We start from the raw sequence: 72,089 nt of genomic DNA, 5'->3' as shown, positions 1-72,089 counted from the left end.
TCAAAGTGACCAACGAATTTATTGAAGATCACTTTTAGATTTTACAACAAACACTTTACGATCCATTCAGTAAACGATAAGATAGAACATATTATAAAACAAGGTCTACTGTGTTATAAATATTCATTTTATAATTGACTTAAATTTACCACCAGTTGGAGCACGTGAGTGAGCGCAGTATAATACCAATCAACGACACGAATGCAAGCAATTTAAACAGAACTTCAGCATATAATGTAAGTAAAATAGTAATTTTTACATTTATTTCCTTCTGAATGGATGCTGCAAGGTTTACCTTCGACCTGTCACTCTGGGGTGGAGATCAGGGGGTAAATTCCGTAAATTTGCGAATAAGCTGACTTTTCCTTGTGATTTAATAATCTTAGTGGTTAGATTTAGAAGCAGGTGTCGAATTTATCGATCGACATGCTTTACTGTTGCCCTTTGCCCCTCAATTTGCCCTTAAACACCCCTTTAATCTTTGTTTCTCAGCTTGTTCTTCGAAACTTTACCTCTTCACTCGCCCTTTAATAAATTACAAATTTAATATAAAGTCAAGGTTATATGACATATTTACAAATTAAATTTATGAATTTAAGTAAATTAATTAAGTAATTAATAAAATAAAATGTTAATATATTCATATTACCTAAACATATCCAATTGAAGAAGACTTTAATTGATCTTCCTACTTTATCTAAAAGTATACAACCCCAGAAAAAATGATTAAGCAGGAAGATAAATATAATGTATTAAGGAAGATGTAAAGATACATTGATGACAATTTCCTCAATTATAGAAATATTTCAAACGACAAAATTTAAATCGAATGATAGAAGTGGGTAAAATGTTTTATATCATCAATACAAAATTACTGGTAAAATTATCGTGATATACTCCATAAAAACATAAAAAATTTAAAGTGATTTATAATTAATATAATTGTGTGATAAAATTAATATAACATTATAATATCGATATTTATTATTATGTGGCCCGAATGGATAAAAAGAAACTGAACCCTGGTAGTTGGTCGAGGGTTCATACCTCACTCCAATAGCTTGCCAGGTGGAGGTTTCTGGGTTTTCTTTACGTGTTTAACACATTAATAGGAGCCAGTTTTCCTCCAGTTTCTCATAAAAATCCTTCCGGGATGCACCCCTCTTTGCAGGTCGCCAATGTATTATGTTGTCTTGAATACAGTCGACCCCCTATAACACTGTTAATTTTTCCGTTTTATATGGATTCCATGTTGTACGAATCACTTAGATTTTACAAATATGTGAGCCGTTCACAGCCCGGTACACGTATTTGTAAAATCTAAGTGACTCGTACAACACGGAATTCATATAAAACGGAAAAATCAACAGTGTTATAGGGGGGTCGACTGGTATACAGTCCTACAGTTATTGTTGAATCTTCTTTATAAACACTAATACTGATGATCTGACGTGGGAAATAATTGCTGCTCACTTTTATCTTTCATAAACATGTATTGTTTAGAGTTACCTTATAGGAAGATGGGTCTTTTCCGTATTTAGTTCTGAAATTGTTTGCACGTCGATGAAGGCACAGGCTAAACCTATCCCTCAGCATTACCTTTCTACTTGCAGGTGATTTAAAGTTCATTAATAATAAAAACAAGATTTTATTTTATGTAGTAAAAGCTGCCTTGTTTACTTATGTCTAACACGAAAGATTGTCATAGTCTACTGTGTGTACGTATAAGAATAAAACCACTTACAATAGGATAATTCGAATTTTATTCGAAATAATAAAATACATTAATATTTAGATGCTAGTTATAAAATAATACTAACATTATGAAGCAAAATTATCATATGAAATTTATATTTTAAACAGTACATGCATTATACAAGGACACTTTGCCAGATTAGATTGGATTGAGGGTAGAAGGAAGTGCAATCTGTCAAGGTGAAAGGCTTTTACGGGAAACTAGCCCCCTATTTAGGTGTTAGATATGTGAAGAACACTTAGAAAACTCCACTTAAATTAAATAGAACAGATTTTATTTTATTGAAAGATATATTAATGTGTGTTATCATACGTTCTCTGTAGTAAAAACATGTCTAGTCGAAGTATATAGTCGTTTTACTAATTGTAGTACTTAACAATTGAAGGTATATTTAATAAATTATCTTTAAAAGACAACTAAATTAACACTGGAGGATATAAATATCACTTTAATATATTTTCCACTTTATAAGCTTAATTGTAAATAAATCTACTTTATAACTCGTCTATTATCTGTTTAATATCTTAAATATAAACATTAAATCAAGTGTTTAAAAGTTGAAATCAGCAAAACATCTCTCTTCCTTACTTCTATCTTCATTTAAAAAGCACACAGAAAATTTAGTAAGTAGACAAATAAAACTTTTAAAATTTATTTCTAGTCATTGATTAATTAATTAATGAGTCTTTTTATAAATTATAATGAAAAGAGTAATTAAATAAGTAATTAAAATATAATTAGGTATAATTAATTGACTAACGCTAAGAATCTACGTTTTAGACAATATGGCTGCCAAGCACACGCACGTGTGTCGATACACACACGCACATATACTCAAACGTGCATATGTTTACGCGTTGCTTATGAGTATTTGATATATATTTAGAGTAAAGATATGCCTAAATTAAATCAAATATGTTATTTATTGTAACATTTATACAAACGGCCGGATGAACGAGGCGATTATGGTGTCAGTGTTTTGCTCTGGGAGGGAGGTATTTAACGTGTGCAATGAAATAATCCTCCTTGATCACCCTTAAGCCATATGCGGGAGTTGTACTATAACACAATATAACACTCGTGTAGCCCCTTTTTAAGATCTAAACACGTAGCAAACAAACGAAACCGTACGTATGAACAATCAGCCAAGAGGAGATACTTCCTGTAAGAACACTCTATGGAAAAATGGCCCCTAACACGTGGTACCCACGATTAGCTTCAATGGTCCACTCGGCCATTCTCTCAAGAGTGGAAAGCTAAAGCTTTAACAGCCATTGATCATCCGTTCGTAAATATTTTAAGGTATTAACGTATCGTGTACGTAAGAAAAAACAATCTGAAAGTTAAGTATTGTCTGTACAATACCTTATTTTATATTTCTTATATATTATTTTCATAGAGAAATTACGAAGATGATCTGCCAAAAGTGGACTATCAACAAGAAATTGTTACCAATGAAACTCCATTATTTATTCTATTCGTTAGGTAATTTAAATATAAAATCAATATAAAGTAACATGTTCCATTTTTATAAACATATATTATTTTTCTTTCTATTTTTTTAGCAATAGGATCAGCATTGATTTATTTTCCACTAATAGCCAAAAACATTGGAATAAGTGCTACAGGATTGGGTGTAATGTTCACAGTTGTTCCCTTCGTCACTACACTAATCAATCCATTATTCGGATGTATCACTGATAAATTCAAGAAAATTAAATTCATAATTATGTTTTTAACAATACTACATACACCAATTTATTTTTCTATTATTTATATCCCAGAAATTTCAAAAGAAAAATATATTTTTAACGATGTTAAATTTCATTTTGGTGATGATGATAATACGTCTTCTATTTTCATCGAATCTTCACAATTTACGACAAAGAATCCGGATAACGAGTTATTAAAGTGTAAAATAGAATATAAAACTTGCAATATAAGTGAAGAATTGTGCCAAAAATCATTTAATATAACAAGTAAATCATATCTAAATAGCTCTACTGTATTACGAGTGACGAATATGACATTAGAGGATAATATAACAATGAATCTTTGTTTTAAACAACTGAATGATAAATATAATATTAGCTGTTTGTTGGAAGAAGAAATAAATTCGTTTCTTTATTATCAATTCTGGCTTTTTGTTCTATTATCATCATCTGCAGTTATTATTACTGATGTAATTATAGCATTATCAGATGCTGCTTGTTACGAATCTCTCGAAGGAAGAGTTAATCAGTTTGGTAAACAAAGATTATGGCTTTCTTTTGGATGGGGAGTTGCATCTATGTTTACAGGATACATTGTAGAAGCTGTAAATATCAAGAACAAAAGAAAAACTGATTTTTCTGTATGTTTCTATATAATGTTACCTTTGATGATATTTGATATTATTACACTGAAATTTACAAACATGAGAAAAGAAAAGACATCGAATAATTTATTAAAGGATATTTCAAAAATATTCGTAAAACCTCATCCATTCTTCTTCATCACAGCTGTGTTTCTTGTAGGAGCATTCTCTGGTTTACAATGGAACTATTCATTTTGGTATTTAGAAGAACTTGGAGGTAGTAAGATATTAATGGGTATAAGTTCGGCAATTCTTTGTTTTTTTGGTGATATTCCATTTATGTTTATTTCTGGTTGGATCATCAAAAGAATTGGAAGAGATAACAGCATGTCTTTGGCATTTGTTACCTTTTCTATATGGTTTTTAACTGCTTCTTACATCTACGAACCTTGGTTGATTATATTGCCTTACTTGGTTCAAGGACCATCTTATGGTTTATTTTATGCAGCGATGACATCTTATGGTAAACTTGTAGCTGTAGAGGGGACAGAAGCCACTATGCAAACTGTCATGGGAGCCGCATTTCATGGTTTAGGTAAGAATGATATAAATTTGCAGTAAATTTTATTTTTGTTTAAATTCAAAAAACTTGGATAAGATTCTTTTTAATTTCACGTTTTCGAAGGACACGTTTCTTTATTATACTTTTGTGTGAGTATGTTGTGTATGTGTGTGTTTTTTGGTGTAGTTTGTATTGTATGCGATGTGTATTATGTGTTGCATGTGTCTGTGTTCTGCCATGTATATGGGTATTTGTGTATATGTGTGTGTAACCTCGGAGATACTTAAAATGGATATGACATAAAGAAAGTATTAAAAAAATGAAATTTTTATGTGAAAAACTTAAAGCTGAAAAACTTTTATCTAAGTTTTTTTGAATGTACAATTCTGTTTGTTTAAAAATGAATTCTTTTATTGCTTGTGTATCTTGTGTTTTAGGGATAGGCACAGGAAGTTTATTTGGTGGAATCGGTTTTGACAAATACGGTGCTCGTTTCACTTATCGTTTTGTAGGTTATTTTGCCATAGGAACTGCCATCGTATACAAATTAATAACGAAATTTATAGGAGGAGAAGCTTCTATGGTAAAAGGTATGCATTTTTTTTACGTTTCAATAAACACATCAGTATAAAAAGTCGTATTAATATACACAATAAAACATATATACGAGAATTGAATAATTTATGTATTGTCTCAATACGAGAATTGAATAATTTGTGTATTGTCTTAATTGTCTTTCAAATGGTTTCGTATGATATAAAAATACAGTAGTACAATACTAAAAACGAAAGACTTCTCCATATATGTTTCAATACTGACAGTTAAACACCGTTTAATATTAATCGTCAGACATACACAGTGTGCACTGTGAGCCTAAAGTGATGCCTGGTAATGCAATGGTTTTCAACAGGAGTGACACGGCCCACTAGAGTGCCACAACAACATTTTAGGGATGTTGCAAATTATAGTTCTGAGCAATGCCATAACTAAAAGTATGAAAATATCTGTAACTCTACATTGATAAACAGGTAGGACTGCCGCAGAAGAATTTGCCAAATTCAGGGGTGCCACCATTAGAAAAAAAGGTAATGCAACACAAGGCCGTTCTATCGACAGGGTGAGTGCCTCCCAGAAGGACTTTCTATGGGAAACTTGTCGTAATTAGGTGTAGACTTGCAAAGTAAATTTGGAAAATCCTGCTTAGGCGCGAATTCTGCACCAATTACCAATGTTCAATGGTTTTAAACATTCGGCTAATAATGGGCCTTTAATAATTCCAAATCGTTTTTAATTATACTTACAATAAGTGATTTTTTGTCAGGTGATATATAAAATATACAATTATTAGACTCAATTTTCTTCCCGATAATATGAACCTGTACGTAATGATGTTTAGCACGAACAATACCACATCCTGCTTTCCAATTTGAGGAGGATCAAAGTAAAAATATTTTTCATATTTTATACATATTTTAGTAAGCTTGTAAAATTATTTATATTAAGTAATTTATAAAACTAATTTTTCTATAAAATTATTTAGAAACAGATAAAAAAGAAGAAGTGAATATCGAAAAGACAATGATGGAAGAGTCAATTACTGAAAGGAATATTTAAAACTCTTTATTTTTCCAATGTAAATTATATATTTTTTTTATTCAATATATGAAAACAAAATAAATTTTATATTGTGTTGATATCATTTTAGTAAATACTCAACAGAAGAACTGCAGAATCGATCAAGGTGTTAATTTATAGCAAGACACATCGAGTATTACCTCGAAGAGTCAGTTTTGTGGGCGTCAGTGACACCAGACATCCCCATCAGGACCCTGTTACATAAAGATTACAAGTCTTATAAATACTTGTAGCTTGTAATTTGTAACTTTGTAAAACTTGTAACAATTACAAGCGTTTTATGCAACAGGATCCCGAATTCAATTTATTGCCATTTTGGAGACAGCAGTATACAGATTCGAGTTTTGAGGTCAGAGAGGTTTCAGGCAAGGGTGGACTGAACACTAGACCTTTAATGAAATCACAGAAGAAAAAGGGATGTACTCTGGGCCCTTTGCATGAAATTCTAACCTAAATTAACTGCACAATCAACCATGTCCTCTGAAATATCTACAAGACACTGCAGGGGGACGTCACCGCAAGGGGAGCATTTACACATTACATTTGACAACCTGTTCCACTTGATATTTCTGAATGCACTAAAAGGCTATAGTACCCATTTTTTCATGTGCTACAACTTTGTAGTATTTTCAATCGAGATAGAAATTACAATTAGAAATAGGTGCATAGAGACTTGTTACCACCCTGTATAAAGGAAATAATGAAAACATCTAAAATTAATTTTATTATATTACCAAAATTATTTTTATGCTCATGAATATTCTAATATAAAGTATTGTTAATGAAAATAATGTTAATGTGTAAAATAAAATTTAAAAAATGCTAATGTAAAGAAATATTCTATTCTGTAGGGATGCTTAAATTCCAAGTTACGCTTCTTTTTCACGCTTCATAAGTGTGTGGAATGAAAAGTGTACAATGTTTATTTTATATTTTACACTCACTACACTTTATTTTAAATAAATTATTAATCTTTCTACGTTTAAATACCTTTCTAAAAATTGCATTTATCTATAATTATCATCCAATCTTCTCCTGAAAACCCTTTTTTAATATCAGTGTGTGGCTTCAACTGGAAGTAATACTACAGGTATTAAGAAAATTTTAGTTTAAGTCATTGCATTATTTTCATCTTAAACAATTTAAACTGTTTAAATCAATATAAAAACGATAGTGAGATCAAAATAGTAGAAAGAATCATCCTCAACGACTTCGTAAATGTTAAGAGTATTGCATATAAGCTTATATAGGGGAGACCGGGGCAACTTCGGCATGCGGGGCAAGTTTGTCAAGCGCTTTTTTTTAAAAACAACTTAAAAGGAGTCTTTGGTTATAGGTTAGGCAGTTGAGTTTTATTGGTGGCTTGTTGAGTGTAGTGTTTTTATTGTTCTCCAACAAGCGTAGTTGAATTATCAAGCAAATTTTCATTTTCGTTCAATTCCATATAATATTTTTTTTCCATTTATATTGAATTGGCAGGTTTTGTTATAATTCCATGATAACGAAAGTTACTTTTCCTGTTAGAAGGATGTAACTTCAACTTATTCACGTGGCCAGATCGTGGCTTGGCATTCTGTTCTCAGGGTTGTACTTAATGTTTCGAAATCATGACTAGCGGGGTAAGATCGGCAACATAAAGCCACATTAGAAGCAAAGGATAAAAATCAAACAGATGATAAATGAAAACATGTTTGCATTTGTTATTCATGTATATATGTCTTTGAACTTGCATTTCGTTGTAATAATATTAAATGGGTGTTGGATTTGTATTTCTTTGTTTTAATAGTGAATTCCAACTTATACATTGTTAATAACATAATTTTATATACGTGCCTATCTTGCCCCATTACTGTTGCCCCTATACCAGGGGCAACTTTAATAAAAATAATTAAAATAATTACAACTTTACAAAAAGAGAGAAGTTGCCGATCTTGCCCCTATACCCGGGGCAACTTCGTCAATTTCTCTCTTCTTGTAAAGTTGTAATTATTTTAATTATTTTTATTTCCAAACTGATTTTAACCAGTTCTATAGTAAGGTAACATTCCAATAGACAATATGCAAAGCTTTTTTTTCAGTTTACAGCAGTATTTATTACACAAAATTTAAGTAAAGCTTAACATGCCGATCTTGTCCCGGTCTCCCCTATATGTAACTTTATGTTAGGAATAACGAAAAGGGATTACAGTAGAATAGAATGGATTAGTAAAAAAAAAACCCAGGAAACTGATAAGATCCACAGAATTAACTCTCTCAAATGGCAATAAAATTAAATGATCAATCTGTACACTTAAATTACCTGTAAATTTGTAGTCGTTTAGAGAGTTCTGAGAAGTCTGATGTCCTTCGTGTTGTAGAATTGCAGGAATTCTGTAGAATAACACTCCATTTTGCGTTACAGAATTTGAATTGCATCCTACTGAGTACACGCCTCACTGTACGAACGGCTCTAATATGGCGGCTTACGGAATACAAACACGTGAGACTTTGTTACGTCATTTGAAAATGCTCCATAATCAGAATTGAAGCAGTAGAAGAGTTGCACGTAATCTTTTGATGATCATTCTTAATTATTTAATGATTAGAACACAATAATGAATAATTTAATAAATTAAAACTACTATAATGCTTATTGTAATATACTGTAATAAAAATTATTACAACTAAGGTATCAAATTCACTTCATCCCAGAAAATCGGAGAAAAACTCATGATCCACAGCCATCATTTCTTTGAGACACTCTTCACTTCTTAATTAAATTGCTTAATTATTTGGTAGCGTTTAAATTTAAATTATTAAACAATATGATAAATTAACAACAGTTGTGATTTTTCATCTGTCATGTTAATGTATTGAATATGTATGTGGAAAAAGCACGATTTTGTTCATTTTATTTGAAGCTTAATAACTCCTGTGATTTTTGTCAAAATTTTGTGAAATCTTGCAGAAAGGCTTGTGTAGTAAGGGAATTGATACCGTTAAATTTTAATGGTTAAAGATCGAGGGGATGGGGAGATAAATGGGGTCGTGTGTATGTCTAGTAGGATCGAACCTAATGACGATTTTACTCGTTATTAGCATTTACAATGTTTTATAAAACCCATCTCTACCCTCAAAATTAAGATTTTTGCTATATTATAATAGTTAAAAATATAAAAAGTTTTTACATAAAATATCATAACAGATGGCGCCACCAATTAATGCCGGGAAAGCTACGCAACTCGTTGCTGGATTTTTTTAAACGTATTTACTATACAATTATAATAGATTCACTGGGTATGACTGCCGTTTCATAAACATCATTATTCAAATTTTCCATTATAAAGATTTGTATTAAAGTATTCTAGTTTATTTTAGTCATAACCGTGTGAAATAATACAGTTAAAAGGTATATTTTGAGAGACAGAACAACAGTTAATGTCTGTGATATTTTATTATATTAATAATTAATAAATTCAGGCTGTAAAGATATTCTTTCTTACAAGAATTTATATTGGTGACAATTCATAAGTTTGTCAAATAATTAACAATATTTTTAAAATCTTTATGACCGCCCGTTTCATAAACATCATTATTCAAATTTTCAATTATAAAGATTTGTATTAAAGTATTCTAGTTTATTTTAGTCATAACCGTGTGAAATAATACAGTTAAAAGGTATATTTTGAGAGACAGAACAACAGTTAATGTCTGTGATATTTTATTACATTAATAATTAATAAATTCAGGCTGTAAAGATAGTCTTTCTTACAAGAATTTATATTGGTGACAATTCATAAGTTTGTCAAATAATTAACAATATTTTTAAAATGCTTATCCTTAATATACTATAAATTTTATTCTAGAATAAATTATTATATATATTATACAAACTTTTCATTAATATATTAATCAATTTATTTATTTTTCATAAATTTTCATATTTTAATGGGATATACATTTAATTAATGTTTTTAAATAATATCTATTGACTGGGATCTTCTAGCTTCGGTTTCTCAACTTCTGTTACACTTATTCTCTCTATAAGAAAGTTTATTATAATTAATTTTATATAAAAATACTTTTAAATAAAATAAATAATAAATATGTAAAGTTTTTTAGATCCATTTCTGTAAATGAATGGCGTCATTCATATGAATAAATCCTTTAAGGCAGATCATTTTTGTTCTTTCTTGCCTTTTTTAAAAGAGATTTCAGTTATTAAATGTTTAAAAGTAACGCTCTGGAACCTTTTTTTTTAAATATGTAAAGTTTTTTAGATCCATTTCTGTAAATTAATGGCGTCATTCATATGAATAAATCCTTTAAAGCAGATCATTTTTGTTCTTTTTTGCCTTTTTTAAAAGAGATTTCAGTTATTAAATGTTTAAAAGTAACTCTCTGGAACCTTTTCTTTAAATATTTCAAACTGTAATAATTGGAATTTCATTAGAAAATTGCAAAATCTTAAGAAAAACAACTCAAAATGGAGGTTTTCGTTTATATTAAGTAGAATCCATTTTGGTGGAATCTGATCAGACAATAAAATTATAACACACGCTTTCTATTTTAATGTAATATCTTATTTATGTATCTGGATTTCATGAAACACCTTTAAGTGATATTTTTCCTATATAAAAAATGGATAAAACCCAGCGCATTAAATTTACTAATTTCTTCTTTCTTGTTTTAATTTATTTTATAACAAGTTAATTATTACCCTGCGAATTTACTTGGCGCAGAATTATTTAACTGAAAGCGAATCCACTGTTTAAAATTTCACTGTGTTTGTTCCTGTTACATTATATTTCTTCGCATTCCCAACGGTCAATGGGAATCTTATAGAAAGATTATTAGTTCTTTGTTACGTTTTTACATGAAATAGCACTCTTATTGAACGAATCTTAGCATTTTGGAAAGTTGGCTGCTTCATTTTTGTTTGCTATTTTGAATTATTATGTTTGCCCCATTTTATATGTCTATTTTGGATCATTCAGTTTTCTCCAATTCAGTTGTTAGTTGATACCGTACATTCAATACAGAATTTTATAGTAAATGACTTATGACTCACTCGTCAGTGACATAGAAATAATTATCCAAAATTATTTCTGTTTGACAAAAATTAGAAATTGTAATATGCATTTTTAAGTGTTGTAATTAGTATAAATTTATTTGACATATAATAATTTTTACGTTATTTCTTAAATTTTTACACTAATACTGTATTTGTTTCCACTCTGTCGTATAATAAGCCTCAAATTTCATGAAATTTCTAAAACAAAGTTATTGCTAAATTTATATAATTTTCAACAGTATCTATAATAATCTGATATCATATTAATTAATTGTAAGGAATAAAATTAAAGTATGGGTTTTTATAACCTATTGAGTCAGTACCCCTTCCAATGAACTACTTTACAGTTTGACGGAAGGATGAAAGAGAATGAAATAGGTAGAAAGGAGTTTAAAGTATGGAAAAGATAAAAATGTGTAGAACAGGTGGAAAAATATAAAACAAGATGAGGAAATGATGGAAGTGTGTGGAACATAAGAAAATATATAGAAGTGGAAGAGTATGGAACAGACAGATGTATAAGACATGGAAACGTATGTAAAAAGTGGAAGTAGGAAAAGGATTTTAAACTGTTTCTAATAATTTGAGTTGATGTTCATTGCACTTATCTACAATTTTTAAGATAATTTTTGCAGATTGGTAATAAAATCAATAAATTAACAACATTGCAAAACATTGTTTATATTTACTTCAAAGAGACATTAATGAGAAAATAATTCAAAACTACTCTCAATTCTGAGCGAAATTTCATTAGAAAATGACATTTCATCATGATTCAATATCATTTGTTTGGAAATTAAGATCATCATTACTGTTTTTATAAAGGCAATCTGTGTTTAGTTTATGTCTAGAGCTTCGTGTTTTATAGCCCTCATATATATATATATATATATATATATTAAAGGTCTTAGACTTTGTATAAAATTAATTAACATAAACGTATGGGTTGTTAATAAGGTCTATCAACATGCTGCTTATCAAAAACTTCGCAAGAACTAAAACTGCTGCTGATTTTCGTTACAATTATTTAATATTATTTATAACATTTTAATAAAATAATTGTTATTTAAGCACTGAAATGTAAGGAAAAAATCATACGTTTTATTATAGACTTTTCTCCAGCTATGAATGTCGTGATGCATTTGTATATAATGGCTGATCCTAAAGAGAAACATCCCACAAAACGATAAGTCAACCGACTATTATAATTATCAAAACCAATTCCTCCTAATAGACATCCTGTACCTATACCTAGAAAACAAATTGTAATTAATATATTTATATATTATGCACTTTTATTATGAAATTTATCAAATAAATCACAATTTATACACTGATATCCATGTAAAATATATAATTTTATAACCATAAATAGTATTCTAATTAGAAGATTTTAACATGGCAACGTGAAAAATTTGTTTGAATGAGAATATTATACATTATATATCAAAATATTCCTAAGTTTGTATTATGAAAACGTTAATTATGTAGTGCGGTTAGGTAATTAAAATCTGATAAATAATTCAATAGTAATCAGAGACATACAATGGCATGGGCAGAGGAAGAGCCGGATTTAAATGAATAAACAGCAACTTAAGTCTCAAACTACGAGTTTGCAATTTAATTTCACACATTTTCAACATTCGGACATTATTTGGTGGAGGAAATAATCTTACAAACAAACTCAAGTCCTGTATAAGGAGTATGCTGGAGCATGCTGGAGCATGCAGGGCTGGACTTTTTCCATTACAGAATGTCTTGTGAAAAATTCATCCCATTCCAATAACTGTATAAACAAAGACGATAAACCTCTTCCATACTCAGAATAACGATTTCTATTCAAATTCCCATAGGCAGATTTCACTCTCGTTTCTTTAGAAAAGTTTTTACTGATCTCTGAATAGAAGCAACATGAATATTGTGAATCAACACGTGATATAGGCAAACGTTTAAAACTAAACATATTTCTCATATTGTTCATTATAACTATTCATTTAATATTTTCATAGACAATTATTATTATGTATGAAATTAAAAACACATATATCGTATCTAAATACATTAAAAACACATTGTGTCTAAATACAATAGATATTTCATTATCCAATTTAAATAGAACCTGTGTATGGAAAATTTAAGAAACAGGGAAAAGAAGAGAATAATACCTTGCAAATTTAATAAAAATTTTAAATAATATTTCATTATCCAATTTAAATAGAACCTGTGTATGGAAAATTTAAGAAACAGGGAAAAGAAGAGAATAATACCTTGCTAATTTAATAAAAATTTTAAATTCAATTCAATTCATTACTTACGGAAGTGCTAGAGGAAGCTTGTCATTCATTTTTAAAAAATTTTCTGCTACATATTTTTCATCATGTAAATTTGGAAAATTACGAATTCCATTCTCTAGTTTTCCTGCCTGAGGTGCATAAACTAAAAAATTAAGAGTTTTAAATTATTAATAAGAGACCTATACTATAATTATCCAGTAACTTAGTAAATTCAATTTAATATTAAAAGTTAATAAAAATTATTTTTGATATTTGATAAATCAATAATACTTAATTTATCGAAGTTATTTTATGATTATAAAAATATAGTTTATATAAAGGGTTTGGGTGTAAAAGATAGTAACCCACATAAACCTAGTTCTGGGGAAAATGTAAATTAAAATTTGTTTATTGTTTGTATTTTAAAAGACAAAATTACAGTGACTTCTGATTGACTTCACCTTACCTCTATAAATGTAAACTGACACTTCTGACCATTTGATAAGCTGGAGATAGACCATTTAATAAAGCAACTTGTAAAATGACTCAAAAAGTGGGTTACCATCTTTTACACCTGAATCTTTCAAATATATATCAATAAGTTATTTATATGAAAAGAATCAAGTTATGTAGTTATTATGTTTTTACTTCATATATATGAATAACTACCTATAAACAGAAGTCAAAAGAAAATTAATCAGCATAATGTTCTTTATATCAAGTAAAATGATTAAAGAATCAATTTACTTAATATAATAAAACTAAATTGTACTGTACTTAGTTTTAACATTTAGTGTTTTTTCCGTTTTTCGTTTTTAACTCTTTCCAANACTAACTCCGATGTTTTTAGCTATAAGTGGGAAGTAATTCAAAGCTGATGCCGCAGCTAGAAAATTCATAATAAAAAATATAGAAAAAATATTAATTTAAAGAATTTTTATATTAATTTGATATTATAAAAATTACCAAGTGAATAGAAAAGGTAATGAAGTTTCATCGGTAGCATTTTCTTGTCGATAGAACATTTTCTGCTTCTAGATATCACCATGTCGATTAAATTTTTGTGATAAGTACGCATCAAACAATAATTAAAACGATTCCTATGAATGAATAATTCAAAATTTATAAATATTTATATTATTATCTATGTAAAGAATTCAAATTTAATCAATAATATTTAAACATTCATTCTTAAAACTTTATACTCGTATTCAACTTGTATAGAGCTAGATATAGGTGATCATTGAGTACCTTTATTAAACATAAATAAATTTTAAAAAATTTAAATTTGTGAAAGCCTTAGCCCATATTCTGCTTAATATCAGGTGTTTCTCGAAGAAAACTTTTGACTGAATTCAGAGAAAATTTCTTTCATTATTTCTTAATCGATCTGTGTTACATAGCAATATTTATAAGGAAAGTATATTTGTAGATAGACTTTTAGTTGACATTCTCTAGTCTTTTCTAGTCTTAATTTAGCCACTTTATCATTCTTGGGGTTCTTATACTCTGTCTGGCTTTGTAGATGTTCCCACTTGCTGGGAATATCTGCAAAGCCTGTAGGGGCTGTCTGTCTGTCTCTATCTATATTAGTTTATCTCTATCTTCTCTATGTTAAGTCTCTCATTGCAGATATCGTACAGAATTGTGTATATTTAATATATTATGTAAATCCACTAATTTTGTCTCAAATGCTTGTTATACCTGTTATATAAATTTCCTATATATATATATATATTAATTTTTTCGAATTAACATAATATATAACTTTCTGAAAATAATGAACTTTTTAACCTTTTTAAACTGGCGAATAGAATTTTTAAAATAAATAAATAAGGAAATTTTTGTTATTTACTTGCTCGAAAATTGAATATTATATTCCATTTTGAATTTAATTAATTTGTTTTTATATTAAATTATAAGAAGAAAGTCAACATTGGGCTTTTACCTACGTTGATTATGCCTAAACCTTGTTTGAGGCCTCCTAAAGCGCGAGGTATCAATACCATTGCTTAATATCAATGCCTTTTAGGTCCTAATATATGTAGGCCTACAACATAGGTGTATGAATTATATATGAGCATAGGTCTTTCGTATAGAAAAGTTTATAGTTGCGTACTCAATTAGTCTAGTCTATANGGTCCTTGAACTAAATCGGGTAACAAAATCAACCAAGGATTTCTAATAAATGAAGCAGTAAAAAACCAAATAGTAAAGGTGATGAAAGCCAAACACACGCTATTGTCTCTTCCAATTCTTTTGATAATCCAACCAGAAATAAACATAAAAGGTACTTCGGCCCAAATGCAAAGCATTGCATTATGTAAACCCATTAATAGTTTACTACCTCCCAAATCTTCCAAATACCAATAGCCATAATACCATTTTAGACCAGAAAATGCACCTATGAGAAATGAAGCAAACACAAGGAAGAAAGGATGGCCCTTCACAAATATTTTTCTGACATCTTTTAATATATTGTTTGACGATTTTTCTTTTCGCATATCTGTAAACGCCAGCGTTATTATATCGAAGAAAATTAAAGGCAACATTATGTAGTAACTTATAGAAAAATTAGTTTTCCCTGCGTTATTGGCATTTGCTAATTCAACAATGTATCCAGTACCAATAGATGATATTCCCCATCCAAGAGAAAATAAATATCTTTGTTTACCAAATTGATTAACTTTTCCTTCCAGTGATTCAAAACAAGCAGCATCCGATAAGGCTATGACAGCATTGGTTATAATAAGAGCTAATGATGTTAATACGACAAATAACCAAAATTGATAGTAGTGAAACGAATTGAATTCATGGTCTTCCGTGAAGCACGAGGCTGTGCAATTATCAGATAATTCGTGAAAACAGAATGAAGATGCTAGATTATTATTCTGGGAGGTCACGTTCCTGACTTCTAAGGTTTCAGAACGATTAAGGAATGGCTCGCTGATCAAATTATATACATTTCGACATGAAATATCATCGTTGTAGCAAGTCAAACACTCTACTTGGCACTCAATACTTTCGTTATTCGGACTTCTCATTAAAAAATGAGGAGACTTAATGAAAATTGACGTATTGCTGTCATCACAGAACAATTTTACATCAGAAATGATGTGATTTTCTTTTATGATTTCAGGAATAAAATTGATTGAAAAGTAAACAGGCGTAATTAAAACAATCAGGAGGATGATAATGAATTTTATTTTCTTGAATTTATCGGTAACGTATCCGAATATTGGATTCATAAAAACTGCAAGAAATGGGACCGTCAGGTAAGTAATACCCAATCCTGTAGCACTAACTCCGATGTTTTTAGCTATTAGTGGGAAGTAATTCAAAGCTGATGCCGCAGCTAGAAAATTAATAATAAAAAATATAGAAAAAATATTAATTTAAAGAATTTTTATATTAATTTGATATTATAAAAATTACCAAGTGAATAGAAAAGGTAATGAAGTTTCATCGGTAGCATTTTCTTGTCGATAGAACATTTTCTGCTTCTAGATATCACCATGTCGATTAAATTTTTGTGATAAGTACGCATCAAACAATAATTAAAACGATTCCTATGAATGAATAATTCAAAATTTATAAATATTTATATTATTATCTATGTAAAGAATTCAAATTTAATCAATAATATTTAAACATTCATTCTTAAAACTTTATACTCGTATTCAACTTGTATAGAGCTAGATATAGGTGATCATTGAGTACCTTTATTAAACATAAATAAATTTTAAAAAATTTAAATTTGTGAAAGCCTTAGCCCATATTCTGCTTAATATCAGGTGTTTCTCGAAGAAAACTTTTGACTGAATTCAGAGAAAATTTCTTTCATTATTTCTTAATCGATCTGTGTTACATAGCAATATTTATAAGGAAAGTATATTTGTAGATAGACTTTTAGTTGACATTCTCTAGTCTTTTCTAGTCTTAATTTAGCCACTTTATCATTCTTGGGGTTCTTATACTCTGTCTGGCTTTGTAGATGTTCCCACTTGCTGGGAATATCTGCAAAGCCTGTAGGGGCTGTCTGTCTGTCTCTGTCTATATTAGTTTATCTCTATCTTCTCTATGTTAAGTCTCTCATTGCAGATATCGTACAGAATTGTGTATATTTAATATATTATGTAAATCCACTAATTTTGTCTCAAATGCTTGTTATACCTGTTATATAAATTTCCTATATATATATATATATTAATTTTTTCGAATTAACATAATATATAACTTTCTGAAAATAATGAACTTTTTAACCTTTTTAAACTGGCGAATAGAATTTTTAAAATAAATAAATAAGGAAATTTTTGTTATTTACTTGCTCGAAAATTGAATATTATATTCCATTTTGAATTTAATTAATTTGTTTTTATATTAAATTATAAGAAGAAAGTCAACATTGGGCTTTTACCTACGTTGATTATGCCTAAACCTTGTTTGAGGCCTCCTAAAGCGCGAGGTATCAATACCATTGCTTAATATCAATGCCTTTTAGGTCCTAATATATGTAGGCCTACAACATAGGTGTATGAATTATATATGAGCATAGGTCTTTCGTATAGAAAAGTTTATAGTTGCGTACTCAATTAGTCTAGTCTATACAGGAAACGACTTTGCACAATTATAATTATAACTTATATTTATAATTTTATATAAAGAAATTGTAAATATTTTAAAATTAAATCTCTTTAAACCTCCAAAATACATATATAATAAATGAAAAAGATTTTATAAGAAACCTACTAAAATACTCTTGGTATTTCCGAATGTTGTTTAATGACGATGCCAGAAACGAAGAGAGATATCTACTTGATATCTGTTAACTTTTAAACAGTCGTTTAAATGTTTATCTTAAAATATAATATAAATAATTATTATTTCGATTTAAAATATAATTTATACTACTTACGTGTTAATAAATTTATAATACTGTATTTAAGAAAAGATAAAAAAGCATCATTTCTTACCTTATAGCTCTTCACCTACGCTTTATTATAAGTGTATGGACTTAAAATACGTGGCTAATTTCTCATGCCAATGGCCATTTTCGAAAGATTGTACGTGGAAACCTTATCTAGAAGTTTATATAACATATGAGGTTTAAAGTTTAATTTAGTATCGATTGTTATTCACAGTTATTAACGTTTAAAATGTTAATTAGATCAATGTTTTTTAATGGAGAATATTTAAGATAAATAAACGAACTTTTGGCTCCTAAACGAAAGTTTTTAGGTGTAAAATTTTAGGAAAAAAGACGAAAAATCAGGTATAAATTGATTTTGATTTGCTATATATATATATATATATATATTCGCTTATGAAACTCGAATATTTTGATACAATTTTAATATATAATAATGTAAGTAACACTCCCAGACAGAAAGATAATGAAAGGGGTTAATAAGATGGTGTTTAATTTAAAATATCTTGTATAAAGTATGTTATTCTTTCAAACTTTTTAGGAGATTATAAAAATACATTGAATATGCATAAGGTTTTATGAAATGTTTCAGAAACAATGGTAATTCAAAAGCTTGACCATTAATTTAATGAATTAGTGAAGGTAGATGAAACCTATAATGGGGAGTGTGTCGTTACATGGTAAGGAGCTTTGAACTTGGATGTGTTACGTCTTTGATACTTTAATTGGGGCTGAGGCGGAATTCTGGTTGTGATGGAGAGTTGAAAAATACTGCGATTGACCCGCGAATCTGCTGGTAAAAAGGAGTAACGAATAGGTCAATTCCTACCTCTCAGTTTCCAATCATCTACATCACAATGAGCTTTTCAGCTCATTGTGATGTAGATGATCGGAAACTGAAAGGAAAGGATGATCGTTTTTACTCTATTTTCAGGTCACAGTGCAAGATAACTTATCCTATACAATTCACGAAGTGTGGTAAAAGTTTACTCTCCATCGTATCTTACTAACGGTATATATATTTTTTATAATTTCTTTATTATAATTGTCTTTCATTTATATTTTCTTTTGTTTTATATTTATCGCATCAATTTCATGGTATTTTTTGTAAATTTTCTAGCACGTGATATGTCGATTACCGTATCATTTGTGTGTTAAATATTGGTGGAGAATGTCGCGTATAGGAAAACGATATATTTAAGAAGTAAAACCTCGATTTAATGCATAATATTTACTGCAATTACAATTCATTTTTATAAGAAGGCATTTAAAGAATATTGTTTATAGATAAATATCATCTCATAAACATTATTCAAGGGCGAAATTGCCGAAATATTGTGAATATAATCAATAACTGAATAAGGGTGTCAAGGGCTCTGATGCAAAAATTATTATACAGCCTTAAAATTTTTATTTTTGTTAATTTATTCAATGGTTTCATTTATATATTCCTAAAATAAACACTTCAACATCACTCTATAATTATATAAAGTAAAACCTGAGAGTTGAGTAACTTTCCAGGCAAAAGAGTTAAAATTTGTGTACCGCCATCTGTTATAAGATTTTATTTTTAAAAACATTTTTAAATTATTGATTATTATAAAATGACATAGAATTTAATTTTGATAGTGTTGATAAGTGCTAATAACAAGTAAAATCTTCAATAGGACCGAATATGACACGAGTCCTTCTATCTCCATCTCGACCTTTAACCTCCGAAATTTAACAGCATCAATGCTTCTAATACACAAACCTTTCTACTACAATTACAATAGATTCGTTTTACAAAAGGCAGCTTGATAATCGACATTATTTAATTTTCCCATTAAAACAGATGTATTTAAGCATCATATTTCACGAAATTTATGAGGAATGGAATTAAAGTGTCGATTGTTTAATAACTTTAATTTATTTAGATTTTTGTTTGTCAATGCCTCTTCCAACAAACAACAACTCTACAGTTAGTGAAAGGAGTGGAACTCTATGAAAGAGAAGAATGGACTGACAAAAATAAGAAATGTAAGGGTATATGAATAGTATACATTATATATCTCAATATTCCTTATAATGTATTATGAAAACATTGTCTATGTATTGCGGTTAAGTAATTAAAATGTACAAAATAACTCAATGGTAATGAGTGGCATACAAAGACATGGACAGGGGAAGAGCCGGATTTACATAAATTTCAATAATTACAACTTCAGGATCGCGTAATGAGATTACAAATTATAATCGCACATTTCTACATTATTATTTAATGCAGGAAAGAATATTATATGTATTATAGCTTAAAGCCACAGCAAGTTCAGCCATGTGCAAGAAGCATGCCCATTCCTTCTTACACAAGAATTTCAATGTCTTGTGAAAAAGTCATCAATACTAATAACTGTATGGAGAGAAGCACATAATAACTTCGGACTTCCAATATGAGGATCCTGGTTCGATTTTCAATCAGCAGATTCCTGTTTTAAGAGACCTTTTAGTACTGTTTAGTATTTCTTGCTAATCCGGCCATTCGTTGCACAGAGGCGTGCCGGATTAGTGAGAGTGCTAGATTACTAAATGCAAAGTACTAAGTGAAATGAACGACATGCCCTTTCGTCCTTCCTTACTGGTTATTTTTAATGATGTATTTTGCTATTGAGAAATTATGCACAGGAATATCAGTAATTGCAAGCTTAATTCTTTATTAAAGTTAATATTACACGTTTACTCTATACTTTTAAAAAATAATAATAATCATGAATAAGACAAAAATATTTTAATGATGTATACCGGATAATTCAGATTAAAGATTTTTAAGGGCCGAATTAGCAACAGTCTACTGTATTTATATAGTATAAACAATTGATTTTCCGACAGAAACGGGATCTGTATATAAAATAATCGAGAGACGTGATAAAGGGACAAAAGCACTGGCAAGTTTAATAGAAATATCAATTTCAATGAAATAAACTATACACATCAATCAAATTTTAGTTTTTACGTTGAACACAAAAATGCAATACATCTTGAATCTATTTTAGTGTAACTGTGTGTTTGCTATGGCCTTTCAGAGCCTCAAGACCCTCAAGATGGCCATGCAATTGAAATTTAACTTCTCTGACTAGACTCATTTCTACTACATTTGAGATTCAGGGCAATTTCTTCATCATCAACCATATAAACAACTGTTTAGACAGTCAATTCGTTATGGTATTGTTTCTCTCTACATCAACACTTCGCTTTCTTATCTCTCTATTTGTATCAATAGTAGCAAATTGTCAAAATTTTCTTCCACCATTTCTTGTGCATTTTTATCTTAAAAAGCAAACAGACGTATTTTCATCTTATGAAGCTGTGAACTTTTCCTTATGTATACCATAAAATGCTACTACCAGAATAGTATGTTGCATGGTTGCTTCCGTTCCAGGTGATACTATGAATTTCGCATTAGAGGTCATGGCTGATTAATTAATATAAAACTTCATACCGAATAACGAAAAATAATTATTTACTTCCAGAAAAAAAAATCGAATGCTTTAAAATGAACTACAATGTCTCTAAATAAATAAATAAATAAATAAAAGTCTGTGTGTCATTTATGAAATTTAAAGGCTAGTAACTAATCATATGTCACATTTACACATTTTTTAAAGTAAATACTTAATGTAGAATTACATACAGTAAAACGTCGTAAAATCGAGGTGTATAGAATAAAAAAAAATCTAGACTTTCAGTTAAATACCAGATTTTTTCAAAGAGAATCTGTTCACAGAATAACAATAGAATTGCATAGAAATAGAGTGCGTTGACAAGATGCTCCCATGTGTCCCCATCAGAACGCTGTTAACATATCGTATATATAAAAGATTGTCTCAGACATAGAGCCGTAGTGTTCATCTTATTCGTCTGTATTTACATGGAATATAAGAGAAAAGAAAGGTCTCGAACTTATCAAAAGGTAAAAGGTAAACATAAAGATGGGTTTGAGTTAAAAGTGTCAACGATTTCTTCTATTTTACTGTGCCTTGGACATATAGACAGCTTCGATTTAACACAGTTCGACTTAAAGAAGTTAAACTGTAAACAATATTTAATAAATTATAATACATTTTTACAGATAATATAAATTTTAAAAATAAACTTCGGTATAATTTTCGAATACATATTTTCATATTTAAATAAGTCAAGTAAACGGAAACGAATTCCTTATTCAGCCACATGGATAACATTTCTCCTGTTCAACTTTTTCCTCGTTTTCTCTCTTCTTATCTTTAAAAATACAAAACATAAAAATGTTATTATACAGCAAATCGTTTATATTAAAAATCACATATCAGAAGAATTTTTTAAATATATTTTTTTCTAATTTATTAACGAATCAGGCAACAGAATAAAATCGAAATAATAAAATTTGTATATAGTTAATCGGGATCTCCTGACTCTAAGCAATACAAAGCCAGTTATTTCTTATAAAAAGATAGAAGTGACCACGTGGTGTTTTCAGGGTTTTCTTCGTGTAATACCTAAATAGGGGCCAATTTCAAATACAAAATTTTCCCGGAAAAAACTTTTTTTTGGCAGATCGCAAATAAAACCAGTTTTGTTGTCTTAACACATAAATTATTACTTTTCCGGTTGTTATATATAACACAGGAAAGGTATGGCGATCGGTGAAAAAGTGACCTCACAAGATCTTTACATTTTTGGACTTAGGACACATCGAAACGTATAGAAATGTAAGAAATTTGAAGGGTTTTTTCTGTATGTATGGATGTTAGTGTGTTAATGTGTGTATGGGGTTTATGTGAAGTATGTATGAGTGTATGGTGGGCACAATTTTGTACACTCTGTTTGAAGCTTATTAAGTAAACAAACAAATTAATGAATTTAGATCAAGCTATCCTTTTCTCTAAGAATTCGAAATTTTACATTCGCTTAGCTGCGTATTTTTTTCTTATTGAAGATTTTACTTAATAAACATTTAAAATAACGCATTTAAATTTCTCTTTAACTATATGAAATTTTAGTAATTGAAATTTCATTAGAGAAAATCTTAAGAAAAACAAGTCAAAATGGAGGTTCCTAATTGTATCGACTAGAATCAATGTTGATGAAATCTGTATACATATTAAATTATATATTGCTTCTGGCTTCATATTGTAATGAAATATCTTATTTATATACCCAAATTTTATGAAATAATACTTTTAAATTCTCTAATTCTATGTAAAATTTACCGCTTATAAATTTAATACTTTAGTTTTCTTATCTTAATCTATATTGTAACAAGTAAATTATGATTATATGTATTTACTCAGCTCAGAATTATTTTAATATAATAAATCACAATTAAAACCTTTATTGTCGTTTATTTTCTTCATATTAATTACGAAATAATTTTTCACATTTTAATAATCAAAGGAAAACTTGCGAAAGATAATTAGCTTTTTGGCATGCTTTTCGTGAATAAATCTGAGTAAAATAAATTTCTGAAATTTCTTTACCTCACGGCAGATACCTATTTTGAATCGTTATTATGTTCCACATATTAAGCTCAGAAACGTGATAAAAAAATTATACCTTTTATTACAGATCTTTCTCCCGCTATAAATGTCGTGATGCATTTGTATATTATGGCTGATCCTATAGAGAAACATCCCACAAAACGAAAAGTCAACTGATTACCATAATTGTCGAAACCAATACCTCCCAACAGACATCCTGCACCTATACCTAAAAAAATAGAACAATAAAACAAGTTTCTAAATTAAATTAGATTATACTTTATATATTATAACATTCCTCGAAATGCATTGTAAAATTATTTGTAACGCATTGCAACGTAGTAATTGAAGTTTGCTAAATAACCCAATAGGAACCACAGCATACTTAGGCATGGACAGAAGAGCAGGGTTCACATATATTAATTAAATCACTACCTAAAAGCTCACGTGATGAAATTACAGCTTAATATCTTGAATTTTTACATTATTATTTTGTAAGAAGTAGAATCTTATATATTATTAACTTCGAACCATAAGGAGTGACATTGTGCAATGAGATTTATGCCCTATATTCCTCTGATATTCCTCAAATTTGTTTCTTATTTCAAATACAGGAAGAACCCGGATTCGATTTCCAATTCGTAGATTCTGCTATCCTTTTTCTAAAGAGACTTATCAACAATCTTTAGAATAAAATCAACATAAGATTATTATGTATCAAGATAAAATGTCGGCAGACATTTTAAGGAACACCGATTTCTTCCTGTTTCTTATTATAATGATTCAGTTAACAATTTCGTATGTAATTACTATTGAGTTTAAAAGTTAAGATATATCTGTATATTTAAATACAGTAGAGATTTGATTATCCGGAGCAAATGTATGACAAATTTCAGAAACGAGAACAGACGAAAAGTCTTGCAAATTTAATGAAAATCCAACATAAGTGTGACTTAAAAATAATAATTTTACAGTATAACCAACGTGATAGTTATTATGTACAAGTGTCAATTCGAATGAAATAAACTGAACATCAAATTTTAATTTAAGTAAATACATCGTTTAGTATATATCAAGGCAAAATACAAAAGTAACGTTTGCAAAAATTTAATAAATGACAATTGCATGACAATTTATATTTCTCTTATTGAGGCCACGTCTCGTCAGAATTATAATAAGATGTCATCAATAATTGTTCTATTTTCTTTTCTCGACAGTGTAACTGCATGAAGCTTCAAATCCTTTAAATCCCTGAAGATGGGCATAGCAAAGAAATTCATTTCTTTGCTATGCCCATTTTGTTGTCAATCGTTTTTTTCACATTGTTTACTCTCATTCCAATACCTCGTATAATCATCATCTTTATTCTTAATCTAGTTATGCAGAGTTTATTAAATCAATTCGGGATCGTCTTTTTTTACATCATCACCGTCCCCTTTCTCGCTTTTCTATTTATATCAATAGTAGCAAATTGACAAAATTTCCATCCGCTATTTCTTGTACAGTACCTATTTATGTTTGAAAAGCAGCTTTTTGTGATCTTGTTATACTAAATATCTAATCTGTGCTTGTGATTATGTGACCAACAAGTGTCATGTTTGAAGACTTTTTAAGATTACTATGCATATAACACTTTTCTTTATCCAAGGAAAGTATTATTTGGGCATAAATATACATAAAAAACGTTGAGCTCGAGAAGGCAATATTGGAAATGGGCAAAATAGTACACGTGTTCGCTCAGCACAAGTGTGTGAATAATTGTCCGTGAATAATAAATAATTGTCTCGTGTTGTTCGATCAGATAAGCGAAAGACTGATAATCAAAACTCTACAGCAATCAGAATTCGAATAATTTTCCTTACCTAGACCACAAAATGTTGCTCCTAGAATAGCTTGCATAGTCGCTTCCGTTCCAGGTGGTGCTATAAGTTTCCCATACGACGTCATGGCTGCATAAAAAAGACCGTAAGAGGGTCCTTGAACTAAATCGGGTAACAAAATCAACCAAGGATTACTAATAAATGAAGCAGCAAAAAACCAAATGGTCAAGGTGATGAAAGCCAAACACACGCTATTGTCCGTTCCAATTCTTTTTATAATCCAACCAGAAATAAACATAAAAGGTACTTCGGCCCAAATGCAAACCATTGCATTATGTATTCCCATTAATAGTTTACTTCCTCCCAAATCTTCCAAATACCAATAGCCATAATTCCATTTTACACCAGAAAATGCACCTGCAAGAAATGAAGCAAATACAAGGAAGAAAGGATGGCCCTTCACAAATATTTTTCTGACATCTTTTAATATATTGTTTGACGATTTTTCTTTTCGCATATCTGTAAACGCCAGCGTTATTATATCGAAGATAATTAAAGGCAACATTATGTAGTAACTTATAGAAAAATTAGTTTTCCCTGCGTTATTGGCATTTGCTAATTCGACAATGTATCCAGTACCAATAGATGATATTCCCCATCCAAGAGATAATAAATATCTTTGTTTTCCAAATTGATTAACTCTTCCTTCCAGTGATTCGAAGCAAGCGGCATCCGATAAGGCTATGACAGCATTGGTTACAATAAACGACAATGACGTTAAAACGACAAATAACCAAAATTGATAGTAGTGAAATGAATTATATTCATGGTCTTCCGTGAAGCACGAAGCTGTGCAATTATCAGATAATTCGAGAAAACAGAAAGAAGATTCAAGATTATTATTCTGGAAGGTCATGTTCTTCACTTCTAAGGTTTCAGAACGATTAAGCAATCGCTCGCTGATCAAATAATATACATTTCGACATGAAATATCATCGTTGTAGCAAGTCAAACACTCTACTTGGCACTCAATACTTTCGTTATTCGGACTTCTCATTAAAAAATGAGGAGACTTAATGAAAATTGACGTATTGCTGTCATCACAGTACAATTTTACATCAGAAATGATGTGATTTTCTTTTATGATTTCAGGAATAAAATTGATTGAAAAGTAAACAGGCGTAATTAAAACAATCAGGAGGATGATAATGAATTTTATTTTCTTGAATTTATCGGTAACGTATCCGAATATTGGATTCATAAAAACTGCAAGAAATGGGACCGTCAGGTAAGTAATACCCAATCCTGTAGCACTAACTCCGATGTTTTTAGCTATTAGTGGGAAGTAATTCAAAGCTGATGCCGCAGCTAGAAAATTCATAATAAAAAATATAGAAAAAATATTAATTTAAAGAATTTTTATATTAATTTGATATTATAAAAATTACCAAGTGAATAGAAAAGGTAATGAAGTTTCATCGGTAGCATTTTCTTGTCGATAGAACATTTTCTGCTTCTAGATATCACCATGTCGATTAAATTTTTGTGATAAGTACGCATCAAACAATAATTAAAACGATTCCTATGAATGAATAATTCAAAATTTATAAATATTTATATTATTATCTATGTAAAGAATTCAAATTTAATCAATAATATTTAAACATTCATTCTTAAAACTTTATACTCGTATTCAACTTGTATAGAGCTAGATATAGGTGATCATTGAGTACCTTTATTAAACATAAATAAATTTTAAAAAATTTAAATTTGTGAAAGCCTTAGCCCATATTCTGCTTAATATCAGGTGTTTCTCGAAGAAAACTTTTGACTGAATTCAGAGAAAATTTCTTTCATTATTTCTTAATCGATCTGTGTTACATAGCAATATTTATAAGGAAAGTATATTTGTAGATAGAGTTTTAGTTGACATTCTCTAGTCTTTTCTAGTCTTAATTTAGCCACTTTATCATTCTTGGGGTTCTTATACTCTGTCTGGCTTTGTAGATGTTCCCACTTGCTGGGAATATCTGCAAAGCCTGTAGGGGCTGTCTGTCTGTCTCTATCTATATTAGTTTATCTCTATCTTCTCTATGTTAAGTCTCTCATTGCAGATATCGTACAGAATTGTGTATATTTAATATATTATGTAAATCCACTAATTTTGTCTCAAATGCTTGTTATACCTGTTATATAAATTTCCTATATATATATATATATTAATTTTTTCGAATTAACATAATATATAACTTTCTGAAAATAATGAACTTTTTAACCTTTTTAAACTGGCGAATAGAATTTTTAAAATAAATAAATAAGGAAATTTTTGTTATTTACTTGCTCGAAAATTGAATATTATATTCCATTTTGAATTTAATTAATTTGTTTTTATATTAAATTATAAGAAGAAAGTCAACATTGGGCTTTTACCTACGTTGATTATGCCTAAACCTTGTTTGAGGCCTCCTAAAGCGCGAGGTATCAATACCATTGCTTAATATCAATGCCTTTTAGGTCCTAATATATGTAGGCCTACAACATAGGTGTATGAATTATATATGAGCATAGGTCTTTCGTATAGAAAAGTTTATAGTTGCGTACTCAATTAGTCTAGTCTATACAGGAAACGACTTTGCACAATTATAATTATAACTTATATTTATAATTTTATATAAAGAAATTGTAAATATTTTAAAATTAAATCTCTTTAAACCTCCAAAATACATATATAATAAATGAAAAAGATTTTATAAGAAACCTACTAAAATACTCTTGGTATTTCCGAATGTTGTTTAATGACGATGCCAGAAACGAAGAGAGATATCTACTTGATATCTGTTAACTTTTAAACAGTCGTTTAAATGTTTATCTTAAAATATAATATAAATAATTATTATTTCGATTTAAAATATAATTTATACTACTTACGTGTTAATAAATTTATAATACTGTATTTAAGAAAAGATAAAAAAGCATCATTTCTTACCTTATAGCTCTTCACCTACGCTTTATTATAAGTGTATGGACTTAAAATACGTGGCTAATTTCTCATGCCAATGGCCATTTTCGAAAGATTGTACGTGGAAACCTTATCTAGAAGTTTATATAACATATGAGGTTTAAAGTTTAATTTAGTATCGATTGTTATTCACAGTTATTAACGTTTAAAATGTTAATTAGATCAATGTTTTTTAATGGAGAATATTTAAGATAAATAAACGAACTTTTGGCTCCTAAACGAAAGTTTTTAGGTGTAAAATTTTAGGAAAAAAGACGAAAAATCAGGTATAAATTGATTTTGATTTGCTATATATATATATATATATATATTCGCTTATGAAACTCGAATATTTTGATACAATTTTAATATATAATAATGTAAGTAACACTCCCAGACAGAAAGATAATGAAAGGGGTTAATAAGATGGTGTTTAATTTAAAATATCTTGTATAAAGTATGTTATTCTTTCAAACTTTTTAGGAGATTATAAAAATACATTGAATATGCATAAGGTTTTATGAAATGTTTCAGAAACAATGGTAATTCAAAAGCTTGACCATTAATTTAATGAATTAGTGAAGGTAGATGAAACCTATAATGGGGAGTGTGTCGTTACATGGTAAGGAGCTTTGAACTTGGATGTGTTACGTCTTTGATACTTTAATTGGGGTTGAGGCGGAATTCTGGTTGTGATGGAGAGTTGAAAAATACTGCGATTGACCCGCGAATCTGCTGGTAAAAAGGAGTAACGAATAGGTCAATTCCTACCTCTCAGTTTCCAATCATCTACATCACAATGAGCTTTTCAGCTCATTGTGATGTAGATGATCGGAAACTGAAAGGAAAGGATGATCGTTTTTACTCTATTTTCAGGTCACAGTGCAAGATAACTTATCCTATACAATTCACGAAGTGTGGTAAAAGTTTACTCTCCATCGTATCTTACTAACGGTATATATATTTTTTATAATTTCTTTATTATAATTGTCTTTCATTTATATTTTCTTTTGTTTTATATTTATCGCATCAATTTCATGGTATTTTTTGTAAATTTTCTAGCACGTGATATGTCGATTACCGTATCATTTGTGTGTTAAATATTGGTGGAGAATGTCGCGTATAGGAAAACGATATATTTAAGAAGTAAAACCTCGATTTAATGCATAATATTTACTGCAATTACAATTCATTTTTATAAGAAGGCATTTAAAGAATATTGTTTATAGATAAATATCATCTCATAAACATTATTCAAGGGCGAAATTGCCGAAATATTGTGAATATAATCAATAACTGAATAAGGGTGTCAAGGGCTCTGATGCAAAAATTATTATACAGCCTTAAAATTTTTATTTTTGTTAATTTATTCAATGGTTTCATTTATATATTCCTAAAATAAACACTTCAACATCACTCTATAATTATATAAAGTAAAACCTGAGAGTTGAGTAACTTTCCAGGCAAAAGAGTTAAAATTTGTGTACCGCCATCTGTTATAAGATTTTATTTTTAAAAACATTTTTAAATTATTGATTATTATAAAATGACATAGAATTTAATTTTGATAGTGTTGATAAGTGCTAATAACAAGTAAAATCTTCAATAGGACCGAATATGACACGAGTCCTTCTATCTCCATCTCGACCTTTAACCTCCGAAATTTAACAGCATCAATGCTTCTAATACACAAACCTTTCTACTACAATTACAATAGATTCGTTTTACAAAAGGCAGCTTGATAATCGACATTATTTAATTTTCCCATTAAAACAGATGTATTTAAGCATCATATTTCACGAAATTTATGAGGAATGGAATTAAAGTGTCGATTGTTTAATAACTTTAATTTATTTAGATTTTTGTTTGTCAATGCCTCTTCCAACAAACAACAACTCTACAGTTAGTGAAAGGAGTGGAACTCTATGAAAGAGAAGAATGGACTGACAAAAATAAGAAATGTAAGGGTATATGAATAGTATACATTATATATCTCAATATTCCTTATAATGTATTATGAAAACATTGTCTATGTATTGCGGTTAAGTAATTAAAATGTACAAAATAACTCAATGGTAATGAGTGGCATACAAAGACATGGACAGGGGAAGAGCCGGATTTACATAAATTTCAATAATTACAACTTCAGGATCGCGTAATGAGATTACAAATTATAATCGCACATTTCTACATTATTATTTAATGCAGGAAAGAATATTATATGTATTATAGCTTAAAGCCACAGCAAGTTCAGCCATGTGCAAGAAGCATGCCCATTCCTTCTTACACAAGAATTTCAATGTCTTGTGAAAAAGTCATCAATACTAATAACTGTATGGAGAGAAGCACATAATAACTTCGGACTTCCAATATGAGGATCCTGGTTCGATTTTCAATCAGCAGATTCCTGTTTTAAGAGACCTTTTAGTACTGTTTAGTATTTCTTGCTAATCCGGCCATTCGTTGCACAGAGGCGTGCCGGATTAGTGAGAGTGCTAGATTACTAAATGCAAAGTACTAAGTGAAATGAACGACATGCCCTTTCGTCCTTCCTTACTGGTTATTTTTAATGATGTATTTTGCTATTGAGAAATTATGCACAGGAATATCAGTAATTGCAAGCTTAATTCTTTATTAAAGTTAATATTACACGTTTACTCTATACTTTTAAAAAATAATAATAATCATGAATAAGACAAAAATATTTTAATGATGTATACCGGATAATTCAGATTAAAGATTTTTAAGGGCCGAATTAGCAACAGTCTACTGTATTTATATAGTATAAACAATTGATTTTCCGACAGAAACGGGATCTGTATATAAAATAATCGAGAGACGTGATAAAGGGACAAAAGCACTGGCAAGTTTAATAGAAATATCAATTTCAATGAAATAAACTATACACATCAATCAGATTTTAGTTTTTACGTTGAACACAAAAATGCAATACATCTTGAATCTATTTCAGTGTAACTGTGTGTTTGCTATGGCCTTTCAGAGCCTCAAGACCCTCAAGATGGCCATGCAATTGAAATTTAACTTCTCTGACTAGACTCATTTCTACTACATTTGAGATTCAGGGCAATTTCTTCATCATCAACCATATAAACAACTGTTTAGACAGTCAATTCGTTATGGTATTGTTTCTCTCTACATCAACACTTCGCTTTCTTATCTCTCTATTTGTATCAATAGTAGCAAATTGTCAAAATTTTCTTCCACCATTTCTTGTGCATTTTTATCTTAAAAAGCAAACAGACGTATTTTCATCTTATGAAGCTGTGAACTTTTCCTTATGTATACCATAAAATGCTACTACCAGAATAGTATGTTGCATGGTTGCTTCCGTTCCAGGTGATACTATGAATTTCGCATTAGAGGTCATGGCTGATTAATTAATATAAAACTTCATACCGAATAACGAAAAATAATTATTTACTTCCAGAAAAAAAAATCGAATGCTTTAAAATGAACTACAATGTCTCTAAATAAATAAATAAATAAATAAAAGTCTGTGTGTCATTTATGAAATTTAAAGGCTAGTAACTAATCATATGTCACATTTACACATTTTTTAAAGTAAATACTTAATGTAGAATTACATACAGTAAAACGTCGTAAAATCGAGGTGTATAGAATAAAAAAAAAATCTAGACTTTCAGTTAAATACCAGATTTTTTCAAAGAGAATCTGTTCACAGAATAACAATAGAATTGCATAGAAATAGAGTGCGTTGACAAGATGCTCCCATGTGTCCCCATCAGAACGCTGTTAACATATCGTATATATAAAAGATTGTCTCAGACATAGAGCCGTAGTGTTCATCTTATTCGTCTGTATTTACATGGAATATAAGAGAAAAGAAAGGTCTCGAACTTATCAAAAGGTAAAAGGTAAACATAAAGATGGGTTTGAGTTAAAAGTGTCAACGATTTCTTCTATTTTACTGTGCCTTGGACATATAGACAGCTTCGATTTAACACAGTTCGACTTAAAGAAGTTAAACTGTAAACAATATTTAATAAATTATAATACATTTTTACAGATAATATAAATTTTAAAAATAAACTTCGGTATAATTTTCGAATACATATTTTCATATTTAAATAAGTCAAGTAAACGGAAACGAATTCCTTATTCAGCCACATGGATAACATTTCTCCTGTTCAACTTTTTCCTCGTTTTCTCTCTTCTTATCTTTAAAAATACAAAACATAAAAATGTTATTATACAGCAAATCGTTTATATTAAAAATCACATATCAGAAGAATTTTTTAAATATATTTTTTTCTAATTTATTAACGAATCAGGCAACAGAATAAAATCGAAATAATAAAATTTGTATATAGTTAATCGGGATCTCCTGACTCTAAGCAATACAAAGCCAGTTATTTCTTATAAAAAGATAGAAGTGACCACGTGGTGTTTTCAGGGTTTTCTTCGTGTAATACCTAAATAGGGGCCAATTTCAAATACAAAATTTTCCCGGAAAAAACTTTTTTTTGGCAGATCGCAAATAAAACCAGTTTTGTTGTCTTAACACATAAATTATTACTTTTCCGGTTGTTATATATAACACAGGAAAGGTATGGCGATCGGTGAAAAAGTGACCTCACAAGATCTTTACATTTTTGGACTTAGGACACATCGAAACGTATAGAAATGTAAGAAATTTGAAGGGTTTTTTCTGTATGTATGGATGTTAGTGTGTTAATGTGTGTATGGGGTTTATGTGAAGTATGTATGAGTGTATGGTGGGCACAATTTTGTACACTCTGTTTGAAGCTTATTAAGTAAACAAACAAATTAATGAATTTAGATCAAGCTATCCTTTTCTCTAAGAATTCGAAATTTTACATTCGCTTAGCTGCGTATTTTTTTCTTATTGAAGATTTTACTTAATAAACATTTAAAATAACGCATTTAAATTTCTCTTTAACTATATGAAATTTTAGTAATTGAAATTTCATTAGAGAAAATCTTAAGAAAAACAAGTCAAAATGGAGGTTCCTAATTGTATCGACTAGAATCAATGTTGATGAAATCTGTATACATATTAAATTATATATTGCTTCTGGCTTCATATTGTAATGAAATATCTTATTTATATACCCAAATTTTATGAAATAATACTTTTAAATTCTCTAATTCTATGTAAAATTTACCGCTTATAAATTTAATACTTTAGTTTTCTTATCTTAATCTATATTGTAACAAGTAAATTATGATTATATGTATTTACTCAGCTCAGAATTATTTTAATATAATAAATCACAATTAAAACCTTTATTGTCGTTTATTTTCTTCATATTAATTACGAAATAATTTTTCACATTTTAATAATCAAAGGAAAACTTGCGAAAGATAATTAGCTTTTTGGCATGCTTTTCGTGAATAAATCTGAGTAAAATAAATTTCTGAAATTTCTTTACCTCACGGCAGATACCTATTTTGAATCGTTATTATGTTCCACATATTAAGCTCAGAAACGTGATAAAAAAATTATACCTTTTATTACAGATCTTTCTCCCGCTATAAATGTCGTGATGCATTTGTATATTATGGCTGATCCTATAGAGAAACATCCCACAAAACGAAAAGTCAACTGATTACCATAATTGTCGAAACCAATACCTCCCAACAGACATCCTGCACCTATACCTAAAAAAATAGAACAATAAAACAAGTTTCTAAATTAAATTAGATTATACTTTATATATTATAACATTCCTCGAAATGCATTGTAAAATTATTTGTAACGCATTGCAACGTAGTAATTGAAGTTTGCTAAATAACCCAATAGGAACCACAGCATACTTAGGCATGGACAGAAGAGCAGGGTTCACATATATTAATTAAATCACTACCTAAAAGCTCACGTGATGAAATTACAGCTTAATATCTTGAATTTTTACATTATTATTTTGTAAGAAGTAGAATCTTATATATTATTAACTTCGAACCATAAGGAGTGACATTGTGCAATGAGATTTATGCCCTATATTCCTCTGATATTCCTCAAATTTGTTTCTTATTTCAAATACAGGAAGAACCCGGATTCGATTTCCAATTCGTAGATTCTGCTATCCTTTTTCTAAAGAGACTTATCAACAATCTTTAGAATAAAATCAACATAAGATTATTATGTATCAAGATAAAATGTCGGCAGACATTTTAAGGAACACCGATTTCTTCCTGTTTCTTATTATAATGATTCAGTTAACAATTTCGTATGTAATTACTATTGAGTTTAAAAGTTAAGATATATCTGTATATTTAAATACAGTAGAGATTTGATTATCCGGAGCAAATGTATGACAAATTTCAGAAACGAGAACAGACGAAAAGTCTTGCAAATTTAATGAAAATCCAACATAAGTGTGACTTAAAAATAATAATTTTACAGTATAACCAACGTGATAGTTATTATGTACAAGTGTCAATTCGAATGAAATAAACTGAACATCAAATTTTAATTTAAGTAAATACATCGTTTAGTATATATCAAGGCAAAATACAAAAGTAACGTTTGCAAAAATTTAATAAATGACAATTGCATGACAATTTATATTTCTCTTATTGAGGCCACGTCTCGTCAGAATTATAATAAGATGTCATCAATAATTGTTCTATTTTCTTTTCTCGACAGTGTAACTGCATGAAGCTTCAAATCCTTTAAATCCCTGAAGATGGGCATAGCAAAGAAATTCATTTCTTTGCTATGCCCATTTTGTTGTCAATCGTTTTTTTCACATTGTTTACTCTCATTCCAATACCTCGTATAATCATCATCTTTATTCTTAATCTAGTTATGCAGAGTTTATTAAATCAATTCGGGATCGTCTTTTTTTACATCATCACCGTCCCCTTTCTCGCTTTTCTATTTATATCAATAGTAGCAAATTGACAAAATTTCCATCCGCTATTTCTTGTACAGTACCTATTTATGTTTGAAAAGCAGCTTTTTGTGATCTTGTTATACTAAATATCTAATCTGTGCTTGTGATTATGTGACCAACAAGTGTCATGTTTGAAGACTTTTTAAGATTACTATGCATATAACACTTTTCTTTATCCAAGGAAAGTATTATTTGGGCATAAATATACATAAAAAACGTTGAGCTCGAGAAGGCAATATTGGAAATGGGCAAAATAGTACACGTGTTCGCTCAGCACAAGTGTGTGAATAATTGTCCGTGAATAATAAATAATTGTCTCGTGTTGTTCGATCAGATAAGCGAAAGACTGATAATCAAAACTCTACAGCAATCAGAATTCGAATAATTTTCCTTACCTAGACCACAAAATGTTGCTCCTAGAATAGCTTGCATAGTCGCTTCCGTTCCAGGTGGTGCTATAAGTTTCCCATACGACGTCATGGCTGCATAAAAAAGACCGTAAGAGGGTCCTTGAACTAAATCGGGTAACAAAATCAACCAAGGATTACTAATAAATGAAGCAGCAAAAAACCAAATGGTCAAGGTGATGAAAGCCAAACACACGCTATTGTCCGTTCCAATTCTTTTTATAATCCAACCAGAAATAAACATAAAAGGTACTTCGGCCCAAATGCAAACCATTGCATTATGTATTCCCATTAATAGTTTACTTCCTCCCAAATCTTCCAAATACCAATAGCCATAATTCCATTTTACACCAGAAAATGCACCTGCAAGAAATGAAGCAAATACAAGGAAGAAAGGATGGCCCTTCACAAATATTTTTCTGACATCTTTTAATATATTGTTTGACGATTTTTCTTTTCGCATATCTGTAAACGCCAGCGTTATTATATCGAAGATAATTAAAGGCAACATTATGTAGTAACTTATAGAAAAATTAGTTTTCCCTGCGTTATTGGCATTTGCTAATTCGACAATGTATCCAGTACCAATAGATGATATTCCCCATCCAAGAGAAAATAAATATCTTTGTTTTCCAAATTGATTAACTCTTCCTTCCAGTGATTCAAAACAAGCAGCATCCGATAAGGCTATGACAGCATTGGTTATAATAAGAGCTAATGATGTTAATACGACAAATAACCAAAATTGATAGTAGTGAAACGAATTGAATTCATGGTCTTCCGTGAAGCACGAGGCTGTGCAATTATCAGATAATTCGTGAAAACAGAATGAAGATGCTAGATTATTATTCTGGGAGGTCACGTTCCTGACTTCTAAGGTTTCAGAACGATTAAGGAATGGCTCGCTGATCAAATTATATACATTTCGACATGAAATATCATCGTTGTAGCAAGTCAAACACTCTACTTGGCACTCAATACTTTCGTTATTCGGACTTCTCATTAAAAAATGAGGAGACTTAATGAAAATTGACGTATTGCTGTCATCACAGTACAATTTTACATCAGAAATGATGTGATTTTCTTTTATGATTTCAGGAATAAAATTGATTGAAAAGTAAACAGGCGTAATTAAAACAATCAGGAGGATGATAATGAATTTTATTTTCTTGAATTTATCGGTAACGTATCCGAATATTGGATTCATAAAAACTGCAAGAAATGGGGCCGTCAGGTAAGTAATACCCAATCCTGTAGCACTAACTCCGATGTTTTTAGCTATAAGTGGGAAGTAATTCAAAGCTGATGCCGCAGCTAGAAAATTAATAATAAAAAATGTAGAAAAAATATTAATTTAAAGAATTGTTATATTAATTTGATATTATAAAAATTACCAAGTGAATAGAAAAGAAAATGAAGTTTTATCGGTAGCATTTTTTTGTCGATAGAACATTTTCTACTTCTAGATATCATTATGTCGACTGAATTTTTGTGATAAGTACGCATCATACAATAATTAAAACGATTCCTATGAATAAATAATTCAAAATTTATAAATATTTATATTATTATCTATGTGAAAAATTCAAATTTAATGACTAATTTTACAACATTCATTCTTAAAACTTTATACTCGTATTCAACTTGTATAGCGTTAGATATAGATGTAAATAAAGGTGATCGTTAAATACCTTTATTATACATAAATAAATGTTAGAAAATTTAAATTTGTGAAAGCCTTAGCCCATATTCTGCTTAATGTCAGGTGTTTCTTGAAGAAAGGTTTTGACTGAATCCAGAAAAATTTCTTTCGTGATTACATCGTTCGTGAAATTTCTTAATCTATCTGTGTTACATAGCAATATTTACAAAGAAAGTATATTTATAATTCGAGGTTAGTTGACATTCTCTAGCCTTTTCTAGTTTTAAGTTAGCGATTTTCCTTATTACTCTTGGGATTCTTATACTGTTTAGCTTTGTAGATGTTCCCACTTGCTGGGAATATCTGCAAAGCCTGTAGGAGCTGTCTGTCTGTCTCTATCTACATTAGTTTATCTCTATCTTCTCTATCTATCTTAAGTCTCTCAGTGCAGATATCGTACAGAATTGTCTATACTTAATATTTTATGTAAATCCGCTAGTTTCTTCTCTTATATTTGTTTTACCTGTTATATAAATTTCCTATATATAGATAGGCCTATATAATTATTTCGATTTAAAATATAATTTATACTACTTACGTGTTAATAAATTTATAATACTGTATTTAAGAAAAGAAAAAAAAGCATCATTTCTTACCTTATAGCTCTTCACCTACGCTTTATTATAAGTGTATGGACTTAAAATACGTGGCTAATTTCTCATGCCAATGGCCATTTTCGAAAGATTGTACGTGGAAACCTTATCTAGAAGTTTATATAACATATGAGGTTTAAAGTTTAATTTAGTATCGATTGTTATTCACAGTTATTAACGTTTAAAATGTTAATTAGATCAATGTTTTTTAATGGAGAATATTTAAGATAAATAAACGAACTTTTGGCTCCTAAACGAAAGTGTTTAGGTGTAAAATTTTAGAAGAAAATCGCGTTTAAAGGTGAAAAATTAGGAATAAATTGAATTGCTATATATATAGGCCTATATTTTCGAGCATGTAACTCGAATATTTTGATTCAATTTTAATATATAAGAATGTAAGTAACACTCTCAGACAGAATGATAAGGAAAGGGGTTAATAAGACGGTGTTTAATTTAAAATATCTTGTATAAAGTATGTTATTCTTTCAAACTTTTTAGGAGAGATTAGAAAATACGTTGAAAATACAGAAGTTTTTTTTGGAAGAGACTTTTAAAATGGTTTGAGAAACAAGAGTAATTCAAAAGCTTGAGCATTGATTTGATGGATTAGTAATGTAGATAAAAATCCAATAAATTAAATTAAATTCCAATAAATAAATAAAACTTTTTATATATCACTTATCAAATTTAAAGTCTGGCATTTAAATATTTTATCAATGGTGTCATTTATATAATTCTAAAGTAAACACTTCACATCATACTATAATTATATAAAGTAAAATCTGACCTGGTTATTCATATAAGAATTCAGCAAAGAGTTGAGTAACTTTTCAGGCAAAAAAGTTAAAATTTTGTGTACCGCCATCTGTTATAAGATTTTATTTTTAAAAACATTTTTAAATTATTGATTATTATAAAATGACAAAGAATTTAATTTTGATAGTGTTGATAAGTACTAATAACAAGTAAAATCTTCAATAAGACCGAATATGACACGAGTCCTTCTATCTCCATCCTTTATGAAAAATAGAATTAAAGTGACGATTGTTTAATAGCTTTTGTTTATTTAGTTTCTTGTTTGTCGATGCCTCTTCCAACAATCATCTCTACATTTGATGGAAGGGGTGAAACTGTATGGAAGAGAAGAATGGGCTGACAAAAATAGGAAGTGAAAGAGTAAAGAAGAGATGGAAACTGTGTTGACATTCTTGTATACAATTTCTAAAGGATTCTCAACTTAAGGATTGCGTTGTGAGGTTACAAATTAAAATCTTACATTTCTACATTATTATTTGATGTAGGAAGGAATATTATATTTATTATAGCTTAAAGCCACAGCAAGTTCAGCCATGTGCGATAAGCATGTTTATTCCTTTTTACACAAGAACTTCAATGTCTTGTGGAAAAGCCATCAATACTAACAACTGAATGGAACATAATCACTTCGGACTTCCAGTATAAGGGTAATATGGATTTCGTCCAGACGTGTCAACCTGTCAGGCTCTACATCGGGCAGTCAGCCTGATTCCGGAGAACCGCCGACAGGGCCTCCACACGACCCTCGTTTCGATGGACCTTGCGGGGGCATATGATAACGTCTGATGGCTATCCATTGTGAGTGAGTTGCGGAAGGCCAGACTGCCGATCACCCTCTTTTCGCTTGTCAGAAGCTTTCTGAGAGACCGTACAGTTGAGTATTGCACCCCGAACAGGTGCTTTGTCAGGAAATTGCAGAGGATTTGTCCCCAGGGGTCATGCATAGGGTCCTTTCTTTGGAACGTTCTCGCAGACACGGCACTGAGACTTGTCATGCCAGACAATGTACAGTACTGTACTGTACATCAATCAGATTTTACTTTTTACGTTGAATACAAAAATGCAATGCATCTTGAATCTATTTCAGCGTAACTGCGTGCCTGTTTGCTATGGCCTTTCAGAGCCTCAAGATTCTCAAGATGGCCATGCAATTGAAATTTAACTTCTTTGACTAGACTCATTTATACTACATTTGAGTTTCAGGTCAATTCCTTCATCATCAACTCTATAAACAACTGTTTAGACAGTCAATTCGTTATGGTATTCTGTTTCTCTCTACATCAACACTTCGCTTTCTTATCTCTCTATTTGTATCAATAGTAGCAAATTGTCAAAATTTTCTTCCACCATTTCTTGTGCATTTTTATCTTAAAAAGCAAACAGACGTGTTTTCATCTTATGAAGCTGTGAACTTTTCTTTATGTATACCATAAAATGCTACTACCAGAATAGTATGTTGCATGGTTGCTTCCGTTCCAGGTGATACTATGAATTTTCCATTAGAGATCATGGCTAAATAAAAAAGACCGTAAGAGAGTTCTTTAACTAAATCGAGTAACAAAATCAATCAAGGATTTCTAATAAATCAAGCAGTAAAATAATAAACGGTATAAGTGTAAAAGCAAAACACACGCCATTATCTCTTCCAATTCTTTTGATAATCCAACCAGAAATAAACATAAAAGGTACAGTACATCAGCCCAAATGTATACTATTCCTTTGTGTAATTCCATTAATAGCTTACTTCCTCCCAAATCTTCCAAATACCAATAGCCATAATGCCATTTTATCCCTGTTGACCTTCTACAATAAATGCATCAGAAACAAATGTATAACTTATTCAAAGATAAATTTTCTTAATATAAAACTTCATACCGAATAACGAAAAACAATTATTTACTTTTATAAAAAAAATTGAATGCTTTAATATGAATTAAAATGTTTCTAAATAAATAAATAAATAGCATAGAGCCGTAGTGTTCATCTTATTCGTCTGTATTTACACGGAATATAAGAGAAAAGAAAGGTCTCGAACTTAGACTCATGTGTATGGATGTTAGTGTGTTAATGTGTGTATATGGAGTATTTATGTGTGTGTGAAGGGCACGATTTTGTTTACCCTGTTTCAAGCTTATTGAAGCTTATTAAGTGAACAAATTAATGAATTTTGATCAAGCTATCCTTTTCTCTAAGAATTTTACATTCGCTTAGGTGCGTAGTTTACTTATTTTTTAAGATTTTACTTAATAAACATTTAAAAATAACGCATTTAAATTTCTCTTTAAGGATATGAAATTTTAGTAATTGGAATTTTATTAGAGAATTGCAAAATCTTAAGAAAAACAAGTCAAAATGGAGGTTCCTAATTGTATCGACTAGAATCAATGTTGATGAAATCTGTATACATATTAAATTATATATTGCTTCTGGCTTCATATTGTAATGAAATATCTTATTTATATACCCAAATTTTATGAAATAATACTTTTAAATTCTCTAATTCTATGTAAAATTTACCGCTTATAAATTTAATACTTTAGTTTTCTTATCTTAATCTATATTGTAACAAGTAAATTATGATTATATGTATTTACTCAGCTCAGAATTATTTTAATATAATAAATCACAATTAAAACCTTTATTGTCGTTTATTTTCTTCATATTAATTACGAAATAATTTTTCACATTTTAATAATCAAAGGAAAACTTGCGAAAGATAATTAGCTTTTTGGCATGCTTTTCGTGAATAAATCTGAGTAAAATAAATTTCTGAAATTTCTTTACCTCACGGCAGATACCTATTTTGAATCGTTATTATGTTCCACATATTAAGCTCAGAAACGTGATAAAAAAATTATACCTTTTATTACAGATCTTTCTCCCGCTATAAATGTCGTGATGCATTTGTATATTATGGCTGATCCTATAGAGAAACATCCCACAAAACGAAAAGTCAACTGATTACCATAATTGTCGAAACCAATACCTCCCAACAGACATCCTGCACCTATACCTAAAAAAATAGAACAATAAAACAAGTTTCTAAATTAAATTAGATTATACTTTATATATTATAACATTCCTCGAAATGCATTGTAAAATTATTTGTAACGCATTGCAACGTAGTAATTGAAGTTTGCTAAATAACCCAATAGGAACCACAGCATACTTAGGCATGGACAGAAGAGCAGGGTTCACATATATTAATTAAATCACTACCTAAAAGCTCACGTGATGAAATTACAGCTTAATATCTTGAATTTTTACATTATTATTTTGTAAGAAGTAGAATCTTATATATTATTAACTTCGAACCATAAGGAGTGACATTGTGCAATGAGATTTATGCCCTATATTCCTCTGATATTCCTCAAATTTGTTTCTTATTTCAAATACAGGAAGAACCCGGATTCGATTTCCAATTCGTAGATTCTGCTATCCTTTTTCTAAAGAGACTTATCAACAATCTTTAGAATAAAATCAACATAAGATTATTATGTATCAAGATAAAATGTCGGCAGACATTTTAAGGAACACCGATTTCTTCCTGTTTCTTATTATAATGATTCAGTTAACAATTTCGTATGTAATTACTATTGAGTTTAAAAGTTAAGATATATCTGTATATTTAAATACAGTAGAGATTTGATTATCCGGAGCAAATGTATGACAAATTTCAGAAACGAGAACAGACGAAAAGTCTTGCAAATTTAATGAAAATCCAACATAAGTGTGACTTAAAAATAATAATTTTACAGTATAACCAACGTGATAGTTATTATGTACAAGTGTCAATTCGAATGAAATAAACTGAACATCAAATTTTAATTTAAGTAAATACATCGTTTAGTATATATCAAGGCAAAATACAAAAGTAACGTTTGCAAAAATTTAATAAATGACAATTGCATGACAATTTATATTTCTCTTATTGAGGCCACGTCTCGTCAGAATTATAATAAGATGTCATCAATAATTGTTCTATTTTCTTTTCTCGACAGTGTAACTGCATGAAGCTTCAAATCCTTTAAATCNGCCATGCAATTGAAATTTAACTTCTTTGACTAGACTCATTTATACTACATTTGAGTTTCAGGTCAATTCCTTCATCATCAACTCTATAAACAACTGTTTAGACAGTCAATTCGTTATGGTATTCTGTTTCTCTCTACATCAACACTTCGCTTTCTTATCTCTCTATTTGTATCAATAGTAGCAAATTGTCAAAATTTTCTTCCACCATTTCTTGTGCATTTTTATCTTAAAAAGCAAACAGACGTGTTTTCATCTTATGAAGCTGTGAACTTTTCTTTATGTATACCATAAAATGCTACTACCAGAATAGTATGTTGCATGGTTGCTTCCGTTCCAGGTGATACTATGAATTTTCCATTAGAGATCATGGCTAAATAAAAAAGACCGTAAGAGAGTTCTTTAACTAAATCGAGTAACAAAATCAATCAAGGATTTCTAATAAATCAAGCAGTAAAATAATAAACGGTATAAGTGTAAAAGCAAAACACACGCCATTATCTCTTCCAATTCTTTTGATAATCCAACCAGAAATAAACATAAAAGGTACAGTACATCAGCCCAAATGTATACTATTCCTTTGTGTAATTCCATTAATAGCTTACTTCCTCCCAAATCTTCCAAATACCAATAGCCATAATGCCATTTTATCCCTGTTGACCTTCTACAATAAATGCATCAGAAACAAATGTATAACTTATTCAAAGATAAATTTTCTTAATATAAAACTTCATACCGAATAACGAAAAACAATTATTTACTTTTATAAAAAAAATTGAATGCTTTAATATGAATTAAAATGTTTCTAAATAAATAAATAAATAGCATAGAGCCGTAGTGTTCATCTTATTCGTCTGTATTTACACGGAATATAAGAGAAAAGAAAGGTCTCGAACTTAGACTCATGTGTATGGATGTTAGTGTGTTAATGTGTGTATATGGAGTATTTATGTGTGTGTGAAGGGCACGATTTTGTTTACCCTGTTTCAAGCTTATTGAAGCTTATTAAGTGAACAAATTAATGAATTTTGATCAAGCTATCCTTTTCTCTAAGAATTTTACATTCGCTTAGGTGCGTAGTTTACTTATTTTTTAAGATTTTACTTAATAAACATTTAAAAATAACGCATTTAAATTTCTCTTTAAGGATATGAAATTTTAGTAATTGGAATTTCATTAGAGAATTGCAAAATCTTAAGAAAAACAAGTCAAAATTAAAGTTTCTAATTGTATCGACTAGAAACAATGCTGATGAAATCTGTATATATTGCTTCATATTGTAATGAAATATCTTTTTATATATCCAAATTTTATGAAATAATACTTTTAAATTCTCTAATTCTATGTAAAATTTACCGCTTATAAATTTAATACTTTAGTTTTCTTATCTTAATGTATATTATAACAAGTAACTTATGTTTATGTGTATTTACTCAGCTCAGAAATATTTTCATAATTCATAATTCATAATTCAAAGCTTCATTGTCATTTATTTTCTTCATTTCTCTGTTACAAAATAATTTTTCACATTTTAATAATCAAAGGAAAACGCGCGAAAAATCCTTAGCTTTTTGGTATGCTTTTCGTGAATAAATCTGAGTAAAATAAATTTCTGAAATTTCTTTACCTCACGGCAGATACCTACTTTGAATCGTTATTATGTTCCACTTTTTAAGCTCAGAAACGTAAGAAAAAATTATACCTTTTATTACAGATCTTTCTCCCGCTATAAATGTCGTGATGCATTTGTATATTATGGCTGATCCTATAGAGAAACATCCCACAAAACGAAAAGTCAAACGATTACCATAATTATCAAACCTAATACCTCCCAACAGACATCCTGTACCTATACCTAGAAAACAGAGCAATAAAACATGTTTCTTAATTAAATTAGATGATTATACTTTATATATATTATAATATTCCACAAAATGCATTAAAAATTATTTGTAACGAAGTAATTAAAGTTTGCTAAATAACCCAACAGGAACCACAGCATACATAGGCATGGACAGAAGAGCAGGGTTCACATATATTAATTAAATCACTACCCGAAACTCACGTGATGAAATTACAGCTTAATATCTTGATTTTTACGTTATTATTTGGTAAGAAATAGAATCTTATATATTATTAACATCGAACCACAAGGTAACTCATTGCACATTGCACAACGCTCATTGCACAAGTGACCTTGTGCAATGAGACATTTTCTATATTTCTCTAATACGATCGGAATGTGTTGCGAAAAATTCAATTTTTTCCAATAACTGTATGAACGGAAGCACCAAATTTTTTTCTTATTTCAAATACAGGAAGAACCCGGATTCGATTTCCAATTCGTAGATTCTGCTATCCTTTTTCTAAAGAGACTTATCAACAATCTTTGAATAAAATCAACATAAGATTATTATGTATTAAGATAGGATGTATGCAGACATTTTAAGAAACACGTGTTTCTTCCTGTTTCTTATTATAATGATTCAGTTAACAATTTCGTATGTAATTACTATTGAGTTTAAAAGTTAAGATATATCTGTATATTTAAATACAGTAGAGATTTGATTATCCGGAGCAAAATGTATGGAAAATTTAAGAAACAAGAACAGACGAAAAGTCTTGCAAATTTAATGAAAATCCAACATAAGTGTGACTTAAAAATAATAATTTTACAGTATAACCAACGTGATAGTTATTATGTACAAGTGTCAATTCGAATAAAATAAACTGAACATCAAATTTTAATTTAAATAAATACATCGTTTAGTATATATCAAGGCAAAATACAAAAGTAACGTTTGCAAAAATTTAATAAATGACAATTGCATGACAATTTATATTTCTCTTATTGAGGCCACGTCTCGTCAGAATTATAATAAGATGTCATCAATAATTGTTCTATTTTCTTTTCTCGACAGTGTAACTGCATGAAGCTTCAAATCCTTTAAATCCTTGAAGATGGGCATAGCAAAGAAATTCATTTCTTTGCTATGCCCATTTTGTTGTCAATCGTTTTTTTCACATTGTTTACTCTCATTCCAATACCTCGTATAATCATCATCTTTATTCTTAATCTAGTTATGCAGAGTTTATTAAATCAATTCGGGATCGTCTTTTTTTACATCATCACCGTCCCCTTTCTCGCTTTTCTATTTATATCAATAGTAGCAAATTGACAAAATTTCCATCCGCTATTTCTTGTACAGTACCTATTTATGTTTGAAAAGCAGCTTTTTGNATGTTGAGAAATTGCTTTTGCTTTGGATAACTGAAAAAACAGTGTGCCTACGACAGCGTATCGGAAGAAATTATTTGCGAGAAAGTTAAAAAGATACATGCTGATCTCATGAAAAATGAAGCAGAAACTAGCGAGGAAAGCGAGATGTTTAAAGCCAGCCATTTTTTTACATGAGAACGGATTAATCATTTTTACATTACTTCTTATGGAAAAGGTTGGTTTGGTATACGTCCTATTCGGTATAAGTCCAAACACCAGGAACGGATTAAGGTCGTATACCGAGGTTCCACTGTATTATAATATTCCTCAAAATGCATTACAAAATTATTTGTAACGAAGTAATTAAAGTTTGCTAAATAACCCAATAGGAACCACAGCACACATCGGCATGGGCAGAAGAGCAGGGTTCACATATATTAATTAAGTAAATCACTACCTAAAACTCACGTGATGAAATTACAGCTTAATATCTTGAATTTTTACGTTATTATTTGGTAAGAAATAGAATCTTATATATTATTAACATCGAACCACAAGGAGTGATTTTGTGCAATGAGACATTTTCTATATTACTCTAATACGATCGGTATGAGTTGCGAAAAATTCAATCCATTCCAATAACTGTATGAACAAAGCACCAATTTTTTTTTTTCAAATACAGGAAGAACCCGGGTTCGATTTCCAATTCGTAGATTCCTCTATTTTTTTCTAAAGAGACTTATCAACAATCTTTGAATAGAATCAACATAAGATTATTATGTATCAAGATAGTATGTATGCAAATATTTTAAGGAACACGTGTTTCTTCCTGTTTCTTATTATAATGATTCAGTTAACAATTTCGTATGTAATTACTATTGAGTTTAAAAGTTAAGATATATCTGTATATTTAAATACAGTAGAGATTTGATTATCCGAAGCAAATGTATGAAAAATTTCAGAAACGAGAACAGACGAAAAGTCTTGCAAATTTAATGAAAATCCAACATAAGTGTGACTTAAAAATAATAATTTTACAGTATAACCAACGTGATAGTTATTATGTACAAGTGTCAATTCGAATGAAATAAACTGAACATCAAATTTTAATTTAAGTAAATACATCGTTTAGTATATATCAAGGCAAAATACAAAAGTAACGTTTGCAAAAATTTAATAAATGACAATTGCATGACAATTTATATTTCTCTTATTGAGGCCACGTCTCGTCAGAATTATAATAAGATGTCATCAATAATTGTTCTATTTTCTTTTCTCGACAGTGTAACTGCATGAAGCTTCAAATCCTTTAAATCCCTGAAGATGGGTATAGCAAAGAAATTCATTTCTTTGCTATGCCCATTTTGTTGTCAATCGTTTTTTTTCACATTGTTTACTCTCATTCCAATACCTCGTATAATCATCATCTTTATTCTTAATCTAGTTATGCAGAGTTTATTAAATCAATTCGGGATCGTCTTTTTCTACATCATCACCGTCCCCTTTCTCGCTTTTCTATTTATATCAATAGTAGCAAATTGACAAAATTTCCATCCGCTATTTCTTGTACAGTACCTATTTATGTTTGAAAAGCAGCTTTTTGTGATCTTGTTATACTAAATATCTAATCTGTGCTTGTGATTATGTGACCAATAAGTGTCATGTTTGAAGACTTTTTAAGATTACTATGCATATAACACTTTTCTTTATCCAAGAAAAGTATTATTTGGGCATAAATATACATAAAAAAGATTGAGCTCCAGTAAGTAATATTGGGAATGGGCAAAATAGTACACGTGTTCGCTCAGCACAAGTGTGTGAATAATTGTCCGTGAATAATGAATAATTGTCTCGTGTTGTTTGATCAGATAAGCTAAAGACGGATACTCAAAACTCTACAGCAATCAGAATTCGAATATATTTAATAAAAACAAAAGTAAGTTTCCTTACCTAGACCACAAAATGCTGCTCCTAGAATAGCTTGCATAGTCGCTTCCGTTCCAGGTAATGCTACGAGTTTCCCATACGACATCATGGCTGCATAAAAAAGACCGTAAGAGGGTCCTTGAACTAAATCGGGTAACAAAATCAACCAAGTATTTCCAATAAATGAAGTAAAATAATGAATAGACAAAGTAATAAAAGACAAACACATGCCATTATCTCTTCCAATTCTTTTGATAATCCAACCAGAAATAAACATAAAAGGTACAGTACATCAGCCCAAATGTATACTATTCCTTTGTGTAATNCTTTGAATAGAATCAACATAAGATTATTATGTATCAAGATAGTATGTATGCAAATATTTTAAGGAACACGTGTTTCTTCCTGTTTCTTATTATAATGATTCAGTTAACAATTTCGTATGTAATTACTATTGAGTTTAAAAGTTAAGATATATCTGTATATTTAAATACAGTAGAGATTTGATTATCCGAAGCAAATGTATGAAAAATTTCAGAAACGAGAACAGACGAAAAGTCTTGCAAATTTAATGAAAATCCAATATAAGTGTGATTTACAAATAATAATTTTACAGTGTAACCAACGTGATAACTATTATGCAGAAGTGTCAATTCGAGTGAAATAAACTGAACATCAAATTTTAATTTAAGTAAATACAACGTTTAGTATAGCCTATATCAAGGCAACGTTTGCAAGAATTTAATAAATGACAATTGCATGACAATATATTTTTCTTATTGAGGCCACGTCTCGTCAGAATTATAATAAGATGTCATCAATAATTGTTCTATTTTCTTTTCTCGACAGTGTAACTGCATGAAGCTTCAAATCCTTTAAATCCCTGAAGATGGGCACAGCAAAGAAATTCATTTCTTTGCTATGCCCATTTTGTTGTCAATCGTTTTTTTCACATTGTTTACTCCCATTCCAATACCACGCATAATCATCATCTTTTTTCTTAATCCGGTTATGCAGAGTTTATTAAATCAATTCGGGATCGTCTTTTTTTACATCATCACCGTCCCCTTTCTCGCTTTTCTATTTATATCAATAGTAGCAAATTGACAAAATTTCCATCCGCTATTTCTTGTACAGTACCTATTTATGTTTGAAAAGCATCTTTTTGTGATCTTGTTATACTAAATATCTAATCTGTGCTTGTGATTATGTGACCAACAAGTGTCATGTTTGAAGACTTTTTAAGATTACTATGCATATAACACTTTTCTTTACCCAAGGAAAGTATTATTTAGGCATAAATATACATAAAAAAGATTGAGCTCCAGTAAATAATATTGGGAATGTGCAAAATAGTACACGTGTTCGCTCAGCACAAGTGTGTGAATAATTGTCTGTGAATAATGAATAATTGCCTCGTGTTGTTCGATCAGATAAGCGAAAGACGGATAATCAAAACTCTACAACAATCAGAATTCGAACATATTTAATAAAAACAAAAGTAAGTTTCCTTACCTAGACCACAAAATGCTACTCCTAGAATAGCTTGCATAATCGCTTCCGTTCCAGGTGGTGCTACGAGTTTCCCATACGACGTCATGGTTGCATAAAAAAGACCGTAAGAGGGTCCTTGAACTAAATCGGGTAACAAAATTAACCAAAGATTTCTAATAAATGAAGCAGTAAAAAACCAAATAGTAAAAGTGATGAAAGCCAAACACACGCTATTGTCTCTTTTAATTCTTTTGATAATCCAACCAGAAATAAACATAAAAGGTACTTCGGCCCAAATGCAAAGCATTGCATTATGTATTTCCATTAATAGCTTACTACCTCCCAATCCTTCAAGTACCAATAGTCATAATTCCATTTTATTCCAGTTAATGCTCCTACAAGAAACGAAGCAGAAAGAAGGAAAAAAGGATGAGCTCTTACAAATAGTTTACTGACGTCTTTTAGTATATTGTTTGAGGACTAGTTGCACAATATATCTAGTAGACATAGAAGATAAAAATATGACAAATAACCGAAATTGATAGTAGTGAAATGAATTAAATTCATGGTCTTCAGTGAAGCACGAGGCAGTGCAATTATCAGATAATTCGTGAAAACAGAAAGAAGATTCAAGATTATTATTCTGGAAGGTCACGTTCTTTACTTCTAAGGTTTCAGAACGATTAAAGAATGGCTCCCTGATCAAATTATATACATTTTTGACATGAAATATCATCGTTGTAGCAAGTCAAACACTCTACTTGGCACTCAATACTTTCGTTATTCGGAATTCTCATTAGAAATTCCGAAGAATTAATGAAAATTGACGTTTTGATGTCATCACAATACAATTTTAGATCGGTCATAATACGAATTTTTTTTTAATTTCAGGTATATAATTAATTGAAAAGCATACAGTGGTAATAAAAACGATCAAGAAGGCGATAAGGAATTTTATTTTCTTGAATTTATCGGTAATGAATCCAATAATTAGGTTAATAAAAACTGTAAGAAATAGTACTATCAAAAACGTCACACCATATGCTTTTGCACTAACTCCAATATTTTTAGCTATTAGTGGGAAGTAATCTGTACCTGCTGCTGCAGCTAGAAAATTAACAATTAACAATATAGAAAATTTATTAATTTAAATATTGTTTATATTAATTTGATACTAGATAAATTACCAAAGGAGAAGAAAAGATAATTGACGTTTCATCGGTAGCATTTTCTTGTCGATGGAACATTTTCTGNACCAAGTATTTCCAATAAATGAAGTAAAATAATGAATAGACAAAGTAATAAAAGACAAACACATGCCATTATCTCTTCCAATTCTTTTGATAATCCAACCAGAAATAAACATAAAAGGTACAGTACATCAGCCCAAATGTATACTATTCCTTTGTGTAATCCCATTAATAGCTTACTACCTCCCAAATCCTCCAAGTACCAATAGTCATAATACCATTTTATTCCAGTTAATGCTCCTACAAGAAACGAAGCAGAAAGGAGGAAAAAGGATGAGCTCTTACAAATAGTTTACTGACATCTTTTAGTATATTGTTTGAGGACTAGTTGCACAATATATCCAGTAGACATCGAAGATATTCCATATTCAAGAGATAGTAAAAATCTTTGTTTTCCAAATTGATTAACTCTTCCTTCCAGTGATTCAAAACAAGCAGCATCCGATAAGGATATCAGACTATTAAATAAAATAAGAGTTAGTGATGAAAATATGACAAATAACCAAAATTGATGGTAGTGAAACGAATTAAATTCATGGTCTTCCGTGAAGCATGAGGCAGTGCAATTATCAGATAATTCGTGAAAACACAAAGAAGATTCAAGATTATTATTCTGGATTATTATACCACGTTCCTTACTTCTAAGGTTTCAGAACGATTAAAGAATGGCTCGCTGATCAAATTATATACATTTCGACATGAAATATCATCGTTGTAGCAAGTCAAACACTCTACTTGGCACTCAATACTTTCGTTATTCGGACTTCTCATTAAAAAATGAGGAGACTTAATGAAAATTGACGTATTGCTGTCATCACAGTACAATTTCACATCAGAAATGATGTGATTTTCTTCTATGATTTCAGGAATAAAATTGATTGAAAAGTAAACAGGCGTAATTAAAACAATCAGGAGGATAATAATAAATTTTATTTTCTTTAATTTATCGGTAATGAATCCAATAATTAGGTTAATAAAAACTATAAGAAATAGTACTATCAAAAATGTCACACCATATGCTTTTGCACTAACTCCAATATTTTTAGCTATTAATGGGAAGTAATCTGTACCTGCTGCTGCAGCTAGAAAATTAACAATTAACAATATAGAAAATTTATTAATTTAAATATTGTTTATATTAATTTGATACTAGATAAATTACCAAAGGAGAAGAAAAGATAATTGACGTTTCATCGGTAGCATTTTCTTGTCGATAGAACATTTTCTGCTTCTACACATCCCCATGTCGACTGATTATATTGTACGTTTTAAGGCAAGAATTTTACACAGATGCTTATGAATTCTTATTGTTAAGACCTCATATAAGTACAATAGTACCCCCTGTATATTCGCTTAGACCTCTACGTTCAGAGGAATTTAGAGGTTGGTTCTTGGTCAAAGCTCAGCTTTTTTGAGTCTTAAAAAGCTCTCTTATATATTTTACCTAGCAAAATATGAAACCGACTGTTACACAATTATAATAATAACTTATATTTAAGCATACTTATCTACATAAGTAAACACAAATTAACTAATTTGTTATGCTTTTAACATAAACATTCCTAAAACCTACTGTATTATATAACGGACTTAACGACGCGAATATTGTATCTGATAATATCAAAGTACTGTACTTAACTTATATTAATTAAATTACATACACGTACAGAAATATTATACATACCCCACAAAAATACTTAGTAGTAATATCCTATTTTATTAGTTTCGATATCTAAGTAGCCAATCATACGCGAGGATTTGAATCATGTGAAAGTAGCCAGTCACAGGCAAGGATCTGAATCATGTGATATACTACGCTAATAGTTTCGATATCGAAGTAGCCAATCATAGGCGAGGATTTAAATCATGTGCCATATGACATCGTGGTTTTGCAGAAATTCAAATAACCTTTATTAAAGAAAGGTTTGACTTTTATTAAATTTTTTAATTAAATTTTTTTATAATAGGCTACTAATTTTATGCAGATTTTTGCTTTTAATATTTTAAATGATTTAAATCAATTAAAATTGTGCATTTATCACTTTATTTTTTAAAATAAATTATAATACATTTATTACATATAATATAAATTTTAAAAAATAAATTTCGATGTAATATTCGATTATATATTGTCACATTTGTATAATTCCAATTTAACGAAACGAATTTCACATTTATTTACATGTGGATAAGTCTTCCAGTTTAGGTTTATCTTCTGCTTCTTCTTTCTTATCTTTAAAAATATAAAAAGATATAATAAAGTAAAATAATAAATTGTTATACCGTTTAAAATACAACAAATAATTTATAATAAAAAAAATTATATACAAGAAGCATCTTTTTTATTTTTTATTTTTTTCAATTTATTATTGAATCGGGTAACAGGATAGAGTCAACCTAGTAACAGGCAATTATATATAATTCAATACTAAAACACTCCTTTATTACAAACTGATAGTAATTATGAAAATCATACACTTATATAAAACCTCTGAATAAAGGCTGTACCCCCCGATTTTTCAGGGTTTTTTTTTAATCTAACGCTTAAGTAAGGACCATTTTTGCATAGAAAATCCACTCGGGAGGCAATTCCCTACTTGGCAGATTGCATTGTCTCAACACATTAATAATTTCTTAAACGCATTTATTGTACAACTTCTACTTTCAATGTGAGGGTCGTCTATTCGAACAACTTTTGTAACAGCACAATTTCGTATGTACACATTACATTCATGTATTCTATTTCGTAATTAAACGTTCGTTCATTTGTATGTATTATGCTTTACTCCATGTATACTTCATCGCATTAGATGGTTTATACTGACACAGGATTGCCTCAGCAAACACAGCAAACACAAGTTTCCTATTTGAAAGTTACTCTATTTAAACCCTCTGAAGTTCGAGACTTAACTTTAGAATCATCCTGTATAAAATACACATGATTTATCCAGAAGTCGTGGGTCACAGGTGACGAGATGATACCTTTAATTCTTATTAAAGGAATATGCAGGAGATACACTAATTGGAAGACACCATAGCTTTAATGTAGTTGAAGTTTTCACTTATCGTTTACACGTGTTTATTATTCACTGTCATGAAAATAGATGAAGATCGTATAATAGAAACAAAACATGATTTTAGTAAGCCAGTAGGTTGATTATTTAATCTAAATAAATGTATGCCTTTTTCTCGAGTGTTCTTGATGTATATTTTATGTCCTTAATAAGAATTTCGTGCCATGAGTGAGTGAAGTTTAATCAGTTTTTAAGAAAGGAATGTTTGAAGGTAACACTTATAGAAGAAAAGGTGTAAACTACATTAAATCAAAGCAATTTTTCAATATCGCTGATATCTGATTAAGTGATACTTAAATTATTTTATAAATAAATATATAAGCTATATATAAAACATACCTCCTATTACAGAATTTTCTCCTGCTATAAACACGGTTATGAACTTATATACAACAGCGGCACCCAAAGTAAAAAATCCTGCAAAACGATATGTCATTCGACCGCCATATTTCTCGAAGCCGATTCCTCCTACTAAACTTCCTGAACCGACGCCTGTACAGTACATTAAATAATACATTTTCAACTTTTTAAAGTTATACAGTCTGGGTTAAAAGTAACTAGGTACTGATAAATCACTATAATTTTTATTTTTCAAAGGCAAAGATGACGAGAATTATTATACATTTACCATATTGAATGAAAATATTGATGGATATCTAAAACTTTAACGCAGGTACCGGTGCCGTCTACCTACGAAACGTTTTCTTCTGGTCGTGATGAAGTTGGACAGGCACTTCGTCTGCACAGAGAAGTGGCCGAATCTGTGGTCATTTTAGTTTCGAATGACAACTTTTGATTGTTTTCGGAAAGATCATTGCATGACGTCTTTTTACTATAACCCACCATTTCTGCACAACAAACACTGATTTACACACTTCGTATCGTAAAGCAATCCGTGTTCGCTCCTGTACAGACAAACAGTCGGCCATCCTTTTTTGCCATGCGTGAGCCTACGGTTATTGCTCATACCAGTATATACAGGAATTATAAAATTCTATTGATTGATGTATATTCCGCACATACATTGTTGCGCTAGCATTATTATTACAAAAATTTTTGCGATTTCTCAATGCCTAGTTACTTTCCACCAATCCTATATATTTATAAAAGATAATTCTGTAATAAATTGACAACTGTTCTCGTTCAAAATCGACATAAATCTTAATTAAAAGTAAATAATGTAAATAAGATTAAAACAAAAACAATAAATAAGAGAAAGACCGCACAAATATTCTGACATTGTAATGACAGATGTAAATATTTCTTAATAATAAAAAATATTATGAAAGCTAATTATAAACATTTTGCTATGGTAATAAAACTATATTTACATAAAATTCAATGTAAAAAAGAAGTGTGCACTCTTACCTAAGCCAAAAAACGTGGCCCTCAGAATTGCTTGCATGGTAGCTTCAGTTCCAGGTGCGGCTATGATTTTCCCATAAGACGACATAGCTGCATAGAAAAGACCGTAACACGGTCCTTGAGTCAGATCAGGTAATATAATCCACCATGCATTATATATATACGAAGCAGTTAAAAACCAGATGGAAAATGCTATAAAAGCAAGGCACATGCAGTTATCTCTTCCTATTCTTTTAATAATCCAACCAGAGATAAACATGAATGGTACTTCACTAAACATACAAATCGTCGCTGAACTAACACCCATTAAAATCTTACTAGCACCCATTTCATCGAAATACCAAAAGGCAAAATTCCATTGTATACCAGAAAATGCTCCTACAAGAAATGCAGCAATAACAATAAAATATGGATGAGGTTTTACGAATATTTTCCTAACATCCCTTAATATATGGCTCGATGATTTATCCTTTTTCATATCTGTATATCCAAGTATTATAACATCTAACAGCATTAATGGTAGCATCATATAAAAGCATACAGAAAAATCGGTTTTTCCTTTGTTATTCATATTTGCTAACTCTACAATATATCCAGTACATGCTGATATCACTCCCCATCCTATAGAAAGCCACATTCTTTGTTTACCAAATTGATTAACTCTTCCTTCAAGGGATTCGTAGCATGCAACATCCGATAAAGCTATGATAATATCAGTTATAATTATACCAGAGGCTGTTAGAAAGACAAACAACCAGAATTGATAGTGGAGGAATGAATTGCTATCTTCTTCTTCATCCATGAAGCACGTTGTCCAGCAATTATCCTTCCATTCTTCAGAACAGATAGAAGATGTGACATTATCCTCCAGGGTTGTATTAATTACTTGCATAATTTGTGAATTATTTACAAGCGATTTACTGAATATATTAAAACTTCTGTGGCATAATATGTCACTGTTGTTACAGGGCATACATTCAAGATTACACTCTAAAGTTTTATTGCTTGGATTTATTGTTAGAAACTTTGCAGATTCAATGAATATAGAATCATTATCATTATTACATAAGAATTTTACGTCAGAGAAAACATGTTTTTCTTTTTCAATTTCGGGAATATAATTGATGGAAAAGTAAATGGGTGTTTGAAGAATTGCCAAAAGCATAATGAAAAATTTAATTTTTTTGAATTTATCAGTTATGCATCCAAATATTGGATTAATTAACACTGTAACGAATGGAACTATAGTAAACGTTATTCCTACTCCTGTAACACTAATTCCGATATTTTTTGCTATTAATGAGAAGTAAAGAAACACAGATCCTAGGGCTGAAAATTTGAAAATAAAAAGAGTTAATCGTGTGTAAAATAAAGTAAAAATTCTATCTGAAGTATAATTATTCCTTACCTAAAGCGTAGAAGAAAAAATGAAGTTTCATTGGTAGCATTTTCTTATCAACAGTCACTTTACAGGATTTAAATATCATCTTGAATAATTTTCTACAACAATTAATATTCGAATTTCTTCCTGAAAGAATAAGAAAGGAAACTCATAAACCTGGAAACCATTAAACCTAATGTTTCTTCTTACTCGTTTTAACAGAGGAAAAAGGAAGATTATCAGTGACCCCAACCCACTCGCTTCTTTTCGCCACTTAGATTTACTCACTTGTTAAAGGGGCACAGTAGAGCCCAATTTGGAAACCACTGGGCTATTAAATATGACAAATAGGTGCTTCACTGCCCAACAGAAAAGAATAGTAGTGCATCCCTGCATAACACGAATGTAATGAGGGTGTAGTTGAATGTTCGACCAAATTTAGATTAGCAGTAATATATGATAATTAAGTTGTCGCTGTTTTACTTAACTGCACTCAATGTTTTCTATTATATCGGAATATTTGCATAGCCATATCATTGCTAACCTAAACCTAACCGCACTGCACTTGTGCTATGCGGAGATGCACTGCCACCCCTTGTGTACGTTTTGTAAGTGAAGCATTTACCTGTCATATTTGACAGCTCATTCTAGAATCCAGCTTAATATATCGAAATGCACTAAAGGGTAACAGTACATAATTTTTCGTGTTCTACATCTTTGTAATTGGCAGTGTTATCCTATTTTCATTAGGGGATAAGATTACAATGAGAAGGTTTTCTGTTCAATTAAGATTTTACTCTTCGCTCTAGAGGATCCTGAATCCAATTAAGCGAGCATTTCTTCAGAATTTTTCATGGGATATCTGCTCTGGTCGCACTGTTAACATCCCCTATTGTGGGCCTGGCCGAACCAATTATGGGTTTGGAGAAAAGACCCTCCCAGTGCCCACAAAATCCACGAAAATTCACTCCATCGTTTAGGGCAAGCCCGATAACGTATACACCAAAAAAAGGTTTACAGCATTGCCCTATTTTACCTTATATCATTGATGCCAGGTCTTTTGAGAGGCCTTTCTATGAGAAATTGGTTTCTAGTTAGGTATTAGCACGTAAAGAAAGACGGAAAACTTCACGTCACCACCTTTTTAGTTAGGTGCGAACCCGCGACCAATTTCTATTATTCAGTAGTTGTAATTGCTCGGCACTGATACACAGTTGTTACACAGCATATATACCTATACATTATAATTTTAACGAAATATCTATTTTGAGCATTGTTTATCATATACTAACTAACTTAATAATGGGATATGCTTCGTGTACAGTGCTACAAGTTATAAAACCAGACAGAAATTTCTAATTTTTCTTCGTCTATTTATATACAGTACTTGACAACGCTATTCCCTACATCACCATACTACTAATTAATATTAAGATCTATATATAATATATAATCACTGTATATTCTGGTGTCTTAGGGCCTCACATTCGATAGACGGGAAAGGCCTATTATATATAACTTAAAAACATAACAATTCTAAGTTCAACCCGGGAAATGTCAATATATAAACTTATATACAGCTATAAACGTTACAATATTTAAATAAATTGTATATAAAATAATAGAAAAATACTCACTCAATTTTCTTTGAAGTGTTGTCTTATGACGAAGTTCAGACAGAGATGTTTAGTTGATATCTTTTAACTTTTAAACAGTTAATATACTGTTTACTTTAAGATGCTATACAGATAATAATTAAGTTATAATTTAATTTAATCTTATATAAATTTAAGTTATTAATTTATATACCTTCCTCCATACATTAATTCATCTCAGATACAGTTTTCTTTGTTTGTATTCTTACAATAGTCTAAAAAACGTCTAAAATAGTACAGAAATTTTATAAAATAATTAATTATACATAAAATTAATCTTATATAAACCTCACAAATACATATAACTAGGCTCACATAGTGTGGGTGCCAGCGGGTTCATCTGTAGGGCCTTCAGACATAAAGGCAAACCTTATCCCCTTTATAAAAAAATATATAATAAATTAATTTTTATATTGGTAAATAATGGAAAAATATACTTTTATTAATATATCTTTTATGATTTTTTTTTTTAAATAAGGCCCTATATATACTGGTGATTTCATGTTTTCTAGAGAATAGCGTCGGATTAACGAGGCGTTAATTAATTAAATTTAATTGTTATATTAGGCCTGTATTTAATTTCAGACTAGGCCCTAGTAGACCAGACCAAATATGGGGTCTTCTTAGGTCTAAATTTGATCAACATTATTTAGTTTATCGTATACAGACCTGAAAGACGAGAAATCAGGCTGAAGAAGTTATAGATAAGGGGCCTCATTCTTCTATGAAAGCCATAAAAATATATGAATAAAATGAATATAATTTTGAGGCCTTTTTGAGTCGATAACTGGATGAAATGGCCTTGATGTTACCTTCTATCAAGGCCTAATTATATACGCAGTGGTGCCTCGTACTTCGAATTTCAGGAGGCAGTTCGAACTATGAACCATTCGAAGTAAGATAAATTTCAACTCGTAATAATAAAAATATATATAATTTATTATTAAAATTAAAATAAACAAAATAAATAAATATATTTTTTTTTGAACCTCCAATAAAGACCACCTGCCAACAAAGGACACTTTTTACGTTTTCGTCAGTGGCCGTTATTGAAAGGTTTGACAATAAATAATTTAAAAAATAACACATTATAAATAATTTATTTAAAAAATATATTTATTTATATTAATTCAATTAACCGCAAACTTAAAGAGATTTAATTTAAATTTTTGAAATTCAAACTAACCAATCAGAGCGTAGAATGGGAGTAACTGTAAAAATGCAATAACTTTTTATTAATGACATGACTCATTCGTTTTATAGTTTTTATATTTGTCCGAAATTCCAACATTTTTGCTGGAATTTTGGGCATTCTTTATTTATTTTCATTCCTAATAATTTTTTTTCTTTATCTTTATAAGTCTTCAGATTGATTCGGGAGATATTAAATGGATGGGCCATATCTTTCGAACCAACGGTCCGACTTTCCTGAAAATTTCTAGAAACATTCCTTCCTAACACATAAACCTTCGTGCAAAATTTCAAAAATTTTCGACTAAAGGAACAGGAGTTATTTAGCTTTAAATGAGTGAAAGAGATAGTGTCCCTCCCCCCCCACACACACACACTAACTTTCATACATACAGAAAAACCTCCAAATTTCCCTCCTTTCAAGTCTAAAAATGTAAAATATAAATTTAATTATTTAAAAAGTACATTAAAACATGTATAAAGTACAGTGACAGTATAACTATTTTCGTTTTATAATTATGAAATAGATAAATTAAATATTATTTATTCTACGATAAAACTTTGAACTGTCCTTCATCTATGTTTAAAACACGTAAATGTTAATGTTCTTTTTTTAAAAAAAAATAATTAACCGTTACCAAACGATTCAGGTTTATACAGGTTTTACTTTATAACGAATCTTGTGTAATGTAGGTCTTGTGGGCACACTAAAGAGGGCCTTTCCTGCAAACCCATCGTTGGTTCGACAGGCCCACAATGGGAGCTGGTATTAAGAGTGGGGCCAAGACAAAGATACTTAAAGAACTGCTCTCTGAATTGGATCTAGGATCCCCCAGAGCGAAAATTAAGGCCTTAATTACCTTAGTCTTGTGATTATATCTACAGAAAATTAATATAAATTCTATTTTTTTATATGGTTTATAAGCAGGGAGAGGTAGAAAAATTGCAAATTTCGAGTGACAGATTCATTTATATAAAGTGAACACATAGTCCCTATACACGAGGTTGTGTCCTGGATCTGTCAGTTAGAGAATATCGATGACAAATTCAATAGACGATAGATCCGATACGGTATGACTTGCGGAAACTCCAAACTTAATAACGTGTGACAGTTCGCTTTCGGGGGTGATAAAAGAGCTACAATTGGCTTTGGGGAGTGTGAAAGAACTCGACTTCTCTTTACAACAGTTAACTGGGACTTCTTTGATAAATTCAGAGCGTTAAAATTAAAGAAGATATTCAGAAGAACGTGAGGAAAAATTAAAATTTGTGAGGGGTGTAAAGGGGGTACGAAATGAAGTGATGGGATGAGGCAATTACAACGTAACACAGGCGATTTACCAAGAGAATTTTTAAGTGATAGATACGTGAAGAATATCCAGAAAACTCCGTGTGGAGTGGATAAAACCACTAAACATGGTTGGTCTTCTTCACCTAAATAGGGACAGTTTCCAATAGAAAGACATTCTCTTTCGGTAGATCGCCACGTGGCCAATAAGTTGAATAGGTCGTGGGTTCGCACCCACGACCGCCAAGGGGAGTGCCTCCAGGGAGAATTTTTAGGAGTTAGACACGAGTAGGACACCATGAAACTTTACGGTAGCCAGCAAATAGGTTAGGTACGAACCCACGACCAAGTGTCCGGTGGTCGTGAGTTCTCACACGGCTACTGGTGGTCCTGTTAAGAGGTACGAATAATTCCTAACTAGTACGCATTATTAATTATAGTGTGTATAAGGATCATTCTACAGAATCCGCATTAAAAGATCTTTAATTTATTGAGGAAAACACAGATTTCCTCTTTACTTAAATGATCTAACATTAATGTGTTAGGTCTTGACTAAATTATCGAAAATTATACATTTGTAACACGAATTTTCTATGAAATCTCTTGAAGTTTTTCTTCTGTTAACTTAGCAATTCATAATTTATATATACACACAGTTAAACATCTGAACAACGTCCACTGACGAAAGAAAAGGCCTCCATTCGAAGGTGGCCATTTTTAGGATGTTATATTGTATGNCCTGTATTTTCCATCAGAATGTAAAACAAATAAATATAATTAAAATTTCATTTGAATTGGACAAAAATTGTAGAAGTTATAAGGAACTCACATACATACACACAGACTTTTATATTATTAATAGTTTCAGCCCAGTTGTAAGGGATTTCATTCCTAAAATGCATGGGAACTGAAGAACACTGTTCATATGGGAATTCCTTTCTGTTACATCAATATCGCCATGCAACTCTCCCATGCTTTATACTTGTAACTGTTTTTATATCAATTCTTCTATGACTATTGTTCTTTATTTTGAATTTCTTTTTCTAGACTGTTCAATATATTTATAAGCTGAACATGATCAGAGTAATTGCTGATAACATTTCTGATGAAATATTATTTNCTTGACTAAATTATCGAAAATTATACATTTGTAACACGAATTTTCTATGAAATCTCTTGAAGTTTTTCTTCTGTTAACTTAGCAATTCATAATTTATATATACACACAGTTAAACATCTGAACAACGTCCACTGACGAAAGAAAAGGCCTCCATTCGAAGGTGGCCATTTTTAGGATGTTATATTGTATGCAATATTGTTCGAAATAAATTCATGCCACCGTTTACAAGTGACCAATCATAAACATTTTCTGTTTATTTTATATATTTCATTAAATATAATTTATTTTAAATACATTGTCAATACTCCACCCTTTAATAAACTCTTTCAAACTGTATTTAATTCTAATTATTATCAAGTTTTTTTCCAAAAGATGTCTTATAAAATAGAAGGTGCTTGTTAAATTCAAGGTAATAAATGTTATAAATAATTGTAATTTTCTTGTGTACAAAAGAAAATTCTTTCGTAGAATTTCCCATAAAATGCATAACTTCACACTACTATTCTTCTATAAGGAAGTACTTAAGGTTAGTATAATTATGTGAATAAATGCTTTTTTATGTATCATTCATCAAATTTAAATGCAATTAATAGGCATAAGGTAAACAAGTTGAAGCTTAGGGCCCCGCATTACGAGTCTCTAGGGCCTCAGATTCATGCATTATTTAAGAAAAAAGAAGGGCCTGCTCTGTATTATAGCTTAAGACCACGAATCTAACTCCAACTCTGACCACTGATCAATTGCAAAGATTAAAACTAAGTTTTTTTATATATAATCCTTACGCTTAATTAGTTTGACACTGAAAAAATTTACCCTAAAAACAATTAAAATTATAATTAATTAATTAATAGAAGTAATAAATAAATAAATACAATAATAATATCGTTTGCAAGTAATAAATGCAGAGTGACCCAAAAGTCAGTCAACTTTTTAAAACTTGTTTTAAATACGTTTTATTTGTGATTCTGTTAACTGATTTTTGGGACACACTAAGAAATTTAATATCGGTTAGATTTGTTATAATTATTAAGTATAAGATGCCAATAACTTAATTAAACGAATCGTCTTAAAAATATACCTAAGTTAATTGACTTTTGGGCCACCCTGTTCTCAATAATTATATTTTATCAACGTTAATTCATTTCTCTTCCCTTATTGATTTAACGTTGTTCTAATGTCATTTACTGCTCTGTTTATAAATTTGTATATAAATTTAATTTTAAAAAGTGCTAAATAATGTACTTAATGGTTAATTTTAGTAGTGTGACTTAATTAAATAAACGTTATCGACCTAATCTTACCTCTGTTCTAAAAGCCCTTTAACTTATTGATACGTAATAAACGTTGTGTAACATATCACACCTTGCAAGGATTTTATGCAAGGTATAATACGTTAACGTATATATGTAGTCGACCCCCCCTATAACACTGTTGATTATTCCGTTTTATATGAATTCCGTGTTGTACGAGTCACTTAGATTTTACAAATACGTGTGCCGGGCTGTGAACGGCTCCCGTATTTATAAAATCTAAGTGACTCGTACAACACGGAATTTATATAAAACGGAATAATCAACAGTGTTATAAGGGGGGAGGTCGACTGTATTGTTAATTTTTCAAGAAAAATGGGGAAAAATCAGTAGACTTAAAACGAAATTCGTCAAGATCTTCGCCTTATTTAGAATGTCGAGTAGCGTGGCACTCGTTTGTTTACATTTAAACAATGCAAATTTCCTCATCGACTTAACACAGGGGATGACCTTTGACACTCAATATCTCCGGTTCTAGATCGAATTTTAAAATTCTTCTACCGTCGCCACGCGCCATCTTATCAGTTCTAATAACATGTAAAATTTCGTACAAATCGGTCGAGTCATTATTTCTTTAAACGTGTTTTATCTCCTTTCTCTCGCTCTGCCCTTCAATTAATCCATGGCAATTTACATACTTGATTGCATATTAAATTAATTTTTAACGTCTTACCTTTAATTGTGTGACTTTATTCCAAACTATTGCAATGTATTTTACAATATACTTCCTTTAAAACACTGTTACATCTACTGAAAACAGGTTTTATTGTGTTATTAATGTCACCGCTGTTAACGTTTAAGAACTTAATTCATGCGATTCTATAGCATTTACGAATGATAAATATGTTTATTTAATTATAAATATTTAAAAACATTTATATTAATTTATCAATTTACTATTACATGAGCTTATTATTGTTATGTTTATCACGAACTTTATGGGTGATGTTCAGGCTTTATAGTATAAGTCTAAACAATATGATTAAAAGCTTATTTATAGTACGTAAAAATTCCGATTTTTATATAAATTTTACGTATTTTAATAAAAATAATTTCTATTAAAGGACTCTTTTATCAATTTAAATAGCATAAATTATAAGAATTTAAATGAGATGAGAACTAGAAACATTATTATGACGTTTCAAAACATAATACTCACGTTGAATGATGAAGTAAATTTTAAGATAATTTAGTTCAAAGGCTATCGAAATTTATAGAGGTTATTCGCATAAACAAATATAAATACTGTTTAATTAATTGTATAATTATATAATTATAAATGGCTAATGAGAATTGACTTAATTATTTTCTCTCTTTAGCACTGTCGATGGAGATAATATGTTTAAATGTGTTTCAACAAGTCGATCGCGATCTACTATATATAAGGATTTTTCTCTGTAAGTTATAGAAATTCCTGTTGCATTGAATGAGAAGATTTAATAATGGTTAAGAAGAATAGGAAAAGTATCGATGGTAAAGTATTGGATTTCCAAGAAATCTTACAGTTAGGTCCATGAACAAATTAAATCCAAACGTTCATATTATAACGAAATCCTTTGGTCATTAAATGGTATATCAAAAATACCATTAGACACGAGAAAAGTATTCCCAAAACAGTACACAGTCGACCCCCCTATAACACTGTTGATTATTCCGTTTTATATGAATTCCATGTTGTACGAGTCACTTAGATTTTACAAATACGTATGCCGGGCTGTGAACGGCTCACGTATTTGTAAAACCTAAGTGACTCGTACAACATGGAATTCATATAAAACGGAATAATCAACAGTGTTATAGGGGGGTCGACTGTATTATGCTTGAAAAAGTAAAAGGAGAAAGTAACAAACTGAATCAAATTACTGAGAGTATGAGGGTACCATTGAGAACATTTCGGACACAGAAGACAGTTTTTCAGGTAACAACCAATTTATACAATAATTGAAAATTGACTACAATTAATCTAATATAAAATAATAGAAACAGCGTGGGAATTTGGCAAAATTTAGTGTTGGATTGGACTAATGGGATACGTCAATGCAATATAACACATTGATCCATCTACCAGTTTCTCATAGAAGTCTTCCGGGAAGACTTCTAAGGAAAAAAAATAGTACCTATTTAAATATTAATCACGTGAAGGAAACTGGATAAATTCCATTTTGGTCAGGTCCGAACCCACGACTCGCTATTATTGTTTAGTGGTTTTTATCCACTCGGACATTGGTTGGCTTTCAGAAAAGAAAAAAAAAATGAGCGAAAGTAATAAATAATTTTGTAGTAAGAATGTTAATTGCCTTTATTTACAAGTCACGTGTATAAATTTTTCTATAAAAGATACAAAAATTAAAAACACAATGCGGGGAAATACAAAGAAAAAAATATTTTTTAAAAAGTTTAATTTATTTTCTGCCAAAATATATTGCAAATTTTCAAATTTATGACGTTGATTTCCACCTGTCAAAACCAGAGCAATGCAAATGACCACACACTCGAATGTATGAATTGAGTGACAACATTTCTGAATAATAGAAAGGAAAGAAATCACATTGTTATTTTTATTGTGAAGCGAAATCTCAAAATATTTTTTTTTTTTTTTAAAGATGAGAAATTAAATATAGAATTTAATTGCAAGGAGACATAGGGAAGAACCAGGTAATAGTAATTAGAAGACTTCTTGTTAAATGAAACTATTATATACACTAAATTGTAGAATATGTATTTCTGTGTTTTGCAAGATCCTTTGCGTGGCATTAATGAAAAGGATTTTTATACCATAAGGATAATATTTGTTTACGTTGGATATGTTCTTCTCCTCCCCTTTAAGTAGTTGTATTAAGTTTAGATTTAGCTATAATACTATCGAACAACAAGTTGAAGGTCATAAACTTTGTATAAATAATAAAGAATTAAATTATATAAACTTAATTTATATGTAGAAAAATATGTACAGGTACAGTATATATATATATAAATTAAATATTTATTTTTCTTCTTCTAAGAAATTTTAAATCGTTAAAAGTATAAAGTTTACTTATCATCGTATAGATAAAAATTGAACTTAGCAGCTCATTTTTCATCACTTTAAACTATGTGATTCTGTAATTGAAATTGCTAAAGTGATAAATTAGTAAATATTTTTAAATACTACCATTTAAAATTTCATTAAATATATTTAAAATACTTTTCGTTAACAAGAATTTAATTCATAAACCCATTCCTCGCACTTGTGATTGACTTCCAACTGACAGATGACAGACATTAGATAAGCTCCTTGCCGATTAAAATTATAACATAACTTTCTGTATTAGTATTTTATATAAAGCATACTAAATTATGTGGTTTCTTTGTGTTCTTTGCTCACGAAAAACCCCCTTCTATCTAAAATTGTACATCTATTTAAACTGGACCCCCAAGAACTCCTATCTAGAACTACTTCTCTGTATGAAAGGAGATTGTTTCCACTATCTTTTCCTTTCTAGGAAGAGAGTTAGAAGGAAAAAAAAAATGGTTGTATATTTTTACAATGTAAACAAGTTTAAGAAATTAAAATTAATAATAAACAATTCCAAGTAAAAGAAAAAATAATAATAAAAATGAAAGCAAATGTTTGATTATATAAATGACATTACATTTATCGCCATTCCTTTATTACATAATTAAAGGTCAAAAGTTTATTTTTAGGAAAAATATCTGTTATAAAAAGGTGATGTTTATTTAATAAAATAACGATAAAAAAATCTATTCTGTACAAATATTAATTTTCTGTACTTGTACACCAGGTTTATGTTTTTATTGTAGAAAAGGACATGCTGATATTACAGAGATATTCATAAATTAATATCTTCATATTCTTCTTCCCTGTAATGCTCCTTTAATTCCTTTCCTACATGAAAGCAGGTTCCATTTCCTACTTTACTGGAAAGGTTTCTTCAAGAAACTAAATTTATATTATTAATATATGTATACAAGTCGACCCCCTATAACACTGTTGATAATTCCGTTTTATATGAATTCCATGTAGTACGAGTCACTTAGATTTTATAAATACGTGTGCCGGGCCTTGAAAGGTTCATGTATTTGTAAAATCTAAGTGACTCGTACAACATGGAATTCATATAAAACGGAATAATCAACAGTGTTATAGCGGTGTCGACTGTACATTGCTTGGTATTTGATGCAGAAAGTGATAAGTGAAAAACATGGCAAGCATTCCTTCGATGTTATGAGACTATGATAAGCAAGAATAAAAGAAATTTCCCTGGAGAAATACCCAGAGAAGTATAGTGAGTACCAGATTACGAGGAGATGATTTGCTTGTATAAAACAAGACTTGGAGCAATTCAGAGTGGAGAGAAGGAAAGAATAAAGCTGGAAGATGGATAAGAGGAGGCTGTTCGCCTCCTCTTATCCATCTTCCAGCTTTATTCTTTCCTTCTCGCCACTCTGAATTGGGATTTAGTTTCCTTTATTCTTTCGTTCCACTGTGAATTACTTAGTATCTGAGGATGAAGGGATGTATATGATATAGGAAGTCACACGATGTTGATGAGAGTAGCCAATTGTATGAGATGATTTAAATTTGATCATATAACTAAATTAATTGAAACAATACACTTAAATATGTATTCAACATCCATTTAAACTTGGAGAAAGCTTCTGTTTATATAAATAAAGGGGTGTACGTATTGGCAGTTGTTTCAAGCACCTGGCGACATCTGTTAAGCAAAATTAGATAAATAATCAAGATATAAGAAAAATAATTTAATAATTTCTATAATATTTTAATTAATTTTATAAAGTTTTTACAAGGAAAATTTTATTAAATTTAAAGAAAAGTATTTTTAAATTAATAATAACCGATTATAAATTAGTCGACCCCCTTATAACACTGTCGACTATTCCGTTTTATATGAATTCCATGTTGTACGAGTCACTTAGATTTTACAAATACGTGTGCCAGGCTGTGAACNAATGTATAAGATAAAATTTCACGTTCATTTTGAATTTTTTTTTTTTAATATAAAAGCTCAAATATCATAAAATTTTTAGAAAAATAATTTTTTTTATTATATTATATTGTAAATTATATTATTATCGAACGGTAATTTGACAATATAATTACTTTAAATTGTTTAAATTATATTTATACGCATACATGTAATTATGTCTTAATTTACAAGGAAAATATAAAGTATTTTCTTAAATGTTTTTATTAAATAATTTTAAACTTTTGACAGATATTAAAGCATTAAAATACCCTTCAATACAGGGGATGAGACAGAGAAGTGCACTTCACACTCTTGTATGACGTCACTTCACCATATGAGAGAGGCCTCACGTATATTTTATAGACAAGCTTCATATATGTGTTTATTTGGTAAAGGGAGTGTCAATAATGTAACCAATGAAAAACCCAATATTAGGGGGGAGGCAAATTAAAACTTTCAAATCTACATTCACCCCTATATCGCTTGGGTGTAGTCATAAGAGTTTACTCTTACTACACAACACTAGTGGATTCACACAGATACAAGAGTGAAGAAGAAAACCGAGGAAGATTCCACGTGTCAACTCATTGGTCAGGCCCAAACCCACTACCAAATATCAACGTTTAGAGAGTTTTATCCACTCTATCACTAGTGGAAGGGTATTCGTTTTGCTTGCAACACCAAGGAGCTGATTACGTGCAGTTTCTTGTGTTTTCTTCACGTGTCTAACACCTAAACTGGAGTTATTTCCCCGTAGAAAATCCACCCGGAAGACATTTTCTCCTTGGCAAATCTACCAAATATTCTATCATTCCAATCCGATTAAAATCGTATAAAATATTATATTTTTAATCACAGAATTAATGTTAATTTGTATAATTAATAAGGCATAAAATTATACGAAGATATTAATTAATCTTGAAAACAAATTAACTTATTTATTCTTTTTTATTATAATTAATTGAACGTAACACGCGAAGAATTTTAAACATAATTATTACTTACACTTGTACTACTTTCGGTTCAAATTGTTATATTTTACTTAAATTTATTTTCATTAAGAAACTATACAAAACTTTTCTAATTGTTTCCGTTAAACTGAATAATTATTTCGAGATACTTTTAATTCTTCGTTAAATTAAATTAAATTTTCTACTTTACTGTAGTTATATCTTCATTTATTGAAAATATCACGCTTCAAAGCTTCGAATTATCAAAAGATTTCTTCATTAAAACATGATTTAGATATAATTCTTAAATTTAATTATTATTTTAAATGTTTATAATTAATTTTAATTTATAAATAACTTTTTTTTTAATTTGCTGAATATCGTGAAACACTACATTTGTGTTTAATAATACACAAATGTGGTGTTTCCAAGGAGATTCGTGGATCCTTTTGGGATAAAAATATATGCATTAAAGCCTTATTTTTTAAATAAAACATTGCTAAAATTTCACACCATTTACTCTTATTAATTAGTTGAATTTTTTTTTTTTTTCCTCAGTGATACGTTGCCACTTTAACTGTTTGAACATCCCACCTTTAGAGGTATGCAGAAAAGAAACAATAGTTTTACTACACTAGAAAGAATGGTACAGATTCATCCCAGGTTTACTTAAAATGTTCGTACTGCAAAAAAATACCCTGTCATTCTAATTGTTTCTATGAAAATTGCACGTGTTCATGGTAATAAATCACTAAGATATGAACATACAGTCGACCCCCCTATAACACTGTTGATAATAATACGTGTGCAAATTCGTCTGCTGGGCTGTGAACGGCTCACGTATTTGTAAAATCTAAGTGACTCGTACAACGTGGAATTCATATAAAACGGAATTATCGACAGTATTACAGGGTGGTCGACTGTATAGGTATTGATTGCAGTGCAATATTTCCCCATAAATCACGAAGTAAATTTCTTGCTCTTTAAACAAAAGAAATCTATTTAAAAAAAAGAAAAAATATATTATAGATTTTTGTAAAATTACGTNATCTTGAAAACAAATTAACTTATTTATTCTTTTTTATTATAATTAATTGAACGTAACACGCGAAGAATTTTAAACATAATTATTACTTACACTTGTACTACTTTCGGTTCAAATTGTTATATTTTACTTAAATTTATTTTCATTAAGAAACTATACAAAACTTTTCTAATTGTTTCCGTTAAACTGAATAATTATTTCGAGATACTTTTAATTCTTCGTTAAATTAAATTAAATTTTCTACTTTACTGTAGTTATATCTTCATTTATTGAAAATATCACGCTTCAAAGCTTCGAATTATCAAAAGATTTCTTCATTAAAACATGATTTAGATATAATTCTTAAATTTAATTATTATTTTAAATGTTTATAATTAATTTTAATTTATAAATAACTTTTTTTTTAATTTGCTGAATATCGTGAAACACTACATTTGTGTTTAATAATACACAAATGTGGTGTTTCCAAGGAGATTCGTGGATCCTTTTGGGATAAAAATATATGCATTAAAGCCTTATTTTTTAAATAAAACATTGCTAAAATTTCACACCATTTACTCTTATTAATTAGTTGAATTTTTTTTATTTTTCCTCAGTGATACGTTGCCACTTTAACTGTTTGAACATCCCACCTTTAGAGGTATGCAGAAAAGAAACAATAGTTTTACTACACTAGAAAGAATGGTACAGATTCATCCCAGGTTTACTTAAAATGTTCGTACTGCAAAAAAATACCCTGTCATTCTAATTGTTTCTATGAAAATTGCACGTGTTCATGGTAATAAATCACTAAGATATGAACATACAGTCGACCCCCCTATAACACTGTTGATAATAATACGTGTGCAAATTCGTCTGCTGGGCTGTGAACGGCTCACGTATTTGTAAAATCTAAGTGACTCGTACAACGTGGAATTCATATAAAACGGAATTATCGACAGTATTACAGGGTGGTCGACTGTATAGGTATTGATTGCAGTGCAATATTTCCCCATAAATCACGAAGTAAATTTCTTGCTCTTTAAACAAAAGAAATCTATTTAAAAAAAAGAAAAAATATATTATAGATTTTTGTAAAATTACGTTTTAGATAAGTTAATTTTATAAGTTATCGAGTGAGTGACAGACGTTGATTGTTACAGACAGTCAAGTCAAATCGATATAATTCTAAGATGGACGTTGCAATCATCAGTAAGAATTTGATGTTCGTTGATTTAAAACCTTTTTTTTTAACCATTAATGATCCAATAAAGTAAGCTTCGTGGGTTCATCAATGTAGCACATTATAGCCATTACGGAATGTTAATGACCCAACAGAGCTTGTTAGTTGACGTGGACAACTAACACAATTAGATGGGAACAGATACGAGAAGAGAAAACTGATATTTAACAGAGCCCTTTTTTTTATGCTTTCATGTTAAAACTAATGGTTGATTAGTTGATTGATGGGTTACAGCATTGTGTAACCCATCAACCAACTAACCAATCATTATAGATTTAACATGAAGATATAAAAAAGGGCCCACGACCACGTTGACCCATTAGTAATCTCAATCGTTCCA

The 72,089-nt window shown here is 29.7% G+C and overlaps 7 protein-coding genes across 13 annotated transcripts in view; 1 reads left to right on the top strand and 6 right to left on the bottom strand.

Annotated features, from left to right (window-relative positions):
• LOC111636964 (major facilitator superfamily domain-containing protein 6-like) overlaps window positions 1–1,083 on the bottom strand; it is a 15,780-nt gene extending 14,697 nt beyond the window's left edge. The window contains exon 1 of the mRNA XM_023382350.1: window positions 1,048–1,083. The gene's annotated coding sequence lies outside the window, so the exon portion shown is untranslated. The remainder of the gene's footprint in view (window positions 1–1,047) is intronic.
• The window catches only part of LOC111636962 (maltose permease-like), an 11,095-nt gene extending 3,549 nt beyond the window's left edge, over window positions 1–7,546 (top strand). The window contains exons 1-6 of one of the 7 annotated variants that reach the window (XR_002758622.1): window positions 1–236; window positions 3,156–3,241; window positions 3,322–4,647; window positions 5,052–6,055; window positions 6,155–6,247; window positions 6,320–6,333. The exon at window positions 1–236 is cut by the window's left edge and continues 536 nt beyond it. Coding sequence is in view for 4 of the 7 variants with exons in the window: in XM_023382344.1 (XP_023238112.1) it covers window positions 3,169–3,241; window positions 3,322–4,647; window positions 5,052–5,204; window positions 6,155–6,218; window positions 6,320–6,362 (1,659 nt within the window). In the remaining 3 variants the exon portion in view is untranslated. Of the gene's footprint in view, window positions 237–1,469; window positions 2,380–3,155; window positions 3,242–3,321; window positions 4,648–5,051; window positions 6,056–6,154; window positions 6,248–6,319 lie in introns of those variants that run through there. The other 6 variants (XR_002758623.1, XM_023382344.1, XM_023382347.1 and 3 more) reach the window with 6 other exon arrangements.
• An 8,152-nt stretch (window positions 7,547–15,698) lies between these two features.
• On the bottom strand, window positions 15,699–18,644 carry LOC111636949. Its single transcript, XM_023382333.1, has 4 exons — window positions 18,549–18,644; window positions 18,325–18,431; window positions 17,011–17,144; window positions 15,699–16,930 (listed from the first exon to the last, which is right to left on the bottom strand). The coding sequence occupies exons 3-4, from the start codon at window positions 17,120–17,122 to the stop codon at window positions 15,699–15,701; spliced, it is 1,344 nt and encodes a 447-aa protein (XP_023238101.1). The 5' UTR covers window positions 17,123–17,144; window positions 18,325–18,431; window positions 18,549–18,644.
• Window positions 18,645–22,630: 3,986 nt separating this feature from the next.
• On the bottom strand, window positions 22,631–28,896 carry LOC111636961 (major facilitator superfamily domain-containing protein 6-like). Its single transcript, XM_023382343.1, has 6 exons — window positions 28,801–28,896; window positions 28,577–28,683; window positions 27,263–27,396; window positions 25,857–27,182; window positions 24,071–24,223; window positions 22,631–22,759 (listed from the first exon to the last, which is right to left on the bottom strand). The coding sequence occupies exons 3-6, from the start codon at window positions 27,372–27,374 to the stop codon at window positions 22,701–22,703; spliced, it is 1,650 nt and encodes a 549-aa protein (XP_023238111.1). The 5' UTR covers window positions 27,375–27,396; window positions 28,577–28,683; window positions 28,801–28,896; the 3' UTR covers window positions 22,631–22,700.
• Window positions 28,897–32,883: 3,987 nt separating this feature from the next.
• LOC111636960 (major facilitator superfamily domain-containing protein 6-like) lies at window positions 32,884–37,643 on the bottom strand. The gene is made up of 4 exons (XM_023382342.1): window positions 37,516–37,643; window positions 36,110–37,435; window positions 34,324–34,476; window positions 32,884–33,012 (listed from the first exon to the last, which is right to left on the bottom strand). Exons 1-4 carry the CDS (start codon window positions 37,628–37,630, stop codon window positions 32,954–32,956), a joined length of 1,653 nt encoding a protein of 550 aa, XP_023238110.1. The 5' UTR covers window positions 37,631–37,643; the 3' UTR covers window positions 32,884–32,953.
• Window positions 37,644–41,887: 4,244 nt separating this feature from the next.
• On the bottom strand, window positions 41,888–50,478 carry LOC111636967. The gene is made up of 2 exons (XM_023382356.1): window positions 49,929–50,478; window positions 41,888–42,248 (listed from the first exon to the last, which is right to left on the bottom strand). Exons 1-2 carry the CDS (start codon window positions 50,230–50,232, stop codon window positions 42,070–42,072), a joined length of 483 nt encoding a protein of 160 aa, XP_023238124.1. The 5' UTR covers window positions 50,233–50,478; the 3' UTR covers window positions 41,888–42,069.
• A 2,772-nt stretch (window positions 50,479–53,250) lies between these two features.
• Window positions 53,251–64,333, bottom strand: LOC111636966 (major facilitator superfamily domain-containing protein 6-like). Its single transcript, XM_023382355.1, has 8 exons — window positions 64,215–64,333; window positions 58,948–59,009; window positions 58,787–58,858; window positions 58,615–58,717; window positions 57,005–57,124; window positions 55,600–56,925; window positions 54,571–54,723; window positions 53,251–53,390 (listed from the first exon to the last, which is right to left on the bottom strand). The coding sequence occupies exons 5-8, from the start codon at window positions 57,081–57,083 to the stop codon at window positions 53,332–53,334; spliced, it is 1,617 nt and encodes a 538-aa protein (XP_023238123.1). The 5' UTR covers window positions 57,084–57,124; window positions 58,615–58,717; window positions 58,787–58,858; window positions 58,948–59,009; window positions 64,215–64,333; the 3' UTR covers window positions 53,251–53,331.
• Between the last annotated feature and the right edge of the window lie 7,756 nt (window positions 64,334–72,089).

The sequence above is a fragment of the Centruroides sculpturatus genome, unplaced genomic scaffold (assembly GCF_000671375.1).
Source record: "Centruroides sculpturatus isolate CEXI.00-Female unplaced genomic scaffold, Cexi_2.0 scaffold1032, whole genome shotgun sequence".
Classification (NCBI taxonomy): domain Eukaryota; kingdom Metazoa; phylum Arthropoda; class Arachnida; order Scorpiones; family Buthidae; genus Centruroides; species Centruroides sculpturatus.
This window is presented reverse-complemented; position numbering and strand designations above follow the sequence as displayed.

Excerpts from the sequence above, each read along its gene's own strand:
- LOC111636960 (XM_023382342.1), bottom strand. The coding sequence starts at position 37,630 with ATGATGCGTACTTATCACAAAAATTCAGTCGACATAATGATATCTAGA. Across the intron at positions 37,436-37,515 it reads TTTTCTTTTCTATTCACTTG|CTGCGGCATCAGCTTTGAAT; the intron begins GTAATTTTTATA and ends TTAATTTTCTAG. Across the intron at positions 34,477-36,109 it reads AGCAACATTTTGTGGTCTAG|GTATAGGTGCAGGATGTCTG; the intron begins GTAAGGAAAATT and ends CTATTTTTTTAG.
- LOC111636967 (XM_023382356.1), bottom strand. The coding sequence starts at position 50,232 with ATGGAAATACATAATGCAATGCTTTGCATTTGGGCCGAAGTACCTTTT. Across the intron at positions 42,249-49,928 it reads AGTAGCATTTTGTGGTCTAG|GTATAGGTGCAGGATGTCTG; the intron begins GTAAGGAAACTT and ends CTATTTTTTTAG.
- LOC111636961 (XM_023382343.1), bottom strand. The coding sequence starts at position 27,374 with ATGCGTACTTATCACAAAAATTTAATCGACATGGTGATATCTAGAAGC. Across the intron at positions 27,183-27,262 it reads TTACCTTTTCTATTCACTTG|CTGCGGCATCAGCTTTGAAT; the intron begins GTAATTTTTATA and ends TGAATTTTCTAG. Across the intron at positions 22,760-24,070 it reads AGAAAGATCTGTAATAAAAG|ATAAGAAGAGAGAAAACGAG; the intron begins GTATAATTTTTT and ends GTATTTTTAAAG.
- LOC111636966 (XM_023382355.1), bottom strand. The coding sequence starts at position 57,083 with ATGATATTTAAATCCTGTAAAGTGACTGTTGATAAGAAAATGCTACCA. Across the intron at positions 54,724-55,599 it reads GGCCACGTTTTTTGGCTTAG|GCGTCGGTTCAGGAAGTTTA; the intron begins GTAAGAGTGCAC and ends TGTACTGTACAG. Across the intron at positions 53,391-54,570 it reads AGAAAATTCTGTAATAGGAG|ATAAGAAAGAAGAAGCAGAA; the intron begins GTATGTTTTATA and ends ATATTTTTAAAG.